The sequence below is a fragment of the Chionomys nivalis genome, chromosome 10 (genome assembly GCF_950005125.1).
Source record: "Chionomys nivalis chromosome 10, mChiNiv1.1, whole genome shotgun sequence".
NCBI lineage: Eukaryota > Metazoa > Chordata > Mammalia > Rodentia > Cricetidae > Chionomys > Chionomys nivalis.
Genome location: NC_080095.1, coordinates 8,819,011 through 8,891,099, shown reverse-complemented (window position 1 = coordinate 8,891,099; position 72,089 = coordinate 8,819,011). Strand labels below are relative to the sequence as shown.

General features: G+C 36.1%; 1 gene segment (V, D, J or C); it reads right to left on the bottom strand.

Annotated features, from left to right (window-relative positions):
- Window positions 1-33,800: 33,800 nt before the first annotated feature.
- Window positions 33,801-55,308, bottom strand: LOC130882759 (immunoglobulin heavy variable 3-74-like). The segment is given in 4 exon segments: window positions 33,801-33,874; window positions 46,894-46,937; window positions 54,828-55,146; window positions 55,253-55,308. Coding segments are annotated over 4 exon segments (483 nt in total).
- Between the last annotated feature and the right edge of the window lie 16,781 nt (window positions 55,309-72,089).

Below are 72,089 nucleotides of genomic sequence, written 5' to 3'. Positions count from 1 at the left end.
ACAGAGTATAAAAAATGAGTAAGATATTGCTGTGAACACAGACTGGACTTTGCACTATCAATGTTCTTGTAGCACAAATACTATCTGTCAAAGGAAGTCAATAAATGTCAGTTTCAAGGTACTGCAGTTTATTCAGCACATTGGGCAGGGAGAAAAAGCCTGGCCTTACTGGAAGTCCCTTTTGAGCTTTTAAGCTTGACTCAAAAGACACACTTGGAACCAGGGAAATTTGGCATAGCCTGATGTTATACTCTGTCCCTTTGCAATATGATATTCTCACTCTGTTGGTCAGAGCATTATAATGGCTCCATATACACTTTGTCAGGGATGAAGTCATGCTTAAAAGGCACTCAATGACTTGTACTTGGAGAACATGTGATGTCAGAATTACATAATTTTCCAATAATTTAAGATTAAGCTTTTAAGTCATGTTTTCTTCTGTTATTGGCATGTGGATCATATAAGAATGGGTGGGAGCCTGTTTGGATGTTCACCTTCCTGGACCTAGATAGAAGTGGGAGGATCTTGGTCTTCCCACAGGGCAGGGAATTTGGACTGCTCTTCAGTATCGAGAGGGAGGGGGAATGGAGTGGGGGGAGGATAAGAGGAGTGCGGATAGGGGGAGGGGAGTGGGGGGAGGGGGCAATATGCGGGAGGAGGGGGAGGGAAATGGGAAATGGGGAGGAGGCAGAAATTTTAATTAAAAAAGAATAATAAAAAAAAAGAATGGGTGACTTCTGACAAGAGAAACAGTTGGTCTTCCAAAAGCATTTAGATGTAGCCCTTGCCACATATTGATCTCTCTTGTGATAGATGACTTAAATTCTATGTGATGTTAATTGACTTATGGACTGAGTGGATACAGATGTTTCACAATCAGTGACATAGCTTAGAATCTTTGTGTTAGGTGTGTCTCTTCATATCTCACAAAGAACAAGAGACACAATATTTCTATTCTTATATCCTCTTGCTTCAAACTATCTCACTATAGCCTTGTTCAGAACTGCATGCATATTTCTGATAGAGGAAGGTAATTGGTTAATTAAGAAACTGCGTTGGCCCATTTTATAGGCCAGCCCTTAGGTGGGTAGAGTAGACAGAACAGAATGCTGGGAGGAAGTGAGGCAATTGCCATGCCTCTCCTCTCTGGGTCAGACACCATGAAACTCTGGCCCAAGATGGACATACGCTAGAATCTTCCCGCTAAGCCACCACCTCGTGGTGCTACAGATTATTAGGTATGGGTTTATGCAAGATATGAGAGTTAGCCAGTAAGAGGCTAAAGCTAATGGGCTAAGCAGTATTTAAATGAATACAGTTTGTGGGTTGTTATTTTGGGGCATAAACTAGGCAGGCAGCTGGGAACCGGGTGGCAGGTAGCGGCCCGCAGCTCCTTCTACATATTTCTCTATGGGAGCATACAAATATATTCACTGTACCATTCATAGGTATATTAATTTCAATTCAAATCATTGTTTATCATTTAATCCTAACTCTTCATCATGCTCCAGTTTTGTGTATAATCACTTGAGTAACCACTTAACTGAGCAGAAACCTGACAATGATAAAATTTTCAATGCTGGTTTTCTTCTTTTACCATTATTCTGAAATCAAAGAAAGCCATACATCTCTTGTTCACACCTCATGTTCCCTGGTTCACATCCTCTTTTCCTTGCCTACCTCTATGGGCTTATTTATCCTTCAGTCTCATGGAAAAGGAAATAAACTTTTCACTTTTAATCTCCTTCAAATTCATCCAAATTGTGTAATTAAAATCAGTGCATGCATGTTAAATGCTGAAAGCACAGCATGGTATTTTATAATAGCACACATGTTCAGCCATCAACAGTTGATGGTTTCTAGAGTAGAAAAACATAGATCATAAGGACATGAGAATTTGTGTAAAATTTCTTGTAGCAATTCCAATTTTTTTTTTATTTTATGGTTTACCAAAATGAAGAGAATTGATGGACCAAATGTTAACTCTTTGTTTTGAGTATTGAAACTCCTTTTATAAATCCACTTAATATTCCCTTTCTTTCTTTGTATGAGTGTGTGTGTATGTATGTGTGTGTGTGCAGTGTTTTTAACTGCTGTGAGTATGTACAATTGTGTATAAAAGTGATTGTTTTTGTGTGTAAACACACATATAGAGGCAAGAGGTAGATCTTGGGTTTCTTTCAACCAATAATAACTCCTCTTTAGATCAGAGTTTATAAATCAACATGGATTTCATCAATTGAGCCTTACTGGCATGTCAAAATGCTCCTATGATGCACCCATTTGTCACCAGTGTTGGAACTATATATATCCACTGCTATTTCCAGATTCTTATTTGGATATTAGGGATCCAAATTTAGAGTGTCTTGCTCATAGAACTATGTTACCAACTGAACTGTTTTCCCAACCCTCAATTTTCTTTTTGCTTTGGTATTTTAGACTGAAGCCAGGGGCTGAAATATACTAGGTTAGAACTGTGTTACTGAACTATATCAGCTGCCCCCTCTTATCAATCCTGTTGATCATGAAATCATTTGTGCAGTACCTTTCCTATGGCCATGTGGAAATCTTATTAGAAATAGTACAAGAATAGTTCAAAATAGTAAGTATTATTCAATATACACATATACACAATATGATAGTAAGTGAAGACAAGATATGATAATTCAATTTCTTTGGATAGACACCAAGAAATAATATTTATAGGTCTTAAGCAATTCTATATTAATTTTATTAGAAATTCCCTTAATTATTTATAAGTTTCTCGAAAGTGTAACGACCAAAGTTCATGATCTCAGATAGTATGCCAATATAAAACCAAGTCCTGTTTTGTGGATCACCACTTTATTAGACTTTTGTGCAGGCATTTGAGTGACCTGAAAAGAGCTAAGTTACAAATATGGCCCTTCAAATCATGTAAAATATTGGAGCATTGTGCGCATGTAGTCCCCTTAGTTAACCTCTTAACGAATATGGATATTATTATCTTTTAAACACATGGAGGTGGAAATGTGTAGGTGTAATGTAGAGGACAATTTAATGGACTTCAGTGCACCTCAGCATCAGTGAATTCATTTATCATGATTACATGATGATAAAAGTCATGACATTTATTACCTTAATGTTTGTTCCTGTGAAACTACTCATATTCCAAAAAAAAAAGAAAAAAAAAAAAGAAAAACTGTTGTAATAAGAGCGGCAGGGTTGTGTCTCCGGCACCCAACCGCCCGCATGGCTAGCTTATGCCCCGAAATAATTACACGGAAACTGTATTCTTTTAATCACTGCCTGGCCCATTAGCTCCAGCCTCTTATTGGCTAGCTCTTACATTTTGATCTAACCCATTTCTAATATTCTGTGTAGCATCACGAGCTGGCTTACCAGGAATGATCTTAACCTGCGTCAGTCTGGAGTGGAAGAATCATGGCGACTCCTGACTCGGCTTCTTTCTCCCAGCCTTCCGTTCTGTTTACTCCACCCACCTAAAGGTTGGCCAATCAAATGGGCCAAGGCAGTTTCTTTATTAGTTAACCAAAGACCTTCCTCCATCATTTCCCCTTTTTCTGTTTAAACAAAAAAAAGAAGGCTTTAATTTTAACAGCAAAATTACATATAACAAAATGGTTATTATCAAGCAAGAATTACAGTTATAATATTTATATCTATTTTATCTCTTATCATAACTAAGGAAAACTATAACTATCTATCCATTCTTCAATTCCATCAAAGACTCCAGAAGGATATAATATTACCTAACTAAACAAGAAATCCAAAACTCTAGAAATGACAGAGACATCTCACTGCCTGGACAGTCACCCAAAGTTCTTTTGTACCGTTGGGGCATCCATCTTCAGCCTTCAGGCCCATAGTATCCAGCAGACATTTTCATCAAGCAGGAAATTCCAAAGACAGTTCAGTCACTTTTTGCTGTGTCCTGCAGAATGTCTTGCAGACTCTTTCATGAGTCAGGAACCCCGAAAATCCATCTCACCTTTAGGCAAGTTTAGCAGTCCTTTTTCTGCGGGTTCTCTGTGTCCAGTTTATGCAACAGTCCAGGCAAGAGCAGTTTCTTGCTCAAATGGCTATCAAACTCCTTAAGGAGCCTCTTCGGTGCCCATCTTCCTCTTGAAGTAGATTGGTGCTTCCAGGAGCAGACGTGTCTCATTATCATGAAAAGTCCTAAGTTATTAAAACATTAAATGCCATATTCTGCAGTCTTTAAAAGATATGAAGAATGCCTATCTAGCTGAAATTTATCTATGCACATCTAGAAAATCTAACTAACATGACTAAAAGCTTGACAATTATCGATGATTATCCATTAACAACCTATATACATTACATTTTTAAATGAACTATACAATCACAATACCTTAAGCAAGATTAGAAATACATATACTTTAACAAAATTGACCTTAAAATCATACCAGTGCAAATTATTCATATCTATATCATATCCCCCTTTAAATGTAAAAGAACATTTATAAACAATATTTGGGAATATGGGCGCAGTTTTTTCTCTCCAAACTGCTTCCTGCTGAATGGGGGCGCTGTATTCAGATCTTTCATGGTGTAACCTGTGTGTCAGGATCATCTCAGTCGGCAGTTGAATGAAGTAATTTTCTGAAGGTGTTCACAGCAACCTTTCAGGAGGGCGTGGTCTATCATACCACATTGGGATAGACGCAATCCACAGAGTCTCATCCTCTGTGAAAACAAAAGAAGACCCTCTCCAAAGCATCATATCCTTAGACCCATATTCTGAAATCATAATACCCTTATATCCATTCTGGTTTAGCTTGGCAGCCCATATAATGAAATGTCTCTCTGCAGTTAGCTCCTTTACAGTCAAAAATTTTAAAGAAAACACAATAATACAAAGTATCCAGACTCTCTGTGAATTTTCCATTTTTACGTGGCTTATTTTTCTTTATTTCTTTTAATCTATAACTATCTGTACTCTGTCTCTTTAAAGACTTTACCCTTTTTTTAAGACATTAACTTTATTCTTTATATATTTTTTTTCTCTCTCTCAAGCCTACGTACATTCATCCAACAGTGTCTGAATCAGTTCTATTGTGAATCTGTAATTTTTTTTTTTTACTATCCAGGAGCATTTCTTAAAATGTTAAGCAATTCTCAAAAACTTAAGTTGCACCATTTAGAGGTATTATGATACTGCCTGTGTCCTGCCCAGTCTAAACCTTAACTGCGCTGTTATTATGGTAATTACGGTAGTTCCTGCCTGAGACCAGCAGAGTTCAGCATGGCGGAGCTGAGCTGCTCCTGCATCAGAACCATTTGGTGCCCCTGAGTCACACACAGTTCCAGGTACACAGCAGTCCACACTGTCATCAAGCAAGCTGTAGCTCTTTACTCCAAATGCTCCATTCAAAGACTCTGTCTCCCGCAGGAGCCAGACAGAGATCGTGATGGCGGCCCAGCCCAGAAAGCCGGCATTTTAAAACAGCCAGTTTTTTCCTGTTGCTGAGTCAGGACAATTTCTTTGCCACACGCAACCCACAAACAGCAAAAAGCTGTCTTAAATTCTCTCTGTGTCCTTTTTAAGCCCTCTCAGGTTTTACGTGGAGTTCATTAGCACGTTGGGTGCCACTCTGTTGTAATAAGAGCGGCAGGGTTGTGTCCCCGGCACCCAGCCGCCCGCATGGCTAGCTTATGCCCCGAAATAATTACACGGAAACTGTATTCTTTTAATCACTGCCTGGCCCATTAGCTCCAGCCTCTTATTGGCTAGCTCTTACATTTTGATCTAACCCATTTCTAATATTCTGTGTAGCATCACAAGCTGGCTTACCAGGAAAGATCTTAACCTGCATCAGTCTGGAGTGGAAGAATCATGGCGACTCCTGACTCGGCTTCTTTCTCCCAGCCTTCCGTTCTGTTTACTCCACCCACCTAAAGGTTGGCCAATCAAATGGGCCAAGGCAGTTTCTTTATTAGTTAACCAAAGACCTTCCTCCATCAAAAAACACCATCTCTCTGCAGTTCTTTTAAGTATAAAATCAATGTTCCAAGAATTTTGTAAGATATTGATTCATCAAGAAAAAATAAGGGAGAATTTTCATGGAACGTCATTCTTGGCTGAAGAATCCTATCTTATTCATACTAAAAATCAACACTATGGCATATGAATAGACCAAGAGAGGTCCTAATAATTACAACCCAAAGCTCATAGCAGTATTGGGCTTCCCTCTGAAGGATTTCCTCAAATACAAAGTTAGAGTAGGTTTTACAATGGAAAATATACAAACAATGACAGTAATTAAACATGTTCCATTTTAAACAAACTCCAGGTATTCTTTTATCAATAACATGTACCAACCTCTTGTGAAGTATTACAGCAAGTCATTGAAAATGGGAGGAAAAAATTCATGTAAGGAATACTGAGGCTAACACAAGTTCTATGTACCAGAGAGGACATGTGAATGATACTATAGATATATTGAAACATCCTGGAATAGGACAGATTGCTGAAGATGGATGCGCCAACAGTACATAGGAACTTTCGGTGACTGTCCAGGTAGCGAGATGTCTCTGTCATTTCTAGAGTTTGCAAGATGCTTATTTCTTGTTTACTTAGGTAATATTATATCCTTCTGGTGTCTTTGATGGAGTTGTAAAATAGATAGATAGTTATAGTTTTCCATTGTTATGATAAAAGTTAAAATAGTTATAAATATTGTGCCTGTAATTCTTGCTTTATAACTGTTTTGTTATATGTAATTTTACTATGTTAAAGTGAAAGCCTTTCTTTTTTGCTTAAACAGAAAAAGGGGAAATGATGTAGGTGGGTCTTCTATCTATCTGTTTCTTTCATTGGTTAATTAATAAAGAAAACTGCTTGGCCTGATAGATCAGAACATAGGTAGGCGGGGAAAAAAAGAACAGAATGCTGGGAAGAAGGGAAGTGATTTAGACGCCATCATTCTCCAACACGAGTGGGATAGAGGCTAGAATCTATCCCGGTAAGCCACCACCTCGTGATGCTACACAGATTATTAGAAATGGGTTAATCAAGATGTGAGAATTAGCCAATAAGAGGCTAGAACTAATGTTTACATGAATACAATTTGTGTGTTGTTGTTTCAGGTGTAAAGGTAGCCGTGCAGGAGACGGGCGGGATGAAAAGCAAGTCTGTTAGCCTCATCACTACAAATGGCATACAAATGGTATACTCATGGTAAAATACAATGGCAACTTAAAATTTGCATGCAAATTGATGGACCTAGAAAAAATTATGAGTGGTAACCCAGACGCAGAAAGATGAACATGTTATGTACTCATAAGTATACTAGCTGTAAAGTAAAGGACAACAAGCCTATAATCCATGACACTAAAGAAGCTAGGTAACAAGGTTAACCCTAAGAAAAACATATATAGATCCACCTGGGTATGGGGAATAGACAAGATCTCCTAAAAAAAATGGGAGCATGGAGTGGGGGAATACAGGAGGGTCAAAAGTGAAGAGGAGGGATGAAGGAGAGGGGTGAGGAGAACTTGAGTTAAAGGGATATTTGAGATGGTGGAAGGACAAGATAGAGAGAAAGGAAAGAGATATTTTAATTGAGCATGCCATTGTGGGGCTAGCAAGAAACCTGGAACTACAGAAATTCCAAGAAATCCACAATGATGACTCCAGCTAAGACCCTAAGCAATAGAGGAAAGGGTGCCAGAAGTGGTCTTGCCCTATAGTCAGATTGATGAATATAGTAAATGTCACCATAAAAGCTTTATCCAGCAACTGATGGAAACAAAGTCAGAGACCTACAGCAGAGTGCTGGCTGAGCCCCCAAAGTCCAGGCAGAAAAGAGGTCAAGACCACAATGGGGACATGCACTGCAATAGTTTACCTGAGCTTATGGATGCTCACCAACTCCAGTCAGACAGGAAAGGAACCAGCATAGGACCAAATTGTACCATCTGGATGTGAGTGAAAGTTGCATGGCTGGGGCAGATTTTAGGGCCATTGGAAGTGGCACTGGAATTAATCCCTACTTCTTTTACTGGTTTTATGAGAACCTATTCTTTTTGGAAGGATACCTAACTCAGCCTAGATATAGTATGAAGGGCCTTGGATCTTCTCCAGAGCAATGTGTCTTACCCTCTCTCAGTAGTGAATGGGGGCAAGGTGAGGGATAAGTGGAGTGATTGGAAGGAGGGGAGGGAATAGGAAGTAGGATTGTTATGTAAAATGAAAAATGATCGTTAGTTTTTGAAAAATTAAATAAATAAAAAGAATATAACACCCATATTCTCAAAAGGTGAAGTGGCTGCTTTATGGAGGTTTAATGGGTTATGGATATTTGTCATTTTTAAGGGAGTTGATTATAAGTTGTTATTGTTCACATTCAGGAAGAAAGTTGAACAAAGGAGATGAGATTTAGAATTCTTGTTTTTCTTTTTTTTCAAAAAGGATACTGACATGACAGAGTAGAAGTGTAAATTGTTGAATCTACTCTAAAAAGTAAAAAGGAAAAAAAGTAAAAAGGAAGAATTAGGTATGGTAAGATAAATGGGTATATTATTGAATCTACTTTTAAAAAGAAACTACTAGTTTAATTGTTTAACATTGAATTTGCCTTCTGTATATTATCTACACATTTTGATATTGATGTAAATTTGAGATTAATTTTGTTAGAACATTCTGTACATACATTTCTACTATTTTCAAGGTATACGTATACAACTATACCTATACAACTCATTTAAGAATGCATAGCAACTGTCTGAGATAATAAGGAAATATTGGTTAGTAGTTAATCACCTATTATAATAGAATTTGTAGTCAAATTAGGTAGGTTTTGGATGTCAAACATAGAAAAATTTTAGATATACAGGTTATGTTCCTATACTTTAGAGCTTACAGAATATAGCATTAAAGATGTTTTAATAATATAGGTTTTTGGTTATGACAGTGAGACATATCTGCTCCTGATATCACAAATCTACATCCAAGAAGATTATTGACATTGACTAAGCTCCACACAGATATTATTTGATTTATGACAAATATAAGTCACTGGGAAAGAAATTGCTCTTTCCTTGACTGTTGTCAGTATGTTGTTCTAATTGGACAAGGAAGACACAAAATATGTGACTGTCAAATATTGTCAAGATGAGGGACAGACCTTGAGAATATCTTGCTTCACAGAAAAGTCTTTTGGATATGTTAGGACTTTGGGTTGAAGCAGGATGACCCAATGATGCAGGGGTATCTTGAGTGAGTTAATCAGACAGCCAGCTTTTTTTTGTAATTTCTAACATTTTCTTGGAAGTTGTTTGTTCTCACTTTTTACTTACTTAGTTAATATTATTTCTTCTTGGGTTTCTGAGGTGTTTGAAGATTAGATAGTTATATTTATAGTTTTACTTATTTATGAAACTCAGAAAAAAATTCACTAAAGTAATGTAAACTACATTAGGTTGAAAGATATTAAAAGATAGATTTAGATGGTAAGGCATGTTATGATCTAAAACAAATTATTTATACATTTTTGGGATCACCAACATAGGATAAATAATGAAGTATATTCACTGAATTTGTCAAATGCAAATGGATTAGACATTGTTGATGTACTTATTTCCTGCCTATATTTTATATAGTTATTGTAATTATTGCATATAATTTTCTTATTTTAGGTGTAGCCTTCTTTCTATTTTAAACAAAATTGGAAAATATAGTGACATTTTATTTGTAATTAAAAAAAAATAAAGCTTGCCTTAAGATAGGAGTACAATGCTAAAACATTAAAGGTCAAGGATAGGATCACTATTTTAATCCCAGGACTCAAGAGACAGGCAGACAAATAAATATCTTTGAGGTCAAGTCTACCCAGGACTACACAAGACTGATCCCAAAACAGATCCAGTCAATGGTGGCTCTTTCCTTTAATCTCAGTGTTTAGAAGTCATACACATTTAATCTCAGCAGTAGGGAGGTGGAGACAGGAATGATATGGCTGAGTGGAGAGAAGAATATAAATGTGAAGGGACAGGAACTCACTGGAGTGCGGAGTCTGAGTATTTATGAAAACAGGAGCTCACTATTTCAGTCAGAAGCTTTGGTGGAGGTAAAAGGTCTCTCCACTGGTTCACAGATTTGCTTTTCTGATTCAGCTTGATCCCCAGTATCTGCCTCTGGATTTTCACTTTTCATGTTAGATTCCTATTGTATGATCTTTCTATATGTGTGTCATCTCTGTTTTTCCCTCAAAAGTCATTATTCAATATGCAAATGCATTCCAAATAGAAAATATAGTAATCAGAAATAATAATCACCTCTGTACAAAAGTCTCTCCTGGTTGATCAAAATTACAGCCAAGTTTACCATGAAGTTGAGTCATTTCATGTTTACTTCTTGTCAACTTGACAATAAACTCCTTGGTTTCATCTTTATATAGTTCACCCATGTTCTTTAAAGGATCGTACATCTTGCAATTCAAAATTCTCTTATTTCATTACTTAGATACCTCAAAATTTTAGTAGTCATTTTCATGTGTGTGCATGTGCATTTCTTTGTATATGTGCACATGAATACAGGTGGTTGTGTAGGACAGAAGAGGCTGTCAGATCACATAGAACAATAGTTGTATATACTTATGAACTGTTATCTTGGGTGCTTGTAATCAAATCAGATCTTCTTCAAGTAATTGCTTTTACCAATTGATCACTGTCTCCAGCATCTATTATACTCCAAATATTAACTGCATTAATATTTTTGTGAATACCAAAGATGAAATGTTAAGAGTAATCAGCAAATTTGAATTCAATTTAAATAAATAATTAAATAAATAAGAAAAGGATACATTGCCACAGAGTAAACATTCCCTTCAAAATTATCAACAGAATTTATAACAAGTAATATTTGCACTACATCAGTACTTATGTGCCTTAGGTAATGATCATGTTACATGCAAACTTTAATGACATTCTCTTATCATTTATGTCATTTTCTTTCCTGTGCATATATAAGGGAATATACAGATTAATTAATTGGGGATAGGCAGTACTTCCATTTTTATTATTCTACTGACTGCTGACCTGCAGCCCACTAAAACTTGCCATCCATGTTAAATGTGAATCTTCCCTTCTCTATTACACTTCTGTGAAAACACTCTTACATCCGTTGAGTAAGAGACATATGTAATCTCAAATTAAGTCAAGCTAACTAGGAATATTAAACCTCACAACTTTCCCTGTTACAATAGCATCTGATATATTCAGTTTTGAAGAAAAGGAATGGAAAACTGATTTATACAAAGTCACAGAAAACATTAAAATAAAATAAAGCTATTTTCATCAGTAGCTATAGTTGTGAATCTGTTTATCTAGAGGAAAAAATAATATAAAATAATGTAACAATAATAAACACAATCTCAAATGTTGTGAATGGCTGAGACATATCAAAGATTACAACATTTGTAGACATGGGTAGATGGCAAAATTATAGATGATATTTTGGGAAATAATTTTATTGAGAGACAAAGGTATAGGAACAAAAGTCAGTATTCAAAACTGAGATAATTTCTGCAAGCATGTTTCTGAACAGGAAAAAAATCATTAGCAAAGTGAAGAATATACAAAACCTTGAGAAAATGTTCTTAATTAACATTTTGTTAAAATATAACTATATCATTTTCCTTCAGAATGAACTAAAAGTACACCTGGGTCTCATTTAACCTGAGTGCATCATCCTCAAGGAGAAGAGATGATTGTAAATATGTCAAGATGTTTTTATCTAATTATCATGGTGCCATCTTTCTCTTGGTTTTCCCTTAAACATTCAAAACATTCATGGTGCTATAATCAAAAAGTATAACCTGACCTCTGCCTAGGATATGCAAATACTCAGAAATGTCCATGTACTTTCTTCTCATGAAATTTCAATGACGAATGTATGTTACTTTGTGTCCCCACAGTTGTCAGTTTACAGTTTGTTCATGGGAGACTTGCCTCATATGATAAAATAGCACAAAGAGAACATATAATGTGTTGAGGACATTGGATCCTTTCAGAATGTACATGTGGAGAAAATTGCAGAGAAAGTTCAAAAGATAAAATGCAGGTCAAACACCTGAGAAGAGTGCTTAACCTAACCATGACACCATAAATTCCTGGGATGAACCTGTATTCTGCGTCTTTTGCACCCCCTGGTGGCCCTGAGTAGCCTAAAAGTGAAGTTTATGTCTGAGTTAACACTGAAATTCCATCACTGTGTCATTAGCACAGTAATAAGTGGCTGTGTCCTCAGATCTCACACTGTTCATTTGCAGGTTCAGAGTGTTCATGGCATTGTCTCTGGAGATGGTGAATCAATCCTTCACAGATGGTACTGCTTATAGTACTTATAGTATCTTATAGTACTGCTGTCTGTATTAATACCTCCGACCTCCTCCAGCCCCTTCCCTGGAGCTTGGCGAACCCAGTGTATCCAGTAGTCACTGAACATGAATCCAGAGGCAACACAGGATAGTTTCAGGGATTCTCCAGGCTTCACCAGGCCTCCTCCAGACTCCACAAGCTTCACCTCAGAGTGTACACCTGCAAACAAAGAGAAGGTTGTTAGTAAATTGCTAAGAAGCTCTATCTTTTGTATATCTTGTTCATGTTCACTAACACACTCAGTATCTCTTCTTCATAAATTACCTTTTAAACAAGCAACAAGGAAAACCCAAATCAACACCAAATCCATGGTGTGTTTTATTTTCCGTGCTGATTACTGAATGGGAAGACCTGGTCATCCAGGACTGATTCCTTTGTCTGAGATTCAGGGCCAGTGTTTATCTGGTTTTGATGAGAAGAGATGGGTGATATTTGCATGCCTTCCTGCTATATAAGTTCTGTTGTTGGAGCTAAGAGATAGCATGTTCTAATATGTTTGTAAATGTTGTGGGAAAGGATAGTGGTAAAGATAATGTCATAAAAATATTTGTATCGTTCGAAGGTATTTTTCACACACATTAAGTATCATCTATGTCATTTAATAATCACTAACAAAATATGCATTTTAGGAATAATTTCTGCCCGATTATTCATTTCCTATATTATATATGGCAGTAGGCTTTGCTTTGTTGCATGCTGCAGATCTTTTCTTATGCTGTGTTGACTTCAACACTGATGCACTAGGCACCACCTGAGTCAGCTACAGCCCTAAGTTGTAAGTGTAGTTGCCTCTGGAGTTTGGAAACTTTATTTTTGTGTTGAGATCATGTGACATGACTGAATTAAATTGTTCAGTAAGGAACCTGGAGAGACTTTTCCATTTTCATTTGCACCGGGGAATATGAAAAATTTGTGTTATTTTTTATATTATGCTTTTTTCCAAATATTTACCTGTCTGTTCACTATAAACAGGGAGTGACTGATAAGCTGAACTTGAGTATACAGCTCAGCATTTGAACTCTACATGTCTTACACATATACCTTCACAGGCCTCTCAGGATGACAGTGTCACTCGTAACACCCCTCCCCTTGACATTTCTTATTCAGACTGTTTCATGCCCTTTTCCAGATTGTTACCTCTGCATATACTATGTGAAGTAAAAATCATCTGTGGTTTTGAGAAAGTTCATTGAGCCCTTTCTGACCCCATGCGGCAACAGTAGAGACCACTGGAGAATGTGGTTGAACTCAGATCACTGTTGAACGGAGAAAATGGGACATCTGTGATTTTAGCTGATTACTCTCAGACACTTTTACAATATGATTCTCAGGTTGTGAATTGCAGCCTATTGAGGAGAAGGACACTTGTTATTAATACATAACCTGGTAAGTTCCTCATGTTTATTTACTTATCCAGAAACAATAGGAACCAACAGTGCCTTAAATAAGCATAGTTTTCCAATGACTTGACTAGACATTTGTTTTCTTGAATTTGTTTCTCAAGACTTTTACTTCTTACAAGTATATAAGTCAGCATTTCCCATCATTACCTTTTGTGCTAATGCATAGATGTATACATCACCAAATCTCTGAGTTGCCATCACAGTGCTTCACTCTCATCTTACTGCTGAATATCTCAGATGTAGGAACATGGTTTCTTCCAGCATGTTCTCTAACACCATGTAAGTTAAGGGTGCATTCCTGTTCTATCACTTGTTTATTCTAATATACCAAAACACACTGAATATTTTATATCCTGCGTCTTCATTGACTACTGAATTAAATTAACATTTATAATGATGGTGACTTAGCCATCAATTTGAAACACCTAGATGTAAATAATTTACATTGAAGAATTCCTTCTATTTGACTGGCCTACAGCCTTTCTTGTATGCATTTACTTAAATGGTAATTAATGTAAATGGATCTACTCCATCATGCTAGATGCTATTCCTGGGTATTTAGGAAGGGTGTATATAATAAAACAGTCTAATTAAGGAAATAAGCAGTATTCACTTTTTGTCTTCACCTCAGTCATCTTCTTTATAATCCTGTATTGGTTTTGTTCAATGTTGGATTATGATCCGTAAAATGACCTTTTCTTCTCCTAGTTGCTTTTGATCATGGTGGTTATCACAACCAAAGGACCAAACTTGGAAAATAACCAAATATAATGTTTTCCAAATAATGTTTTCTACAAGCTTTCTATGTAGACTATAGGAAAGAAAAGATGATTCTGACACTGAAAAATGCCTCATCTTCTGACTAATGTTTTGATAAATTAACAGCGCAATCGAGAGTAATCTCAGAGGAAAGAAGTTCAATTGAGAAACGTCTGTAAATATCTTACTATAGGCAAGATTTTGATTCAAGTTATTCCTTAATGATTGAGCTGACAAAACCTATCCGATTGTGCATAGAAGTTCCTACCATATATTGTTCAGGGGTTTCTAAATAATCAGGATGAACAAGCCTTGGGAAACAAGACAGTAGGCAACACTCCTGTATTGATTCTGCTTTAGTTCTGACCTTGATTTTCTGCCTTGATTTCATTCAGGGGTGGACTAAAATGTGAAAGCTAGAATTTGAAATAAATATTTATCTTCCCAAGTTGGTATTACTCATCATATTTTCCCATTGCAATAAAAATGTAAATGTACCCCTCCCTTTGAGTATCTGCAACTGATAGTCAGGTTTGAATTGTACTGGGTGAGTCCCAGTGTCTCTGCAGTTCATTCTAAAAATCAGAGATATTCTTGTATGGAATTTTGTTGTACTTAATGACAATAGTCCAATCACTGGAAAAAGTGATTTTTCCCCAGTATTAGATATAAGCCCGAGTGAGATCAAAAGCATTTGACAGAAACCTTTTCATGAACAGTTACTTCCTTGATCCAACCTGAAGAACAATGCAGACATTAATCAGGCCATGACAGTAGAAAACATAGGGGATCATCAACACTGACATCTGCCACATGAGGTAAAACAGCCCAACCTCATGAGGAATCTGCAAGCTATCACAGCTCAGTCAGTGACTTTTGTGATCATTTGAAAAATAACCACAATGGAGGACAGATATTGGGATATTTATGCATGGTTCTACTTTAATGTCCAACATTCCTTAAAATTAAACACACACACACACACACAGATAGGAAGAAATAGAGCCATATCTGGGATATAGAAATGGGTGTGACTTATTCTGTTCCTGTGTTTCACTCATAATTTTTTTCAACTGTTCATCAGTCTGTCCTTTCATTTGATTTCTTATAAAAATGATAGAAAAAAACAGATGAATCAGGAAAGGAGCTTTTATCAGTCTTCCAGTCACTGAAAATCTTGTAGCAGCTGAGAATAGGGTCCTGGTGACCCTATTATACTAATGGCACATTAATCTCTTCTGAATCTTGCTGAATACCCACACCCAGAATTGCACCACAAAGTGTGTGGAGTGTAACAAAAGCTATGCATGTCACCCAGCCAGTGTTTCCAAATTTCACAGATGGACTGAGACAGACCCTGGGACTTTCCTCTAAATATATGAGGTGTACATTTAAGTAAGGGATCTAGTCTTGCACTACAGTGGAGGCAATGTTTGTATAGGAGGTCATCCAAGGGTCTATTTGTGGATGTAACTTCATCTCTGAATTGTCCTGTGCCACATCTGTGAAGTGTAATCCAAATTTAGACCAAGTGATCTTTGTTATTCTTGAGGTCTACAATATTGAAAATTGTAAATAATTGTCAAGAAACTGGATCAACATTCTCTTCAGGTCATTTGACTATTATGTAAAGCATAAGAGGGCACATGTTATTCCTGGATAAAGATGAACTTAGTGTAGCCCGAAGGAGACTTTCAGCAACTTCAAAAAGGCAGAAATCATACACAGTGCCTGACCCCTACAATAGACATTTCCATCACCTCCTACACAGGCTGGATCTGTGTCTGCCCCATATCTATGCTGGGATGTATGTCTGCTATAATAAGGAGACTTAAAAATAAGACTCTAGGACTCTGATAACAAAGGACATCTCTAGTGTGTAAATTTGTACTAAAATGCATAAATTGAATAAAAGAATAAAGGAAAAATATCATCTACCCTGAGCAAGTAGACCTCATTCCAGAGATGAAGTGACGTTTCTACATATGTAAAGATACAAATGTAATCCACAACACAATCAGGCTAAAAGATAAAATCCACATGATCATATCACTAGAGTGATAAGTGAGTTTAACAAAATCTAATACCTCTTCATGATAAATGCCCTGAGACTCTATGAACACAAGGAATATCCTTCACCATAAGAAGTGCAATATACTGGAAGTTCTCAACAAATATCAAATGAAATGTAAAGAATTTCTAAGCATTTCCGCAAAAATCAGGAACAAGTCAACCTCTGTTTTCTCTGTTCTTAGGCAGTTAGAAGAAAAGCCAGAGAAAAACCAAGTGTTTTTCTTTCTCTGCCTGCAGTTTTAAAGTTCCTGAGATCAGTTAGGACTCAGCTCCCCCTGCTGGTCAAGAGGTCCTCTACAGTGAGGTTTGTGTCTGTGCTAATGCTGAAGTTCCCACACTGTGTCTCTTGCACAGTAATATGTGGCTGTGTCCTCAGTGGTCAGAGAGTTCAGCTGCAAGAAGTACTGGTTCTTGGATGTGTCTCTAGTGATGGAGACGCGGCTCTTAAATGACGGTTTGTAATTAGTACCACCATTATAAATTATGTACCCTATCCACTCCAATTTCTTCTCTGGGGACTGCCTGATCCAGCTCCATGTGTAACCACTAGTAATGGAGTAACCGGTGACAGAGCAGGTGAGGGACAGTGATTGTGACGGCTTCACCAGACCAGGTCCTGACTCTTGAAGCTGAATCTGGGACAGAATTCCTTCAGACAAAAAAAAAAAAAAAAAGAATTCTGTCAGTCACATGTTGTCAGAACCCCACATGAACACATGTACGAAGTGGGAACACTCACCAGGAAGGGCCGTCACCAGGTAAAGAAGATCAAACAGTTTCATCTTCTATGATACACCTCCTTTTCTGCAGAGGTCAGCCTCCTTGAGAGCGATGTGACCTCCCACAGTACAGGAGGGGATTTAACACAGAGCTAGAAGATACATTTGCATGAGGGAAGTCAGGCTAAACTTTATAAACTGGAGATGGAGACTACCCTACTGTGTTATTACAATATGGTCAACAGTGTCTCTGACTTCCTACAGATAGAGTCTAGAATAAGAGAGCATGGGTACTCCACTCATCACAGTAAACATATCTTGGCATGAACCCGCATCCACTTCCTAGCCTACCTTCTTCATCAAATTCTTCCTTTCCTGTATTTTTAGGTCACATCTCGGTGCCAAACTGGTCACACTACATTTCCTTAGTTCTTGATTTTTGATTAGTATGCTAAACACTGCTACTAATGTCATTCTCTTTTCTCACCCATGAGATGGAATTGTGGATGTGTAACAATTTTTGGACAGTTTAAATATGCATTATTCTCACTAGTTACTGAAAATCTGACTGGTCTACACCTGGGTAGGAAAGTTGGTGCCAGCGTGTAAGCCTAGGAGAATTCTTAGAAGATGAAAGGTAGAGTTACAAAAAGTCACCAGGAGATGCAGAGGGAGAAGTACAGGATGAAGGAAAGGTAAAGACAAGAGCTATGTGGCAACTTATAGAATCAGAGAAATGTGTTAATATAAATAAAAGTGAGTAACAATCCAACGATAATGGATGAACTTTTAAAATTTTTATTAATTCTCAGTTTATGCAATTTGTTTACAGGAAGACTGGGGAAAGAAAAGTCTCCTACAGGTTTCCATCTTTCCTACATAATTTGACGATTGACAAATTGCTGTTGTATAGGGACCACACCTAATTCTTAATCCATCCAGTTTGTGGAATGTAGAGTAATCTCATTCTGAGCGAAGCAGCTGAGAACTCTTCACACCATGGATTTGATGAAGGCATTTTGTATAGTATTGAATGTCCCAAGATCTCTCACTCTCAGAATATTGTCAGGCTTTAGATCTCTGTATTTGTTCCCATCTTATGCAGTAGGCAGCTTCTCTGCTCATGGCTGAACAAGCCACTGATATTTGCTTGTAGCAGAATGGTATAGAGAGTCATTTTAAAGTAATGTTAATTTTTAAAAGAATGATAGTTATTTTGCTGTAGTTCCTAGATTATCTCTTCTCAGATTATTGGTCACTCAAGTAGTGTAGGGTATGGGTTCTATTTTTTGGAAAAGTCTTAATGCAAAGCAGATATTGTTGGTTACTCAAAAAAGTTTTGTTCCACCATTGACCTAGCATATAATGTAGGCAGGAAACCATTATAATCAAAGGAGCTGTAACATATCTTTGTGTTTACATTTCTTCTTTAGAAACTTCTACTGTAATAGGTTTCTAAACTATCCCCTAATTGAATCTTTCTTTTAGCTCTTTTTCCTCTTATTCTTTTCTTCTCTTTCATTTTCTTCCCCCTTTGATCCTCTCTCCCAACCTTCCCCCAATGCATCCACTAGTATCTATACTATTTACATTTCCTAAAGGAGATATACCCTCTCAACTCCAATCCCATAAGGCTTAATGTTCTTCCCTATGAATTAGACTTTCAATTCTGGCCCTGGATAATTCGTTCTTCACTGGAGGCTTGAGAATGAGAACAGGAAGTTGATGGGGTCTGTATCACATAAATGGACAAAACATTTCTTTTTAAATATGAGGTATTGTAGTTGATTTTTTGTAACTATTTGGATTTCTGCCACCCAGATCCCAAATAAATACAGAGACTTATACTTATTTGTGAATGTTGGCCTTATTTTTGCTTCTTTCACTTCATATTTTCTAGCATAAATTATTCTGATTCACTTTACATTTTTCCTCTAGGCTTTTTACCTTTTTTATTCTATATCTTTTTATTTTCTTCCTACTCCAGGACTGACTGTGTGGCTGTGTGGTTGGCCCATTTGTATCCTCCTCTCTTCCTTTTCTCACTCTTCACTCTCTTTCCTAACGTTCTCTGTCTGCTTATTCACTTTTTTAACAGCCATATTGACTTCTCTTTCGTAACTAGAAATTGACCATTTAGATCTTTAGAAGATCAATCAGGAGATTTAGTTAGGGAATGTAACTCAGCTTTACAAATTTAAACAAATGCAACATAAAAGTGTAGCACATTTGCAAAATTCAAGAAATAATCCAAAGCATAAATGAATGCAACACATCTCAAACTAACTGTCCACAAGAAGGGGTCATCAAGTACATCTGCAATATGAAACACTAAAACATGTGTTTTGTATGAAATATAATTGACTATACTATATGCTTGTAGAATCTTCCATTACAGATCTAACAAGTTTAAAGAAAAGGAGCATAACCTGAGTGCCTGTACAGATAGAAAAAGAAATGGGTTCAAACACATATTTATTGTCCATTCCTTCATTGCTGGGCCTCTAGAATGATTCCAGCTCTTAGCTGCTATGAAGAGGGTGACATTTCACAGAAATGATCTGGTATCTTGGCAGTAATGAATCCTTAGGTGTCTGCCTAGAAGTGATATAGTTAGTGCACATGACAAATATATTTTCAGGTTTTGGGAGAATTTCCAGACGAAATTTTATACAGACCGCAACTATTAGCACTCTCTCCATCTAAATATGATTTTCTTTTCTACAACTGATCATCAAGATTTGGTGTAATTTGTTTCTCTATTAAATATCATTCCTACTGGAATAAAATAAAATCTCACAGCATTTTCCAATTTGCAGTTCTCTAATAGAACAATATGATGAAAGCTTTAAAAAGTATTTATTATTAATTTGTTTAAATTTTATATTACCCAAATATTTAAACACATTTCATGTGTTTCCATCAAATGATAAACCTATGAAGTTTCTCCCAGCACCACTGCTATCAGTCTATAGAATGAACTGATTCTTGGTTTGTAAAAGACTTAAAAAAGAACTCTGTTAGTTTTTCCAACAAATCAGGGAAGAAAAACCTTTCCATTTTTATATTGAGTTTCAACATATACCATGCTTGGGATGCTCTGTCTATATTTAGAGTGCATGATCAATTAACAAAAGTGCTCAGGATTATCTGTTGGAGCATTGTGTACTGCTCTGTGATCCCTATGAGGGTCATAACAGCAAGGAAGAAGAGTTAGAAAGATTATAGTGACTGAGGTTAGTGTTAGAACCTGCCTGATAATAGTTTTCTCCTTTAATATGAAAGATAAGTAAAATTATGACAGGCTGTGAAACTTAGAAAAGAATTAGATTCGGGTCAGTTCCTCCGATATCTGTCAATGGGATGCCTCTGCCATTGCATTAACACCACATGGATAAGCTCTGGGTAATGTAAGAATTCTGCTATGATTATTTTTTTTAACTCTACCGACTGCACTTCCATCACATACTGTGATGCTTATGAGCCGCTCTTTCCAAAAAGACAGATGACTGTATGGTAAAATAGGCAAAGATAATGGGGGTTCTCTGCAGGAGGTAGATAGCAACACTCACAGGAAATTTTCTATCTTCACACTTCTCTAGCTCCCAAAGCATAATAATTGCTATTCTTGTCCATATAAACCTATGTGTAGTCATGGAAATATGAGTCTTTTTACTGATGCATCATTAAAGTTCCATGATCAGTATTATCAAAGGAATTCTGCATGGACCTTTTATAGGTATATGTCTGAGGCTGTAGAGAAAATGTAGACATTCAAAGGCATTAACAAATCTTCTAGAATAGTAACAGTCTTATTTATCTATGTTTGAAGGAACTTCTTTGTGTATAGAGATTTCCTTAATGTCAGCAGCAAAAAAAATGGTATTTTTGTTATTAGTTTTGACACACTTCTAGACATTCACCTGAAATTTCTAGGGACTACTGAGATCCATATTCTCTGTGGTGAAAGTGGTATTCTAAAGCAATGAATATTTGGGTCTTCAAAGTATTTTTGTTAAATATTCAAAGAAACTGTGGATATTCCTTATCTGAAAGCAAAGATTTAAGTATGTCCTCATGAAAGAAAACTGTGTCCTGAGCTACAAAGACTCTTTATCACACATGAATGTTGAAAAAAATATATGGCAAGACTTAGTCCTTCCAGTCTGTACCCCTTGGATAGCATAAAATATCACTTATTGTACTGTGAACATAGCTCTGTTGGTAGAGTTTTTCTTTGCATGCCTGAATAACTGTGTTCTTTCCCACGATGGCATGACAAGTGAGATATTGGAACTGGAGAAGCTTAGGTTCGAGTAGTGATTTTTCTAAATGAAACTGGGTAAAAAAAAATAGAGAATAAGGAAATATTTTTTTAAAAAAAGAAAATTTACTTAACACAAATTTAAGGTTTTATGTAGAAATGTAAGTTTTTGGTCTTACACTATTAAGCTTTAAAATTGCAAATCCTTTTCTTGTGTTTTTATACATTATTAAATAATCTCTTGTAAGATCGGAAAAGCTATACGATTTGACACAGGTTGTATAATGTTTAGGGAATAATAAATGTTTGCATTGAATTGAAGTAACAAACTGAGGCTAGGGCCGTAGATCACTGATACAATATTTCTGTCCTAAAGGCCTAAGATTTATTGTCAAAAATAGAAGTGCTACTATATAAAAATAAAATATTAGAGATTAGTATTTGATCAGTGATTAAAAAAATATGTTATATATACCTATGTTAATTATTTAGGTGTTCCAGGAATGACCTTTCCCACCTACTAAATATAACTGCTGCTACCCATCACAAAGGTTCTCCCAGCTCTTTTGTGACATTCCTAAAAATCCAAGTGGGCCTATGCCTTTATGCCATATCCTTCTGCTCTTGGGTTCCTCAATGACTTGCCATTTTTCTCCTCAACTGCATGTTATGCTTTCTGTCACAGTAAAGATTTATCTGGACCTTTAAGAGACTTGCCTGAACTGCAGCACCAGGGAGTTCAGATACTTCTTATGCCAAAACACACTCTCTTCCTGTTACCTTCCTCTCCACACCACCATGTCGTTTTGTTCTTCCAAGAGACTCAGCAGTTATCACCATGGTCTTTCTTCTCTGAACTGCTTGGTAGAATGAAGCACAATTAATAAAATGAAAAAATAAATTAATAAATAAAGTATGTTTAATAAAATTTCAGAAAGATAAATTGGAGATCAACCTGAAGTTCGGAAAAGCAAAACAATGAGCCACTCACTCTTACATTGACCTTATTCCAAAATGGAGATCCTTTCCAATACGAATCCCCTTGATCCCCTTATGTTGTCTTATTGCTATTGTTATTTGCAGATGATATGATAGTATACATAAGCGACCCAAAAAACTCTAACAAAGAACTCCTACAGCTGATAAACACCTTTGGGAATGTGGCAGGATACAAGATAAACTCCAAAAAATCAATTGCCTTCCTATACACAAAGGATAAGGAAGCGGAGAGGGAAATTAGAGAAGCATCACCTTTCATGATAGCCACAAATAGCATAAAATATCTTGGGGTAACTCTAACCAAGGAAGTGAAAGATCTATTTGACAAGAACTTTAAGTCTTTGAAGAAAGAAATCGATGAGGACACCAGAAAATGGAAGGATCTCCCTTGCTCTTGGATTGGGAGGATCAACATAGTAAAAATGGCAATTCTACCAAAAGCAATCTATAGATTCAACGCAATCCCCATCAAAATCCCATCAAAATTCTTCACAGATCTGGAAAAGACAATAATCAACTTTATGTGGAAAAACAAAAAACCCAGGATAGCCAAAACAATCTTATACAATAAAGGACTGTCTGGAGGCATTACCATCCCTGACTTCAAACCCTATTACAGAGCTACAGTATTGAAAACAGCTTGGTATTGGCATAGAAACAGAGAAGTCGACCAATGGAATCGAATAGAAGACCCTAGCTTTAACCCACAAACCTATGAACACCTGATTTTTGATAAAGGAGCTAAAAGTATACAATAGAAAAAAGAGAGCATCTTTAACAAATGGTGCTGGTAAAACTGGATGTCAGTCTGTAGAAGAATGAAAATAGTTCCATATCTCTCACCATGCTCAATACTCAAGTCCAAATGGATTAAAGACCTCAATATCAGTCCGAACACACTGAACCTGATAGATGAGAATGTGGGAAGTAGTCTACAACGCATGGGCACAGGAAAACACTTCCTACGTACAACCCCAGCAGCACAGACATTAAGGGCTTCATTGAATAAATGGGACCTCCTGAGACTGAGAAGCTTCTGTAAAGCAAAGGACACTTTCACTAAGACAAAAAGGCAACCCACTGACTGGGAGAAGATCTTCACCAACCACGCAACAGACAAAGGTCTGATCTCCAAAATATATAAAGAACTCAAGAAAGTAGACCGTAAAGGGCTAATCAACCCAATTAAAAAATGAGGCACTGCGCTGAATAGAGAATTCTCAACAGAAGAAGTTCAAATGGCCAAAAGACATTTAAGGTCATGCTCAACTTCCTTAGCAATCAGGGATATGCAAATCAAGACAACTTTAAGATACCATCTTACACCTGTCAGAATGGCTAAAATCAAAAACACCAATGATAGCCTTTGCTGGAGAGGTTGTGGAGAAAGGGGTACACTCATCCATTGCTGGTGGGAATGCAAACTTGTGCAACCATTTTGGAAAACAGTGTGGCGGTTTCTCAGGAATTTCAAGATCCACCTACCCCTGGACCTAGCAATACCACTCTTGGGAATATACCCAAGAAATGCCCTATCATACAACAAAAGTATATGCTCCACTGTGTTCATAGCAGCATTGTTTGTAATAGCCAGAACCTGGAAACAACCTAGATTCCCTTCAATGGAAGAATGGATGAAGAAAATATGGAATATATACATATTAGAGTATTACTCAGCAGTAAAAAACAATGACTTCCTGAATTTTGCAGGCAAATGGACGGAAATAGAAAACACTATCCTGAGTGAGGTGAGCCAGACCCAAAAATAGGAACATGGGTTGTTCTCACTCATATTTGGTTTCTAGTCATGAATAGGGGACGTTGAGCCTATTATGCGTGATCCTAGAGAAGCTCATTAAGAAGGTAAACCCAAAGAAAAACATTTAGGCGATGAAAGGAGACAGAGACAAAGACCCGCATTTGAGCACCAGACTGAAATCTCAAGGTCCAAATCAAGAGCAGGAGACAGAGCACGAGCAAGGAACTCAGGACCGCGAGGGGTGTACCCACACACTGAGACAATGGAGATGTTCTATCAGGAACTCACCAAGGCCAGCTGGCCTGGGTCAAAAAAAGCATGGGATAAAACCGGTCTTGCTGAACATAATAGACAATGAGGCCTACTGAGAACTCAAGAACAATGGCAATGGGTTTTTGATCCTACTGCACGTACTGGCTTTGTGGGAGCCTAGGCAGTTTGGATGCTCACCTTACTAGACCAAAATGGAGGTGGGTGGTCCTTGGTCTTCCCACAGGGCAGGGAACCCGGATTACACTTAGGGATGATGAGGGAGGGGGACTTGATAAGGGAGGGGGAGGGAAATGGGAGGTGGTGGCGGGGAGAAGGCAGAAATGTTTAATAAATAAATAAATAAATAAAAAAGGAAATCCTGCCTTAATGACTCTAAGAATAGAATATGTATCAAAATTTGTTTCCTTGCATTCTATAAGTCTCTCTAGAGATGGGGTTAAAAGCATTAACCACCTGATTAAAGAATGTACTACCTGCTTTCTATGACAACTAGTGTGGCTACTGGGATTAAAGGTACATGTCATTGTGGTTACTGGGATTTATAGTGTGTATAATGATTATCTTGTTTGTAAGGCTTACCAGTGGGGCTCTCTTACTTTCAGATCTTCAGCCAGGCATTATTTATTGAAATACAATTGAAATTCGACTATATGTTTCCTCCTCAAGTTCATCCTTCCAAGTGTGGTCAGACTGGCTAGTTTTTTTTCAGAATTTTTCCTCCCCTTGTCTTCTTTATCAGATAGTATATTTTTCTTTTTCTCCTAGGTTCCAGAGCTATCTATTATCTGGTTCTTTGTCAGCTGAACAGTGTCAGTAATATGTATAATCTCAGAGAGTAGTTCTGAAATGCAATCAGAGATTGATTGGTTACACCAATAAAAGTTATTCTGCTTACAAGGTACCAAAGTAAAAGGATAAACAGAAACCCAGCCACAAACTATTTTGACCTCTAATAATTTTTGCCTGAAAGTCACAAATATACTTTTAACTGTGTTCTGAGAACATATACTGTCAGATAAAAGTTCTAATATTCACATTAATAAAGTTATTGATTTAATTTGTAGATTAAAACTATTGCAGACTTTCATCTTAGGTAAACATGCAGAGAAAAAATGATGTTGTGATGACCATTTAGAGTTGGTATATCTTCAATACAAATCATATACTAAAGTCTCTGGAAAAGTCCTGAAGAAGACACAGAACTATTGTAAAATTTAAAGAACCAGGATGTAATTATGAGAAAGTACTTTCCAGATGGAGCAGGAATGCTGCACCCATGAAATCTTTACAATATTGAAGCCTAAACTAGATACCAATCCATAGGAGGAAACCTCTCTGTTCCTCACCCCTAACTGAAGAGCTACAGTTAATCAATAGCTTTTGAGAGAGGAAGAATCAGGTTTCTTTAGGGACAGGTTGAAAAATGGAAAATGATGATATGCTCTGGCAATACTGAAGCATGCACGTGTCACTCATATATGGCGGTTCTGTTGAAATTGTCCATATTGGATTTCATTGCATAAGTTGAAAAGCACAGCTGACTCTTCCTCAAGAGAGAACAAGATCTCATCACAGATGCTGGTGAGACACCATGTGGTTGCTGGGAATTGAACTCAGGAAATTTGCGAGAGCAGGCAATACCCTTTACTGCTCAGTTAGACTGTTTTACATATGTACATATAAGTAGCTATAACTGAGGTCAATATGATAGACATAGGCAAAAAAAACACACAAAAAAATTAAGACAGAGATAGAAGTAGGAGAGACCTGTAAATGTTAACTAAATTGGGTCTCTGTCTCTCTCTCGATCTATCGCCAGATGGAAGTTCCTGTGCCATTCTCCTTGGCCTCTCGTCAGCTCTCATTGTCCGCCACATTCAGAGAGTCCGGTTTTATCCCATGTTGTTTCAGTAGCAGTCCAGCTGGCCTTGGTGGGCTCCCAATAGATCGGCCCCACTGTCTCAGTGGTTGGGTGCACCCTTCATGGTCCTGACTTCCTTGTTCATGTTCTCTCTCCTTCTGCTCCTCATTATAACCTTGGGAGCTCAGTCCGGTGCTCCAGTGTGGGTCTCTGGCTCTATCTCCATCCATCGCTAGATGAAGGTTCTATGGCGATATGCAAGATATTCATCAGTATGCTTATAGGATAGGTTCATTTCAGGTTCCCTATCCTCAGGTGCCCCAATGAACTAACTGGGGACATTGCCCTGGGCATCTGGTAGCCATTCCAAGTTCAAGTCTCTTGCCAACCCTTAGGTGGCTCCCTTACCTAAGGTATGAGTTTCCCTGCTCCCCTGTCCAACCTTCCTTTATCCCCAATCACCCCGATTCCCCCAGTTCCCCTCATCTTCTCCTTCACACTTTTCTCTCCCTATCACCCCTCATCCTCATCCCACCCCACCCCCAAGATTCCAATTTTTTGCCCATCAATCATGTCTATTTCCCATAGCTGGGAGGATATCTATATGTTTTTCCTTGCGTTTACCCTCTTGTTTAGCTTCTTTAGGATCACAAATTATAGATCAGTGGCCCCTATCCATGGCTAGAAACCAATTATGAGTGAGTACATCCCATGTTCTTCTTTTTGGGTCTGGGTTACCTCACTCAGGATCGTATTTTCTATTTCCATCCATTTGCATGCAAAATTTGAGAAGTCATTGTTTTTTACCGCAGAGTAGTACTCTAATGTGTATATATTCCACACTTTCTTCATCCATTCTTCCATTGAACGGCATCTAGGTTGCTTCCAGGTTCTGGCTATTACAAATAATGCTGCTATGAACATAGTTGGACAAATGTATTTGTCATATGATAGGGCATCTCTTGGGTATATTCCCAAGAGTGCTATTGCTGGGTCCAGGGGTAGGTTGATCCCAATTTTTCTGAGAAACCGCCACACTGATTTCCAAAGTGGTTGCACAAGTTTGCCGTCCCACCAGCAATGGATGAGTGTACCCCTTTCTCCACAACCTCTCCAGCAAAGGCTATCCTTGGTGTTTTTGATTTTAGCCATTCTGACAGGTGTAAGATGATATCTCAAAGTTGTTTTGATTTGCATTTCTCTGATCGCTAAGGAGGTTGAGCATGACCTTAAGTATCTTTTGGCCATTTTAACTTCTTCTGTTGAGAATTCTCTGTTCAGTTCAGTGCCCCATTTTTTAATTGGGTTAATTATCCTTTTAAAGTCTAGTTTCTTGAGTTCTTTATATATTTTGGAGATCAGACCTTTGTCTGTTGCGGGGTTGGTGAAGATCTTCTCCCAGTCAGTAGGCTGCCTTTTTCTCTTAATGACAGTGTCCTTTGCTTTACAGAAGCTTCTCAGTTTCAGGAGGTCCCATTTATTCAATGTTGCCCTTAATGTCTGTGCTGCTGGGGTTATACATAGGAAGCGATCTCCTGTGCCCATATGTTGTAGGGTACGATAGATCGAGAGAGATACAGAGACCCAATTTGGAGCAACGGTCTGAGCTCTTAAGGTCCAAATGAGGAGCAGAAGGAGGGAGAACATGAGCAAGGAAATCAGGACCACGAGGCGTGCACCCACCCACTGTAACAGTGGAACTGATCTATTGGGAGCTCTCCAAGGCCAGCTGGACTGGGACTGAATAAGCATGGGTTGAAACTGGACTCTGAACATGGCGGACAATGAAGGCTGATGAGAAGCCAAGGACAATGGCACTACGTTTCGATCCTAATACATGAACTGGCTTTGTGGGAGCTTAGCCTGTTTGGATGCAGACTCCAGTTGGACATGTGCTCACTCACTGACTTTAATTTTTCAGATTGTGGATGTTAGAAGACAAATTGAAAGCCATGTGTCCTGCTTTACAATCAAAATCATGTTATATAAGCATATAAGTAAAAGCTGAATTTTTACTGAATATGGATTCTATACAGTCACAATCAGAATGGCAGTCACTAAGAAAACAAATGAGTCATTACATATCATGTCTGACTATATGGGTCTGGGTTGTCTGCTCAGGATGATCTTTAAGAATTCTCTACATTTGTCTGCAAATTTCATGTTTTTTTCTTTTTTTCAGTTGAGTAAATACACCATTGTATAAATATACCATAATTTCTCTATCCATTCTTTGGTTGAGGGACATCTAGGTTGTTTCTCATAACTGCCTATCTTGTTATGGGTATGAATGGGAACACAAATGATGAGGTCAGGGTGAGAAAGACGACAGAGAAATATGACTGGAATTTGTGGACATTTAGGGTATGATGTGGAAAGACTGGAGTGAAAATTTCCTGTAATGTATGAGGGTGATGCTAGTGAAGAATCCCAGTAATCGAGGATATGAAGCCAGAAATTGCCATCTTCTTTATCCAGACAAGGCTACCAGTGGTTAGACTGGGAAACTATTCTCACAAATCCTCCAACACAGATGTGTCCTGCCTGCAAGATGTGCTAGGGTAATGGTGGTTCAGAGATTAAGGGAGTGACCAATGGCTAGTCAAACTTGATGCCCAAGCACAAAAGGAAGATCATGCAGGACAATGCCTGGACTACCAGGAACTGGAAGATGGATGAATCAGAGAATCTATGGTAGGACAAAATATGAGTGGGAAAACGTCAATGAAAGATTTCTAGTGATATTCTGCTGTCCTCATAGATTGGTATGTAGCCCAGTCATCACCACAGAGGCCTTCCCTATTACCTGATGTGAGCAGATGTATATACCCACAGGAAAACATTAGGCAAAAATTTACAGAACCAAGATGAAGGAAGAACTGTAGGAACCAGAGGTTTCTAGGATTTCAGAAGAACATTGCCCATTGTATCAACGTAGTAGGGAGCATAAGGTTCACAGAGACTGAGGAGACACTCATGAAGCATGCATGGGACTGCACTAGGTGCTACACATACATTCCATGGTGAACTTGGTGTTTTTGTGGGACTCCTAACAGAGAGAATAAGAATGTCTCTGACTCTTTCATCTGCTCTTGGAATCTTTTTCTTCTACTGCATTGCCTAGTTCAGCCTTGATATGAAGTTTTGTTCCTAGTCTTTATTGAATCGTGTTATACCGTATCCAGATGATATCACCAGGAGGCCTGTTCTTTTCTGAAAAGAAAAGGAGGAGTAGACAATATGGAGGAAGCTAAAAGGAGGGATCTGGGAGAAATCCAGAGAGAGAAGGCTGTGGTTGGTATGTATTTTATGAAAAAAATTAAATAAAAAGAAAAAAAGAAGAAAACAAATGACAGGTTTTGGAAGTTATACAGAGAAGTGGCATCCTTTCTATAGTGTGTATGAGAATTCAAATTGCTCTATGTACAGACACACACGGCTAAAAAAATATAGAGTCTAAATCATAAATACGGGTTTAACACATGACCTGGTTATTAAATCTTTGTATTTTTACCATTAGACTTTGAAGTTAATGTATCACTGAAACATTTTTTTGTAAATCATTTTTATTTTGCAAACAGGGAGTGTATTTCATATTTTAATTTTATACCTGTAAGTTGAACATGAACGTCCATGTGAATTTTACCTCAATATACTAAATCATAAATGTATGCCATATGCATGTATGAAAATGTCATAAGGAAAGGTATTCATTGTAGAAATAATATAGGATAATATTAATATGAAAATAGAGCAAAACAACTCATAAACGTGGATGTAAATTTCCCCAGAATGTTCTAGAAAATTTTATGAATTACATTAAATATTTTAATTCCCACAATTCAAAGAGAACCACTTGAGGTTTGCTAACATGATTAAACATGGAAATGAACAATGTGATTGAACACAAAGGTAAAATATATATTTCAAAGAATATAGAACATATAATTCATAAAATTAAATACTTTCAGTATAAAAACAACAAACACATTAGGAATAAATAAGAAAATGCATTAATGTATTTTACACTGTGGGAAACAGGTGGCTATAATAGCTGTGCAAATGTAAGGTCCTAAATTAAGTTCTCCAGAAACTTAGTAAGACTTTAGTAGTGTCTCTTATTTTATTAAAAATTTCTGCCTCCTCTCTGCCTCCATTTTCCCTCCCCCACCTCCACTCCCCATGCCTTACTCCCTTCCCCCTCCTTCTCCAGTCCAAAGAGCAGTCAGGGTTTCCTGCCCTGTGGGAAGTCCAAGGTCCTTCCCCCTCCATCCAGGTCTAGGAAGGTGAGCATCCAAACTGGCTAGGCTCCCACAAAGCCAGTACATGCAGTAGGATCAAAACCCAGTGCCATTGTCCTTGGCTTCTCATCAGCCCTCATTGTCCACCATGTTCAGAGAGTCCGGATTTATCCCATGCTTATTCAGTCCCAGTCCAGCTGTTCTTGGTGAGCTCCCAAAAGATCAACCCCACCATCTCAGTGGGTGGGTGCCCCCCTCGCGGTCTTGACTTCCTAGCTCATGTTCTCCCTCCTTCTGTTCCTCATTTGGACCTTGGGAGCTCAGTCTATTGCTCCAATGTGGGTCTCTGTCTCTATCTCCATCCATCGCCATATGAAGGTTCTATGGTGATACGCAAAATTAGTATGGCTATAGGATGGGGCCATTTCAGGCTCTCTCTCCTCAGCTGCCCAAGGACCTCCTTGGGGACATCTCTCTGGACCCCTGGGAACCCCTCTAAAGGCAAGTCTCTCACCAATTCTAAAATGGCTCCCCTAATTAAGATATATACTTCCCTGCTCCCATATCCATCCTTCCATTATCCCAACGATTCCATTCCCCCAAGCTCTCCCCATCCTCCCATTCTGACTTGTCTCTCCCCATCTCCTCTTTCCCCATCCCACCACACCCCACAGTTCCCAAATTTTGCCCAGCAATCTTGTCTACTTCCAATATCCAGGAGGAAAACCATGTTTTCCTTTGAATTCACCTTCTTATTTAGCTTCTCTTGGATTGCGAATTATAGGCTCAGTGTATTATATTTATGGCTAAAAACAAATTATGCGTGAGTACATCCCATGTTCATCTTTTTGGGTCTGGGTTACATCACTCAGGATAGTGTTTTCTATTTCCATCCATTTGGATACAAAATTCAAGAAGTCATTTTTTTTACCGCTGTGTAGTACTCTAATATGTATATATTCCTCACTTTCTTCATCCATTCTTCCATGGATGTGCATCTAGGTTGTTTCCAAGTTCTGGATATTACAAATAATGTTGCTATGAACATACAAAATGCTTTTGTAGTATGATAGAGCATCTTTTGGGTAAAAAAAAATATGATCTTTTCATTAGATGAGGAAAAAGCATTTGACAAAATTCAACATTCATTTATGACAAAGATCTTAGAGAGATTAGGGATACAAGGGTCATACCTAAACATAATAAAAAGCTATTTACAGCAAGCCACAGCTATCATCAAATTAAATGGAGAGAAAATCAAAGCCATCCTACTAAAATCAGGAACACAACAAGGCTGTCCACTCTTTCCATACTTCTTCAATATAGTTCTTGAAGTTCTAGCAATAGCAATAAGACAACATAAGGGGATCAAGGGGATTCTTATTGGAAAGGAAGTAGTTAAACTTTCGTTGTTTGCAGATGATATGATAGTATACATAAGCGACCCCAACAACACTACCAAAGAACTCCTATAGCTGATAATCACCTTTAGTAATGTGGCAGGATACAAGATCAACTCCCAAAAATTAGTTGCCTTCCTATACACCAAGGTTAAGGATGCAGAGAGGGAAATCAGAGAAGCATCACCTTTCACGATAGCCACAAATAGCATAATATCTTGGGATAACTCTGACCAAGGAAGTGAGAGATCTATTTGACAAGAACTTTAAGTCTTTGAAGAAAGAAATTGAAGAGGATACCAGGAAATGGAAGGATCTCCCTTGCTCTTGGATTGGGAGGATCAACATAGTAAAAATGGCAATTCTCCCAAAAGCAATCTTTAGATTCAATGCAATCCCCATTAAAATCCCATAAAAATTCTTCATAAACCTTGAGAGAACAATAATCAACTATATATGGAAAAACAAAAAAAACCAGGATAGTCAAAACGATTTTATACAATAAAGGAACGTCTGGAGGTTTTACCATCCCTGACTTCAAACTATTACAGAGCTACAGTATTGAAAACAGCTTGGTATTGGCATAAAAACAGAGAAGTCGATCAATGAAATCAAGTAGAAGACCCGGATTTTAACTCACAAACCTATGATCACCTGATTTTTGATAAAGGAGATAAAAGTATACAATGGAAGAAAGAGAGCAATTCAACAAATGGTGCTGGCAGAACTGGTTGTCAACCTGTAGAAGAATGAATATAGATCCATATCTATCACCATGCACAAAACTCATGTCAAAATGAATTAGTAGTATCTTTTATCTGAAACACTACCACTCCTATTTTGAAATGACAGGTGGAGTGAAGAGAATCTTGATATTCATCACTTACCTAACCTAACATATCTAGTGATAGACAACTAGTGACCATGTATCAAAGAAGGTGGAAAGTCTGCTAACATCAATGTACAGTATATACTGGTATATATATATATTTCCCCACTCACCTCTCTCTCTCTCTCCCCCCCCTCTATGACACACACACAGAGACACACAAATAAATATGACTAAAATATCTTCAGAGAGAAATGATCACAGGGTATAAAACAACTATAATCATAAGGATCAAGAAATACCTAAAAGAATTTGTCTCTTTCTTGTCTCAACTATGTCCACTTGAGTCAAAAAGTCTGATCCTCATTCATGGAACAGAAGAGTAATCCAAAATATAAAATTGTTCACAGATGACATGAGTTTGTCTCATAGATGACTTGTATTTTTATACAAAAATGTCATTCAGAGATAAATAATTATTTAATAGAAGTACATGTTATCTGTTGACCATTAGGGGATAAGGGAAAAACAGATTATTTTCTTTTCCCCAAGAATGAATGTGGGCTTTATGAGATCAGTATTAGGCTGTAGGGGTTGGCAGACCAAGGGCTTTGGGACAGAAGAATATTTGATTTGAATGAAAATGTGTATTATAAGTTCAGTCGTTTGATCTTGGTCTTAGATGATGGTTTGTTATAGGTGGGTCTTCTTTCTATGTGTTGCTTTCATTGGTTAGTTAATAAAGAAACTGTCTTGATAGGTCAGAACAGAGGTGGGTGGAGTAGACAGAACAGAACGCTGGGAAAAAGGGAACTGAGTCAGACACCGTGATTCTCCGACCTGAGACGAATGTAGGCTAGAATTTTTCTTGGTAAGCCAACACCTCGTGGTGCTACAAAGATTATTAGAAATAGGTTTAGCAAGATATGAGAGTTAGCCAAGAAGAGGACAGATATAATGGGCCAGGCAGTGTTTAAATGAATACAGTTTTTGTGTTGTTATTTCTGGGGCTAAGCTAGCTGTGCGGGAGCCAGGTGGAATTAAAAACAGACCCACAGGCCTCCTCACTACAATGTTTTTTTTCTAAAGAATTGGGAGGGGTGACTTTCCTGCAGAAACAGCATCATTAATGGTGGGCTTTGAGAGTTCCTACCCTCATCCAACTTCTCTCTGCCTTTTGCTTGTGATCTCTCAGATTTCTGTCCACTATTTGATACTATGGTTCCTCCATGCTCCTTTGGATTCTATCTCTGAAGTAATGAAGCAAAAAAATTTCTTCTCTTAAATTGTCTTTGGCCACAGAGTTCTATGAAAGGAAATGAAAATTAATAAATAAAAACATACACCTTGTTCAGGCCTCTACACCAATAGGATTCAGTTATAAATTGTTAGTGATCACAAAGGGACATGACATCACAACTCAGACATATCTTCATTCTTACACACACACACACACACACACACACATTTATTTGTAAAATGTACTGAGTCAGCTTACTTAGGGCTAATATTTGTATATGTATCACCTATCATGATAATTTTAGTTCGGAGAATATTTATCCTTCACTCAACAACAACTAATTTGTGGGCCCATATTTCAAAATAAAGTATGACTAAAATCCCTCTTCACTTAACAAGGGGGCAGACTAAGGGTTTAACAGCTACACAGAGACTGAAAATGAGATTTAATAACAACAAATGGTATTATACTCTTAACGGTAATGACCTGATATTTACAGCTGCATATAAGGTGATGGGAAAAATCTGGTAATGACCAATGGTGCTAAATACATCGGTAATGACCGAGAAGAATATAAATTTATGGTAAAGAAAACTATGAAATTATAAATAATTGGAGAGCTGGTACTGACCGGCTAAAGGTGAAATTGTGAAGAATCAGAGAGCTGGTACTGACCGGCTAAAAATAAAATTATGAAGAATTGGAGGGCTGGTATTGACCGGCTAAATATGGAATTATGAATAATTTGGAGAGCTGGTATTGACCGGCTAAATATGAAATTATGAAAATTGGGAGAGCTGGTTTTGACCGGCTAAATATGAAATTACGGTATTAGAAATTTGAAGATCGGTATTGACCGATGATGTGGAAAGATCATGATTGTGAATTGCTGCGATTGATAGTTGGCTGAAAGAGAGGCTGTGATGATGAATGTTAAGAGTTGATACGTATGCTGAGAAAGTTAACTCTGAATGATGTTCTGTACCAGCGGAAGAAACATCTTCAACTCAGGTGATTCTACTCTCTTTTAAGATAGGAGAATATAGTCATTGGGAGCATAATTATTCATAAAGCATTATGATACATCCTGACAAGAGATATGGCTGATATACAGGGCCTGAAAAGTATATTTCTCTCCACTAATCTCTTCTTTTTACAGAGGTCGGCAGTCAATGACGGGTTTGAAGCTTCTTCTCCCCAGATGCCTAAGACAGGAGCTTGCATAATTGATGCCTGTTCCAATGACGGGAAAATTTGGGTAAATGAAGAGGACTTTGCCCAAACCAGGCGCGGAGTGTCTGTCCTGTTGCAGACGCACAGGAGTTATTAAAATTAATAAGAGAGAGTGGATTGTGGGCCCATATTTCGGTTTGGCACAGTAGCCATTAGCCTGGTCGAGCTAGGCACATAGCTCTGCAGACAAGCTGTCGCCTCCTTAACAAAAGTCAGGATGTGCTGCTCCTAGTTTCTTTTGTGAGAATGTGGATTACCTGAGGAGACATGTTGGCTAAAGCTGATGATTCAAGAGTTTCAGAGGTTCGGTGCTTCCTTCCTTTTGTAACTAAGAGGATGTCTTATAGAGATGCTAATTCATGACCTACCTGACTGCTAGATGCAGATGTGACCTAAGCCCAGGCACCTGGTTGCCTTGGAGACAGCCTAAGGTGTTTTCCCCCCACTGAATGAAGATATAAGATGTTCCGAGAATAAAGAGTCATTCGGGCCTTTTCCAAGATGACCTTGTAAGCTGTGTCAGATTTATTCCTCGCGACTCCTTTTCAGCCGGGCTAGGGAATCTATGTTGGACCCACATGGGCTCCGACACTAATTGTTTGTAACTTGATGTGGGATTTTCCTCTGAATGCTGTGAATATAGTTTATCACCAATGGTTGGTAAGAAAACTGCTTTTGCCTATAGGAATGCAGAGTATAGTCAGATGGAAAATCCAAACACAAATATATAGACAGAGAGTAGGTGGAATCAAAGAGACACTATGTAGCTGCCAAAGGAGAAAGACACCAGAATCATACTGGTAAACCACAGCTCCGTGTTTATACATAGATTAATAGAAATGGATTAATTAAAGTGGTAAGAGCTAACTAGGAATATGTCATCAATATCGGATAAACTGTGTTCAAATTAATAGTTTCTCTGTGACAATTTTGGTCTGAGTAGTCAGGAAACCAAAGCAGGTTCTCTGCTTACATAAGAGCACCTAATGTTCGGCAATGTAATCCACAAAGAGCCTAAGAAAACTTAAATAAAAGGACTTCTAGAACCCCTCCAAATGGAGTCAATTGGAGTGTCTAGGTAGTCACAATTTTCCAAATAAGGTCCATTTGCTGCCCACAAGCAGAGGCATAGCTTCTTTAAGAGATAGCTTCCTGGTTCTTTCTGACAGCCCTTTCAGAAAGTCCTGCTACAGAGCACTTAAATGGGGTTTGTGAGCAGAGAGCTACAAGTTGCTTAATGGCAACATAGACCTACTGCATCCCTGGAAGTAGGAAGTAAGCATGACTCATAGAGCTGGCAGTAAACATACTTCTACCATCTTTAGTGAGGCAAAGCCAAAAAGCAATGGCACAGTGTTATCTTAGTCACACTGTTTGACATTTTAAAAGTGCTCTTGTACAAAAAAAGCATTACAGATATAATAGAAATGCTGATTTAGACAGAAATAAAACATCTAAATGAGTCACAGTGTTTGATAAATGTGCATGTGTTTAGGACTAAAGGTAATAAAATAAATATTAAAATGTTACTTAACTAGCTTAATTTCTAACTGTACTATAAATCTTGTCTTCATATGTACAAATAGGCATAGTTATCTCTTCCCTCAAGGAAACTTCTCTTTACAAAATTTGGAGACCATTGCAGAAAAACAAATCAAAATGCATAGTTGTTATTCAAACTGCAACTGGTATATCTACAACATAACTTATGCATCATAGGCCTAGAATTTATTGTGGAAGAGAGAATGGAAAGTGGTGTGAGCCAGGGTAACTAATTTTCCTCTAATATTATGTCTGTTATAAGTGGTAGAGAAGATATAATCAAGAAGCCTAACTAACAAGGCTCCAGAAACAAACCTAATGCAGAATGAAACCAATAAACATTCTAATATGGAAGAAGGAAACTTTACTGTGCCTCAGTTCTACTCAAAGTATTATAGACAATTAAAAAGCCATGAGTAGGAAAAATAGTCTTCAAGTGATAAGAGTATACTAATACATTTTCCAATACTGTACAGTCCTGAAAACATACTTACAAGTAACATTATATGCAGTAATGGGATTGTATTTCCATAATTAAGGATACACACATATATACATACACATACATTTATACATACACACATATACACATGGCTGGGAGAGAGGAAAGCAAACATATTTACAAAGTAAATAAAAAGGCAATGAACTTGAATGAAAACAGGAGTCTACAAAGGAATCTTAGTATAAAAGAAAGAAAAAAGAAAACAAAATATATTATGATCTCAAAAATATTTACATAAATTCACAATAGAAACAAAACTTTTTGTTCATTAGTTTCTTTACTTTTTCATGTAGTAATTAAAATAATAGAAACTGAATGATATGTAGTTCAGCAATAAAGCAATTACCCAGTATGCACAAAATAGTGGATTCCTTTGCACACAGCATAACAACCCCCGTCATAATATTTGCATCACAACTGGAACTCTTGGGGTGATGTTGAGCTGCTGACCTGGTCTATTACAAGTATACACTGTCCCTTTAAGAGACAAGAACTAGCCACTCCTAACCTCTCTCCTTTCCCCAAGGGAAGTGACTATCCCACTTTCTCCAGCATACATGCTCTCTTTTTTATTCTATGTCACAAAGAGGTATTGCTCTCTCTCCCCCACCTTTCTCTCTGTGTGTCTATCTCTGCCTCTCTCTGTCTCTCTCTCTTCTCATCTCTTTGTCTCTATCATTGTGCCTCTCTTTCTTCTTCCCCCTTCTCACCTCCCCCTATCCTTTCTACTCTATAACACACTAAATAAACTCTATATCCAAACTCTTTCTTAGAGATGTACCTCTGTCTCCCACCTACTGTCTTCTCCCAGCCACTAAGGCAACCCAACCTGCCAAAGCCTCAGGGGACTTGCTGTGGCCTGTGATATCTGCAACAGCCCCTTATGGGAATGGCTGCCCATTCTGCTACCACTTCACCCTGTAGGATCAGGCCCACACAATTATATCATTAACAAAAGAATAACTTGATTCAGAAGGATCAGAGCTCAAGATAGTCTTTGTAATTTTAATATGATTGAGAAAAGCACAGAATAAATGAAACTGATATCTCCCAAAATATAATATAAAAGAAATAATTCTATAAATGATTGCACAATACATATTTCAGGAAGAGATAATTTCCAGGCACAGGAAGCCAAATTTAACATTCCTCTGTATCTGTTTCACCGGGTGTCTTCTCAGTATATCCTAACAGCACTTGAGGAATTTGGAACCTTGTTTAACACTTAGTACCTAGGAAACAATGGACACTTCTTTCATCAGGATACTACATCTAAATCATCTGAATCATGTTTTCTCTCAGTTATACTTAATCTTGAATGAGAATTAACAATCCCTTATTGTCTTCCTGTGTTATTATAGTATTTGGAAGTAAATTGTAATTTTGACACAATATAAAAATATTTAATTCAGTGTTCATCAAAATTTCATTGCAATGCTTTTCACACATCTGGATGTGAGCTGCTCCTGCCAACCTGTAAAGAAATGAATCCCAGATACTCTGAGTCTCAGTGAGTCCAAGATCTCATGTTGTTCTTATCAAAAAATATTTTACAGTAAAACAAAATTTTATACTAAAGGTTAGTGATATACACACACAGAGACATACATGTATAATATATATGAGATATTCATCAATAAGCATGTTAATTATAGGAAATGGGTATAACTTTCATGGACAATGTAGAAAATCATTTTAATTATAGGAAAATGGATAGAATTAGAGATTTAAAGATATGAAATATGAAGGACATGTCATTAAAATTATTTTCAATTGCATGCTTTTAAAAGATGATATCAATGTAAATTTGAGACTAGTTTGTTTATATTCGGGAAAGACAGATGATAATATATAAGGAGGGTGATAAAAAGTCGTGATTTCAAAGAAGTGTAAATGCATACATTGAAAGTAAGAAAATTAAAACTCTTACCTTACATGATTAACATATACTAATAAAATATAAGCATATAGATTCATCTAAACTATGTCAAATAGTTCCATAAGCATTTACTCAACTTATAATAGAAATCCCATATGCCCATGATAGTGGTAAGCCCATAAGTATTATTCAGTAAATGTATAGTTGACAGATATATTAGACTAATCCATGGGAGTATGACTACCCCATATTAACAACCTATTCAGCAGAGCTAGGAGAACATTTGTCTTTTGGATAAGTCACTGTCAATTCTATGGAATCATTGTGAAATCCTGTATTTTCTCCCTTCAAAATGGGATTCATTTCCAAAATACCTCAGCAGTGTAAGTTCCAATTCTGCATGGGCAATCAAACAACCTTCCATGTGTCAATCCCCCACAATTACCCTTGATAAAAGACAACATAAGAACTTAAAAGGGATAGGAATTTAGTATCCTTACTGACTAGTCACAAATGAGTCCATGGTTCAGAGATCTTGAGTAAATTTATCTAATGATTTAGAATGTTGGGTATTTCTCATTGGATACTAGCTCCTCCTAGGTAGTGTCACCCTTTCCTAGAGCACTGATTTATACAGTTCTTCCTGATTGCTTTGTGATTGTGAAATGTGTATGGATATCATTGTTTTGGCCATTGGAAATTTTTAACTATGTAAAAATTAAAAACCTGGTGAAGATTGCCCCTCTTTTCCTTCTCTCTGCTTCATTATCCAAAGGAATAAAGAACATGTAATGGTAACATGTGAGACGATTTTTGTTTTACCCTTAGGTCCAATTAACAGGATTTTTGCTTGTCATAGACATCTATCTCTTAGCCTGCAGGTGTGCTGAAACTGGTACTCAAAGCCACCAATATTATGATTCCTGAAGACATACGATCAGATAAGTAATTTTCAATACTACCTGAAATAGAAGTAGCTTTCAACAGAAATTGTTCTAGCAGAAAGTTTTTCCTGGGAGAACATATTTTGAGGTCTCCCTAAACATCTAGTCTACTAGGAGGTCTCCCTGAGAAGGTTATTGCAGAAAACAACGTGCAAGAATCTCATTTGAGGGTGAGTGGAAAGAAAAAATTCCAACCTCTTCAAAATTCCATGGGCCAAAGTGAATCTAAAGAGAAAAAACTACTTGTAGAAATCATCTGGCATGTGCTTAAGATGAAAGTTCTTAAAGTTAATTCTAACCAACTTTCTGAATTCCTTAAATTTGTGCAAACAGTAATCCCTTGATGCCCAGACTGAGACTTTCGATTCTGAGACCTTGAAGTCATTTAGTAAAGCTCTTAAAGAATGAACTGTGAAAAATGCAAAACAGCAAGTGCCTCCCACGAGCAGTTCTATGTGGAATATGATTAAATCAGCTCTGGTAACTGATCAAGAACTTAAATCAACCTTCCATTCTTTAAATAAAAAAAAAAGGCCTAATCTAGCAGGCATTGGATCTAGATGCTTCTCGTTTAGACAGTTTGGCCATATTTTTAAACTTTGCTCCTCTAAAGGATGGAGTTATGCAAGTCCAAATGTTCCAGGTTCAACTCAAAATAAAAATCAAAAAATGCCACCAGAACTCTGTTCTGATGACAGAATGGCTTTCAATGGAAATGGAATTGTAAACTTTTTCAACAGGGATAGCACTCTCTTAACTGATGTTAGTGTCCCTGCTGCTGATGGGACAACCCAGACTAATCTGGGAAAATCCAAAAAGTCCTTGCCTCCCATCTCCAATGGCTATTGCTAAAAATTCTCTATCATTTTAATAGATTTGCAGAATTGTTTCTTTACCATACCTTTACAACCCAGAAATTTTCAACATTTTGCATTTAGTTTACCTCCACCTAATTTTCAGAGACTTTATCTACAGTGGAATTCCTTGCCACAAGGCACTAAAATGAGCTGAACTTGTGTCAAAAGTTTGTAAATGTAGTCCTCTAATAGTTTGTATAAAGTCCTCGGCTGTATACCTTATTCACTGTATGGATGATATATTAAGTAAGAGACTCTTTACAAGAGATGTTACAATTTCCTATTCAACATTTAATCTTATGTGGGTGTCAGGTGGCACCCTGAGAAAATCCAAACGTATCCACCATTTTCTTATTTGGACCACGTTATCCAAACATATTTTGTTTCCCCCTAGCCTTTTCAATTTCAAATCAATCATTTATGAACTCTAAATGACATCCAAAGACTGCTTAAAATACTAATTGGGTTTCACCTTTCATAGAGATATCCACGACTGTATTCAAGCCATTATACAACATTCTCCATGGTGACCACAATCCCTGGACACCTTGGAAGCTAACATTGAATCAAAAACTTTCTTGGCTCTTATAAAAGGAAAACTTAATTCTCAAAAGCTCCTTTATATAGATTACAGGAAACCAGAGTCATTCAATACTTCTTTCTGAATATACACCTTCTGCCTACTTTTGGTAAAAAGGGTCAGGAGAAAGATTGAATTTTCCTGTAACACATTAAAAATTTGTGTGCCTAAATCTCTTTGGTTCTTTTCTCTTTGGACAAGGGAAGAAGAAAGTAAAAAAAAAATTAACAGAAAATTGAAATTGGTGTAGGATTGACACAATTACAACTAAGAAATGATAAACAGCTAAGACAAAAGAATTAGAACAGAGTACAAGAAAGAAAACAGAATAAAGAGACATATGGAGGAAAATTTTCCTGGAACTGAATTGTTTTCCGTCAGATCTCCTTAGTTATGTCCCTTGACTTGTTATTGAAGCATGATATCTATGGCAAGATAGTATGGCTACTGGGATTAAAGCTGTGTGTTATTTATGCCTGCTCAGTGAGGCTGGCTATTATGACTGTTGTATTTTTCTAATCTTCAGGGAATCATTATTAAAATAAATTAAGTGCAATAAATACATACATATATAAAATATGTATGGGCAATAACTACATGAAAAATGTCTATTTCATTTTCATTTGAGAAATTCATAGAAAATCCTCCATATCTATCCTATCTTTATGAGTTTGAAGTCTTGTACCTAATTTCTATCATAACTTTCTTTCTGTATCAGGTAAAAAATGAAAACTATAAATATCAATTGTTCAACTCCCTCAGAGATTCAATAAGAAAACAATATTAACTGAATAAGCAGGAAGTGGATACAAGGAAATTCCAAAAAAAAATGTGAGTGATGACACAAATAGTTCTCTGCCTGAACACCCATTCAAATTCTTCTGCAATGTAGGAACATCCATCTTCAGCCTATAGGACTTACATATGCAACAGATTTTTTCTTTGAAAGAGGATATTCTGAAGGGATATCCCTTATTTTCTTGAACATATTTGGCAGTCACTTTCTTTTGTGTTCTGCTTATGAAATTAGGACAGCATACTCTCAGCAGTAGAAGCAGGGTCATTTTCTTTCCTAATGGGTTAAATTTTCCACAAAGAAATGAACTCCATGTGGAGTTTCTTCAGTGCCCATTATCTTCTCTGAAGTAAAAAAGAGCCTTTGTTATTAAAACATCTTAAATGCCATAATCTGTAGATGCCTGAAGTGTTTGAAGTTGACCTGTCAATCTAAAAAATATCTTTGTTTGACCCCATACCTAATGTGACCCCATGTTTGATTATAATAGGTTACTAATTATTAACATATATTTCATTATTAGCCTAAACAGTTGGTAATAAAATTTTAAAAGACTAGAGATTTCCATTACATTGTTTAATGAGCTGAACGATTTTAGAAATTTAATCTTATATTTGTATTAATGTACAAAATTGCATATAATATATAAAAGTCCAATCCAAGATAAGACATTTAAAATTAGTATTTGTTTTTTAAAAGTAGATTCGATACTATATCTTTTTAACTTATCATATCTATATCCTCCCCTTTTATTTTCAAAGTAGATATAATAATCTACACTTTTAATGTATTATATTTATATCCCACATTTTTTTCTTTTCAAAACAAGAATCTTGTATTTAATTTAGTTTATTTAACTCTTTTTCTGATCATTACCCATAACAACTAGCAACCAACACTCTAAATAAAACAATAAACACAATCCCTTTTGGGGGACTGTGTGTCTAGTTCTGTAGACAACTTCCTGCTTATTTGGAGCACTGTTAATCTTATGGGTATCCAAAGAAAATTTAGGATTATGATCAAGTCCTTACTTGAGTATTTTGTGAAGCTGGATCATCTCAGTCAGCAGTCCTGAAGATATTTTGATGTAGAACTCAAAGAAAACTGCATCAGAGAAGCTCTGAAACTTTGGAACATCTCAGCCTTTTGTTCCCACTGGAAATTTTTCAAGGTGTCTTCCCTAATCAAACTATATTTTTCTTAATTCAGAATGAATTCACAATCTTTTATCTCCTGTGGAAACAAGAACAAAACCTCTTTTTCAAAGTAACATATTTTCGGCTTTAAATTTTGAAGTCAAGCATTTCAAAATATATAGGTTGGATTAATCCAGCAGTTTTTATAATTATGCACTTTCACTGCTGGTGCTATTTCCTCAGCCATTAAACAATCCAAAGACAACACAAGAAGATATAGTATGCAGATTTCTTATGTATTTTCCATCATTATGTGATTTTAACTCTATTTAATTTTTTAATTTTTTTTTTTTTGAGATAAGGTTTCTCGGTGTAACTTATCTCTCTTGGAACTCACTTATAGACCAGGCTGGCTTCAAACTCATAGTGATCCTCCTGACTCTGCCTTCCATGTGAGTGGAATAAAGGTGTGTCCTGCCAACCCACATATATTTCTTTTTTTAAGGAATTTCTCTAACCTTTTTCTTTTCTCTCCCAAATCTACATATATTTTTAAACTCATTGTAAACCATTTAGAGGGTGTTTTTTTTCCAATCTGTATTTGTCCTTACTGTGTCTCTCTATCTTTTTTTGAACACATGGGTCTCTAAACTGCTAAACTTCATGACTAGAATTGATATCCTGGCCTTGGCAACTGAATCTGCCCCACTCCTTAACTTCCTGAGAATCTAGCCATATGGTGGAGGTCTTGCAAGAACCAGTTTTTTTGTCACAATTCTTTGGAGTTCGTAAGTTTACGCCACCACTAAGAACAATGCCATGCAGTTTTTGCTACTAAGGCTGAACCAGGAGCCTCTCTTAAAGGAATTGTGCTTCTGTTTGCTGAGCCCAACTGAGACAATGTTGCTACCAAGAAGCCATTCTTAATTCTGTTTTACCTGGCTAGAATGTGGGGCTCAGACTAATGACCTGAGTCTCATGTTGTACTGACTAAGCTAGCCAGGCACTAACTAGCAGTACTCCTTCAACAAATTGGTGCCCACATATCAAATCCAAATCTTCTTAAAAACCTGAGAGAGCTTGATGAATTCTAGACAGAAAAATACAGAGTTTAACACAGCTTCTTGCTTCTTGCTGATTCCATGGTGCGGCCCCTTTAAGAGAAGTATTTCTGTTTTAGTGGTAGAAAAAAACAAACAATGGGAGCAACACAGTTTTGAAATACTGGATTTCTGGGCCATGCTCCCAGCATGAACTCTCTTTTCAGGAGTTCTGGCTATTGAACATTTAAATGGGGTTTGAGAGCAGACTGCTGCAACTTGCTTAATGGCAGCATGGACTGTCTGTACACCTGAGAATGAGGTTGTGGGCATGGCTATCAGAGGCAGCAAACACCTCTGCCATAATGGGCTAGGTGCAACAAGCAGTGAGTACCATACATTCCCTAGTAATGCTGTATCTTAAGTTTTAAGAGGCACTTAGCCTTTTAAGAAGTGCTCCTCGACAAAAGAATTACAGATACACAACAGAACAGATTTAGACATAACAGACCTCTAAATGGGTCACATTGTTGGATAAATGTAAATAGGCTTGGGATAGAGAAGAAAACAAATAAATTGAGTTACCAAAAGAAATAGACAGATTAAAAGGAATAAAGAAAAATAAGTCACTTAAAGATAGAAAATTCACAGAGAGCTTGGATTATGTATATTACTGTTTTCTTTTAAATATTTTGACTGTAAAGGAGCTAAGTAGCCAACATACATACTTTAAAAGTATCATGACCTCAGAATTTGAGTCTAAGGATATGTTGTTCTGTAATGAGGTTCTTCTTTTGTATCTACAGAGGACGAGAACCTATGGAATCAGTCCAGACTAATGTAGTTTGATTAACCAAGACCTCCTGAAAGGTTGCCTAAAACTCACTTCAAAAAATGAAAAACGATAGTCTGTTTTTTAAAAAAAATAAAGGGAACATGACCATCATATTCTCAAAAGGTGAAGTGGCTGCTTTTTGGTAGTTTAATGGGTTATGGGTTGGTTATTCGTTGTTTCTGTTCATGATCAGGAAGAAAGTTCAACAAAGGAGATGAGATTTAGAATTCTTGTTTGGAAAAGAAAAAAAGATACTGACATGACAGAATAAAAGCTTATATTATTGAATCTTACTCTTAAAAGTAAAAATGAAGGATATAGTTATGCTAAGATAATTTGGTAGATTATTGAATCTACTTTTAAAAAGCAACTACTAGTTTAATTGTTTAACATTGGATTTGACTTCTGTATGTTATTTACAAATTTTGTATATTAATATGAGATTAATTTTGTTAGAACATACAGTACATACATTTCTACTCTTGTTCAACGTATGCCTATACAACTATATCTATACAACTCATTTAATAATGCATAGTAACCGTTTGGGAATAATAAGGAAATATTGGTTGTAGTTAATCACTTATTACAATAGAATTTTTAGTCAAATTAGGTAGTTTTGAGGTCCAACAAAGATATATTTTAGATTGACAGGTCATCTTCTTATACTTCAGAGATTACAGAATATAATATTAAAGATGTTATATTTATGTAGTTTTTTTTTTGTTTATGACAATGAGACATATCTGCTCCTGGTAGCACCAATCTACATCCAAGAAGATGACTGATATCGAATAAGTTCCACACCGATATTATTTTCTTTATGACAAAAATAAGTCACTGGGCAAGAAATTGCTCTTTCCTTGACTGTTGACCATATGTTGTTCTAATTGGACAAGGAAGATAAGAAAGTGACTGTCAAACATTGTCAAGATGAGGGACAGACCTTCAGAATATCTTGGTTCACAGAAAAGTCCTTTGGATATGTTAGGATTTAGGTTGAAGCAGGATGCCCCAATGATGCCTGGGTACCTCGAGTGACTTGTTCAGACAGCCAACTGTTTTTGTCATTTCTAACATATTCTTAGAAGTTGCTTGTTCACACTTTTTACTTACTCAGTTAGTATTATTTCTTCTTGGATTTCTGAGGTGTTAGAAGATTAGATAGTTATATTGATAGTTTTCCTTATTTATGAGACTCATAAAAAATTCACTAAAGAAATGTAAAGTGTATAAAGTTAAGAGCTATTAAAAGATAGTTTTACATGGTAAGGCATGTTATGATAGAAAACAAAATAGGTATGCATCTTTGAGTTCAACCAACATAGGATAGTTAATGGAGTATCTTCTCCAAATTTGTCAAATGCAAATGGATTAGACATTGTAGATGTATTTAATCCTTGCATATATTTTATGTTGTTATTGTAATTATTGCATATAGTTTTCTTATATTAGGTATAGCATTCTTTCAATTTTAAACAGAAAAGGAAAATATAGTGAAATTTTATTTGTTTTAAAGAAATAAAGCTTGCCTTAAGATAGGCTTAGAATTCTAAAACATTAAAGGCCAAGAATGGAATAACAACTTTAATCCCAGGACTCAAGAAACAGTCAGACCATTAAATGTCTATGAGGTTAAGGCTACTCTGGGCTACACAAGATCCATCCCAAAACAGATCCAGGCTGTGGTGGCTCATGCCTTTATCTCAGTGTTTAGAAGTCATACATATTTAATCTGCGTAGTAGGGAGGTGGAGACAGGATGATAGGTAATACCACAGTGGAGAGAATAATGTAAAGATGAAGAGACAGGAACTCACTGGAGTGTGGAGTCTATTTATGAAAATAGGAGCTCGCTTTTTCAGTCTGAAGATCTGGTAGAGGTTAAAGGTTTCTCCACTAGTTCACAGCTTTGCTTTTCTGATTCAGCTTGAACCCCAATATCTGCCTCTGGATGTTCCCTTTTCATATTAGATTCTTATTGTATGATCTTCCTCTCTGTGTGTCATCTCTGTCTCTCCCTCAAAAGTCATTATTCAATAAACACATTCATTCAATAGAGAAGAGATCATTATCAGAAATAATGATGACAGCTGTACAAAACTCTCCTGCATTATTATTTTTGTGAATAACAAAGCCTAATGCTAAGAGTAATCAGCAAATTGGAATTCTTTTTAAATAAACAAGAAAAAGATATGTGTCCCTATATACATTGTCACAGAGTAAACACTAACTTCGAAATGATCAACAAAATTTATAACAAGAAATATTTTTTCTACATCAGTATCTATGTGCCTTAGGTGATCATTATGTCACATGAAAACTTTTATGGCATTCTTTTATCATTTATGTTCTTTTATTTCTTGAGGAAAGATCATGGAATATACCAAATAATTAAATGGGGATAGGCAGTATTCTCATTTTTATTATTCTTCTGACTGCAGACCTGCAGCCCACAAAATAGTGCCATATATTAAATGTGAATCTTCCCTTCTACATTACACCTCTGTGGAAAAACTCTCACATCCACTGAGTAAGAGACTTAGATGATCTCAAGTTAAGTCAAGCTACTAGGAATGTTATACCTCACAACTTCAGCCCTGTTACAATAGCATCTAATACCTTTAATTTTGAAAAATAGCAGTGAAAACTGATTTGTACAAAGTCATAGAAAACATTAAATAACCAAAAGCTATTTTCATCAATAGGCATAGTTTTAAATCTGTTTATTCACAGGAAAAATCATATAAAATAATCTAACATTAATAAACACAAACTTAAACCTTGAGAATGACTGAGACATATGAAAGAGGATTGTAATACTTGTAGACATGGATAGATGGCAGAAATATACAACATATATTCGGAAATAATTTTATTGAGAGAAAAAGGTACAGTAACAAAAATCAGTATTCATAACTGAGATAATTTCTGCAAGCAAGTTTCTACACAGCAGAAAGTTCATTAGCAAAATGAAGAATATACAAAACCTTGGGAAAATGTTCTTAATTAATATTTTATTAAAATATAACTATATCCTTTTCCTTCCTCTAACAAATCCAATGTCTCTCTCATCTTTTACTTCAAAACTCATTGATTCCCCTTTCCTAATATTTGTTTTCACACATGTAGATGTATGCATACATAATCATATATGCATAAATATAGATATACAGCATAGTCTGATCAGATTAGTATGTTTATGATTTTAGGGCTACCCTCTGGGTATTGGATATTTTTTAAAGTTTACACAGCATAAACATGATTTTCAATTTATATACAAATGAACAGGAATCACAAGTAGTTAAAATAGAAGAAAAATTCACGGAAGTAGTTAAACATATTAGAGAGAAATTTTTCTGGATAACATTTACATATCCTTAAGAATATATAAAAATAACCCAAATTTTTTAATCATCATTGAAACATAAAATGAACATAAAAAGAAATGTACATCACACATCTTATGATATAACAAGAAAATGTCATTAATTTTACTGTAGATAAGAGTGATCACATGAAGTGTACATTTCAACAAGCAAAAATAGCACCACCATAAATTCTGATGTCTCCAGTGGATATGTGTATAAGAAAGGAAATTGTGTCAATGAGATATTTATACCAACTGACACAATCATTGCATGATTATTTACAGAAGCCAAGAAAAGATATTTACTTCCAAAGTAATAGGGATAGATATGTGGGGTATAGGAATCCAAGAGTTTGCCAGAGCAATGGCTGATGATTATGATGAAAAAATGATATAAGTTTTAAGATAGTCAAAAATGCAATGTAATATTTATGGAGAAATTGATCATTATTTATATTTTAAGGAATGGATGAAGAAATACTGTTATGTCACCTTGAGGTGAAGAATGTGCTGTCCTATGAGAGAGCAAAATGGAACTTAGTAAGTTACAGCAAGTGAGATAACACAGATATGTGTAAAGAAATCTTGCCTGACTGGTTAGATGGAGTATGCAAACGTGGACATCCTGGAAAGGAGAGCATTGTTCTAGATAGCAGAGGATGAAGTCCAAAGTGGAGGTGATACTGGATGTGTGAAACCCCCAGTTTTATAGTTCAGACAACACAGGTGAGACTTAAATTTCAAAAGTTTTCAATGATATATATTATATATTTGAAGTAGAAATAATGATATGAGACAACATGTTAATTGGTTTTGCTTATGTTTCCACACCACAGTGTGTTCACAAATTAAAACAATATAATAACTTATTTATAAGAGATTATTATTTAACAACTAATAATATTTTAAAACTAAATGTCTGAAAGGGATGATAGTGTGGAAAGTCATTGTTGATGTCTACTGTATTTTCACACTATTATACTTGAATAGGATACATGAGCATAATTCATGACATGTAATATGGGATTCTCTCTGTATGCAGTGAATATATTCTATTACCATTGGTTAATCAACAAGCTGATTTAGCCCACAGCCAGGCAGAATAAAGCCAGCTGAGAAATCCAAACAGGCTTACTGGGAGAAAAATACCAGAGTTAGGGAGATGCCAATAGCCACCAGAGAAACAAGATGTGTGGTAACAAGTCATGAACCTCATGGTTAAATATAAACGAATAGAAATGTGTTAATTTAAACATAAAACCTGGGCATAACTATACCCAAGTCATGGGTCAAACAGTTATAATTAATATTAAACCTCTGAATGGTTATTTTAAAAGCAGGTGTAGAACCAGGTGGGATGAGAAACCTCCAGCTACAAATGGCACCCAACATGGGGAATGGATCCACATAAGACTTTTAAAAGCTTTCTAAAGATTCCAAGTGCAAAATAAGGAGTGACATTGGGTACCCTAATCTCTCAATGCTGGCCATTTCACATAGACACATGTCCAGACAACTGCCTGAGAGACTGAACTGGCATCCCTTTGTCATGGGCTAGAACACATGGTAGATTCCTTCAGTCTCTTAGATGTGATACAGTAAAGAGGATCCCATCAGCTGCCTGTGGGCCTGAGAACTCAGTTGTAGGGTGAAAAGCATAGCATAGCTACAAGATATTTACTACTGCTTCCTAGAGTTGGGGCAGTAAACATGACTCCAGAAGCTTGTGGTGAACATACCTCCACCACGTAGTAAGCCAAATGGGTCAGAGTCAACAGCCAAAGCCTGAACTTTTGTCCTAGCCACACAAAAGATAACAGATATGCAGTAAGAGAAATTCATAAAAAATCCTCTAAAATGTCAGAATGTGTTTGAGAAACATGCAGTCTTGGTAGATAAGGGGATACAGGATAGAGTCATAGATTAAAAGTATAATTTAGGTTATTTCCTGTTTCTGGCTATAATAAACAATGCTGTTAAGAACATAGTTGAGCAAATGTCTTATAGTATGATTGAGCATCATTTGGATATATATCCAAAAGTGGTATTACTGGGTTTTGAGAAAGTTTATTTCCCAATTTTCTGAGAAATAGCCACAGCCACACTGATATCCAAAAGGCTGTACCAGCTTGCATTCCCACCAGAAATGAAGGAGTGTTCCCTTTACCCCATAACCAGTCCAGCATAAGTTGTCATCAGTCTTTTTGATCTTGTCCATTTTTTTTTTCGGGTTTTCGAGACAGGGTTTCTCTGTGGTTTTGGAGCCTGTCCTGGAACTAGCTCTTGTAGACCAAGCTGGTCTCGAAATCACAGAGATCAGCCTGCCTCTGCCACCCAGTGCTGGGATTAAAGGCCTGCACCACACCTGCCTGGCTGATCTTGGCCATTCTTACAAGTGTAAGATGGAATCTCAGAGTGGAATAATTACACAATGGAGTACTACACAGCAGAAAAACTAATGACTTCTTGAATTTTGCAGGAAAATGGATGGAGCTAGGAAATATCATTTTGAGTGAGGTAACCCAGAGACAGAAAGACAATTAGCATATGTACTCACTCATAAGTGGTTTTTAACCGTAAATCAAAGAAAACCAGCCCAAAAATCACAATCCCAGAGAACCTAGACAAAAATGAGGACCCCAAGAAAGACATATATAGATATAAGCTACATGAGAATTAGAAAAAGACAAGATCTCCTGAGTTAATTGGGAGCATGGGGATCTTGGGAGATGGAAGACAGGGAAGGAAAGATAAGGAGGAGATCAGAGAAACATGTAGAGCTCAATAAAGATAATATTTAAGAAATATAATTAAAAGGAAAAATGAATTTCATAAAAATAAAATAGAACAAAATATTATAATGAGCCACATAAAGATGAAAAATACCCAGAGAGTCTGAATTGCATATACTATTGTGTTTCCTTTTAATTTTTGACTATTAATGAGCTAGCTACAGAGAGACATTTGATTGTGAGGGCTGCCTATATAAACCAACATAAGGGTATCTTAACTTCATAATTTGTATCTAAGGATATGTTGCTTCGGAAAACACTTATGCTTTTATTTCCACTAAAATGAGAAACTCTGGGTTACTCTAGGTTAATATGGTTTGATCAAGTTAAGACACCTAAGATGTCTCCATGGGAGCAATAGCCCAGGTGATTTAACATCCAAAAGAGCTTAAAGTCAACTGACTTGCACATTCGATCCACACAGAATACTACAGCAAATATTTAGCCATAATTTTATATTTTCTCAGAATCAGTGTAAGGCTACCAGTACCTCCAATCAACAGGAAGTAGTATAGAAAACTACATTCCCCCAAAATAAAACTATACCCAAATTTCCAATATGCAAATTTTAAAAAAATAAAGGTTTAATTTTATTTAAAGGAGGTTGGTTATAAATGGTGAGTGGTCATAGTCAATCTGTTTCTAAAGAAAAAATGTGACTGTGATGTAAAACTATAAAAATGTAGATTATTAAATCGATTTTAGTCCAAAACCAACTATTAATATCAAAATACATTACATGGTTATAGATTTTGTTTGTTTGATACAAATTTATGGACAAATTTTATACTATATGTATATTTCTATTCTTTTTTAAGGTATTGTATTTATGCAGCTCATTTAAAATGCTATATAGTGTAGAACCCAATTCAATAGTCATCTATAATAGTGAAACATATAGACTTATTAGTTTAACTATACAAAAATACATTTCATAAGAATAGATAATCTTCAAACACTTCAAAGGTCTCTAGAATATGACTTTAAAAATGTTTTGATAACAGAGAATTCTTTGGACATGAAATATCTGCTTCTGGCAGCAACAATTAATTCAAGAGCATAATGGGCATCAAAGAAGCCCCTTATGCAGTTTGCCTTCTGAATGACAAGACTAGCCATTTGGTCAAGAATGTTTTGTTGCCTGGACAGCTTTACAAAATTTTGTATAATCTTGAATGCAGGACCCATTAAACGATAACTGGGACTTGCCAAAAAAGGTGAGACAGTACCTCAAAGATCCTTCTTCAAGGAAGAATCTGTCAGACATTCTTCAAGAAACAAAAGAGAGTGACAGACTAATGTTACCAAAATAGGAAAGATAGTACTTCAGATTCTCTGCATCACTGAGAAACCTACCAGATAATGTCAGTCTATAAGTTAAAAATGGATGCCCCAAAATTACTTATGAACTTTGGGTGACTATCCAGGCAGCCCAAAGTCTCTGTCATTTCTAATGGTTAGTCATTTATTTACAATAAATTTCCTTTTTAATTACATAAGACTGTATATTTCTGGGATCTTTGATGTAGTTGAACAGTAGATAGGTGTAATTATTTTTTTCCTTATTTAGGAAAAATAATAAAATAGATATGAAACTTCAGACTCGTAAAAATAGGATGGATGGTAGAATATTTGATTTAATTTGGTCAAATACAAATACACTAAATCTTGTAGCTGCAATCCTTGCTTAATAACAGTTTTGGTGTATGTAATTTTACAATAATGAAGTTAAAGCCTTCCTTTTTGATTAGATAGAAAAGGAAATCATGTGAAATGTCTTTCTGTATGCTATGAAAATGGTTTATATAGAGGCTGGAAAAGAAGGAGACTGTTCTTCTCAGGGACAGCAAGACATGAGCAATAATGTTAACTGAATTTAGGAAGGTTGAGAAAGGTGATCCTGAGAACAATCCCCTTCTTTTCCAACTCTATATTTCTCATACATGAGGCCCAAACTGTTGTCCCTTCATTGGATATGTAAGTTTGAATAAGAAAGCCTCACAGAGACTCGTATGTTTAAATACTGAGTCTCACTTGGAGAAAATGTTTGGTAAATATTAAGAGATTTTATCTTGTAGGAGGTGTGTCATTTTGAAAAGTTAGATTATACTAAAGACTCATACTATCTCAGTGACTTCTGCTTCTTGTTTCAGATTGAACTTGAGACCCTCAGCTGCTGTTCCAGCCACCAAGCCTTGACTCAGTCATAGTCCACTCTAATATTCTGAAGCTTTAAGCATAATAAATGTGTTCATTTTATGTTGCATTAATCTTAGTGTATTTTCATAGCAATAGAAAAAAAACAAAAGCAAATATCCTTAGTGTTTTGCACTACAGTAAAGAATTCTGGGAATCTAAGAGAAATGAACTTGTTCTGCCAGTGATCAGATTTTACCTCAAAGACCCAATGAGACCTATAATAGATTCACATAACAATGACAAATTGTGTTTTTGATTTTCTAAGTAGGTAGATCTCACATCTCATAAAGTTTTCTTGACGGGATCTATTTATACAAATTTCTATTATGATACAAGATGTAAGTCATGGAATAACCAAATGAACTAGAAACACACCTGGTTCTCATTTTAACCCGAGTGCACTATCCTCAAGGAGAAGAGAGGACATCCAAATGTGTTAAGATTTTTTTACCTAAGGATCATGGTGCCGTTTTCCTTTTGGTTTTCCCTCAAACATTAATGCTGCTATAATCAAAAAACCATGACATGACCTCTGTCTAAAATATGAAAAAACTCAACATATCTGTGTATTTTCTTCTCATGAAATTTCAATGACTAATGTGGGGTACTTTGTAGTTGTCACTTTACACTTTGTTCATTGGAGACTGTGCCTCATATGATAACATGGCACAAGAAGAACATATAATGTGTTGAGGACATTGAATCCCTTCACCATATACATGTGGAGAAAATTCCAGAAAAGTTTAAAAGAAATGCAGGTCAAACACCTGAGAGGAGTGCTTAATCTAATCATGTCTGCATAAACTCCTGGGATGAACTTGTATTCTGTGTCTTTTGCATCCCCTGGTGGCCCTGAGTGGCCTAACAGTGAGGTTTATGTCTGAGTTAACACTGAAGTCCCATCACAGTGTCTCGAGCACAGTAATAAGTGGCTGTGTCCTCAGATCTCACACTGTTCATTTGCAGGTACAGAGTGTTTTTGGCATTGTCTCTGGAGATGGTGAATCGATCCTTCACAAATGGTGCATAGTTTGTTGTACTGCTGTCTTTATTAATATCTCCAACCCACTCCAGCCCCTTCCCTGGAGCTTGGCGAAACCAGTGCATCCAGTAGTCACTGAAAGTGAATCCAGAGGCTACAGAGGAGAGTCTCAGGGATCCCCCAGGCTTCACCAGACCTCCTCCAGACTCCACAAGCTTCACCTCAGACTGGACACCTGCAAACACAGAGAATGTTTTTAGTAAATTGCCTCTGAAGCTCTATCTTTTATATATCTTGTTCATGTTCACCAACACACTCAGTATCTCTTCTTCATAAATTACCTTTTAAAAAAGCAACAAGGAAAACCCACATCAGCACCAAATCCATTGTGTGTTTTGTTTTCACTGCTGAACACTGAATAGGAAGACCTGGGCATTCAGGACTGATTCTTTTGTCTGAGCTTCAGAGTCAGGATTTATCTGGTTTTTATGAGAACAGATGGGCCTTATTTGCATACCTTCCTGCTATATAAGTTCTGTTGTTGGAACTAAGAGATAGTGTGTTCTAATATGTTTGTAAATGTTCTTGGGAAGTCTAGCAGTAAAGACTCTAGGATTCTGATAGCAAAAGGGGATTTTTGTATATAAATTTATGATAAAATATGTACATTTAATATAAGAATAAATGAAAAATATTATCTACCATGAGCAAGTAGGACTCATTCCAGAGATGAAGTAAAGTTTTACATTTGTAAAGTTACCAATGTAATTCATAAACAATCAGACTAAAAGACAAAATCCATATAATTTTATTGTAGGACTGAAAAATGAGTTTAACAAAATCTCATATCTCTTCATGATAAATGGCGTGAGACTCTAGGAACCCAAGGAATATATTTCACCATAAGAAGTGCAATACACTGGAGGCTCTCAACAAATGTCAACTGAAATTTAAAGAATTTATAAGCATTTCCACCTAAATCAGGAACAAGTTTATCCACTCTCTATATACCAATTCAAAATAGTACTTGAACTTTTATCTAGAACATTAATATAACTAAGGAAATAAAGTGGACAAAATTAGGAATGGAAGAACTCAAAGTATCTATCCTTGTAGATGATATGATTGAACACACAAGTAACCCTAAAATGCCTTCTGCAAACTCCTACAACTAAGAAATATGATTATTAAGTATCAGGACATGATATAAATGCACAGAGATCAGTGACCTTTCTATATGCATATGATAATGAAATTGAGATAGAACTTGACAAGGAGACAGTACATTCACAAGAGCCTCAAAAATATCTGGTGGTAACTTTAACCAAGTAAAATATTTGTACGATAAAAACTTTAAAATATTGAAGAAAAAATTGAGAAAGCTAATAGTCATGGAAAGACATCCCCCACAAATGAATTAGTAGGATTCATACAGCTAAAATTCCCATTTTATAATTAGCAATCTAGAAATTCAATACAAGCTTCAGCAAAATTCCACCACAAATATTCCTAATTGAAAGGACAATGTTCAGATTCATCTGAAAACAACAAGAACAAGAATTCAGGAAGTTAAAATAATCCTAATTAATACAAGAACTGTTGAAAATATTACCATCCCTGACATCAAATCATACTATAGAGGTGTAGTAATAAAAATAGCATGGTCTTGGCATAAACCTGGCATGTTGATCAATGGAAAAAATTGAAGTCACTTATGTAATCCCAAACACCTACAGACATTTGACTTTTTTTTTTTCGAAAGAAGACAAAAGTCCAACTAGAAATAAAAGGGGATCATCCTCAACAAATAAAGCTGGCCAAATTGTTTGGATTCATGATGAAGAATGTAAAAAAATATATTACACTCTCCCCCACACACATAGATCAGGCTACAAAACGGAAAATATTTTTTAGCAACTTCTCATTCATTATGAGGATAATTTCTTGAATATCTAAAGAACCCACAAATACAGGGTATCAAGAACACAAACAAATCAATTAAAAATTGGATAGATTCAAAGTGAGAAGTCTCAAAAGGGTTGAAAAGGAAGAAAAGAAATATTCAAAATTCACCACAATGAAGGAAAGGCAAGTCAAAAGTGTTCTGAGACATAAATATATACTAATTCAGTATGTCCTAGATCAATAAAACAAATGAGAGTTCATTATTTGGTCAAGTAGAGTAAGGAGAACTTACAGGTGAGAATAAAAATTTGTACAGGCATTATAGAAATCATAGTAAAAGTTCCTCAGGGGTGCAAGGAGATCTACCTCAAGTTTCAGCTTAATCATATATCTAGAAGATTTTGCAAACTAAGATGATGACACTTGCTCAAACATATTTATTTCTGCCTAGATGTCCTACAGTGAATGGATGGATAAAGAAAATATGGTTCATTAACATGACAGAATATTATTCAGATGTTTAAATTTCAAAGTCATAAAATTTGAAGACAGAAAACTGGATCTAGGGAAAAAGGCATACTGAGTGAGGTAACCCAGACCCCAAAATATAAACAAGGTATACATGCCCTTACATGAGGATATTTGCTCTTGAGGCTTAGGTAAGTATGTTTTATTCCACATAACCACTCATGTTAGGTGTATATTATGGGACTGGGCAGTTAGGTGAAATCTATCCAGTAAGCTGAAATGGAATGCAGAGTTATGGACTGGGATGTTGTGCAATGGAATAAGATCAAAGTGTAAGAGAGAAGAGGGAAGAATAGAGGTTTTATGGAGAGGGAAAAGTAAAACTAAAGGCCAATTGGAGGTTCATATGGAAAACAATGAAACAGGAGCTGCCTAAATTACATAGGTATATGAAGGCAATCTAAAAAGATTTACATATAACAGGGAAGATGGAGATGTAGATGGATATCTCTCATAATCAAATGAGGCCTCCAAGTCTAGGAATAGGTTTTATCTAATTGAATTATTGACCAAGCAAGTCCCATGCAACACCCAAACAACCCAGTTACTGCTAAATATATTACTTGGTGTCCACATAGGTAAGGTAATATTGACAAAGGCAATACTTATACAAATCATTGAAAATAGATAACTTGAGCCGTTGCCTATCTAGAGTCTTCACCCGTGGTGATTAGTATTTACAGGAACTGGAAGGTATTATGCATGCTACAAGAGTAGAAAGATAAATTTCAGTCCAGCTATTACTGTAGCATATACCTGAATGAAGTAGGTTTTAGCAAAATACTGGCACAAAACTCTGGGTAATAATCAACCAATATCTGATTTCCTTTAAGGATTACCCTATGAGATGAAGAACATCTATAGCACTGTTCTTATTCCCAAGAACAAGGGAAGAGACAGATCAGGGACCTATGGCAAAGTCAAATACTAGTATTATTCTAAAATAACATAGCAAAAATTTATTCCTAATGATATTCTAAAATATTCATATATCAGTGGTTAGCTCAGTCATAATCAGACATATTTCCTCTTTACAAGATAATTATAAGTATAGAAATCCATTGCCAAAAATATGCAGAGTGTGAGACACAGCGAAAGATTCAATTCTAAATGGGAACTCTGTAGAACAGGTGGCAGATAGAATGTAAGAGTCTAAAGAGGAGTAAGAGAACACTAGGGAATCTGGGCACTAATTATACCTGCCTTTTAATCCGAGCACTTGGGAGCCAGCAGTAGGCAGGTTTCTGTGAGATCGAGATCAGCCTGATCCATAGAGCATGTTGCAGGAGTGTTCCAGGACAGCCAATGTTACACTAAGAAACCATGTCTCAAAAGAAAGAGAACACCAGGAAAACAAGAATTGCTAAAAAATGTCAATAGAATTAAGCAACTAATGAGACAGATGGAAAGCAGAATGCGACCATGGTTTTAACAGCTACACATCATACAAGGGCTAAGATCCAATTACATGGCATTGTATAAATTAAATGTCAGAGAAATATAAGTGCCAAGCAGCACACAGATAGATGAAATAAAAGACATACAACCCTCAATAAATATTTTTAAAAGTGCTCAGTATTCATAGACATCATGCTAATTCAAATTAATACCACTTTGAAAAACAAGTTTTCTCAAGTAGAAGTGGCTGCTATAAAAAGTCTGACAAATTTTTGAGATCCTGAGAGAAAGCAGTCCTCATATACAGTGATGGTGACAAAAATTAGTTCAACCACTGTAGAAATCTGATTGGAGATTTCTTATAACACTAAACTAGAACTAACATATGATCCTCATGTCTCTGTATTGGAAAAATACTCAGAGTATCTCATATCTTATGTATTTATATTTAGAACCCTATGTTTGTTGCTGTTTTGTTTACTTCAGCAAAATATTAAAATTAAACAAGTTATTCATAAGCATACCAGAAAATAAAGTATATGAGTTACATATAATAGGAAAATATTGTTCATCTCCAATGAATAATGAAATTACAACGTTTGTAGGAAATGATTGGATATGGAGTGTAAAATAGTGGGGAGTGGTAGATGAGTATGGAAAGGGAACTGGGATTTGTATTCAAAACATAAAAAAGTAACAAACCAAAAAGCAGTAGATATAAGAGTAACTGAGGTCACATAAACACTGATGATAACACAATTTCACCTCATACAAATAATTTAGACACAGCCAGACTCACACACACTCACACAAACACACACACGTGTGTGTGTACAAAATAAGTGTATCTGTGTTGCAGTTTACTGTGAAGCTCTGGCCTCTGGTATCATATTTTGGTCTACAGTCAACAGGAAAAGGACCCTCTACAACCACTCCATGTGGAATGAGACTGGGCGCCCTAGTTTCTTCATTCTAATTATGCACTCTCCTGCTGGTTGAGAGAGATAAGCCTTAGATTTCTATTCTGAAAACTTTGTATATAGCAAATTTGAATATGATTAGGTAGTGAACAAACGTGGATAAACGATGTAATATACAAAGATCCATGATGACTTCAGGTGGGTCAACCAGTCACTTTCCTGGGCTGTTTTCCAAGGCTTCATGCTGCTTGTTTTTTCCCTCAAACCTACAGCTTGAGCTGGGTCTGCACTCTGTCTCCTCTCTTATGCATCTCATAGTCCCACTGTTTTATCCTATGTAACAGCGAAAATGTGATATAAGACTTCCATTCCTCATGTGCCTGTCATATTGTGTGCTCAGAATCAGTGACTTATATTTCCAGTGGTTAGTACCTCTGCACACTGGGATTTCTTCATCATTCCTTCCCTGCTTAATGCTCCTAAATAAGTGCTACTCTTAGGATCATTTGCATTCCCATGTCAGTGTCTAGCATTCTTGATGAAACAGAAATAAAATACATTTTAACTTAAAATGATAAAATATGTGTTCTCTCTTTAAACACATCATGTAATTAAAGTTATAAATTTGTAAAAGAGCAAGTGGTTAGTGGTGAGATTTTGAAGAAATTATATACTTACATTAATATATAATTTAAAGATACATTGTATTAAAATGTTGAAGGACAGTTCATAATTAACAGTAGTTATATATCTGGTGAGATAGATCAGTGGTTATACAGTGGTTATACAAATTTCTTTAAATCCAAGACCAAGATTCGATTTATATCACCAACCTCATATATATACCACCACTTATAATTTTGGCTCCAATGGGAGACAAAACCTTTGACCTCCTTGGGTACCTATAATCATGTTCACATACCCTCACAAAGAAAAGGACACAATTAGAAGAAGACAGGTTTGAAAACAAAGAATATTTTAATAATAAATCAACTTAAATGAAAAATCTCACACTAAAGCAAAAATATCTAGATTAATTTTTAGTAGTATAGAAACTGACAATATATCTATGTTCAAATATGAAGAAATTCCAGCATACACCATTCATTTTGGATAACTTGAAATTTCATAAAAACCTTTGCTTGTATTAATCTGATTGCTGTTATTTTATTATCCAAAATTAGCAAGACTGAACATCGTTACAGGAATCTGATTCTACCTACTTCCACATTTGATGCTTTTAATGATATTAAAAGAACAGCAATACATTGAGAGATGCAAACACAGCTTCTAGAATAATCAGAAACAGAGCTATGAAAAACAGGCTTGAAGGACAAATATGAGAGATGTCTTACATCTGACTTAAAGTTGTTTAAAATTATATTATTTATTTTGGATGTGGATGCAAATATATGCTAATAATGAGGAATAAGGAAAAGCAATTACCACAGGGTACAAAGCAAAAACTGTGGGACAGTGACAGACTATAAAAAATGAGTAAAATAGTGCTGTGAACACAGACTGGACTTTGCATTATAAATGTTCTTGTAGCACAAATACTATCTGTCAAAGGAAGTCATTCAATGCCAGTTTGAAGGTACTTCAGTTTATTGAGCACATTGAGGAGGGAAAAATACTCTGGGCTTACTGGAAGTCCTTTTTGGGTTTTTATGCACTTGACTCCAAGGACACACTTGGAATCATGGAAATTTGGCATAGCCTGATATTATACTCCTTCTCTTTGCAATATGATGTTCTTACTCTGGTGGTCAGAGCATCATAATGGTTCCCTATACACTGTGTCAGGATAAATTCATGCCTAATAGGCACTCAGTGACTTGTACTTGGAGAATATGTGATGTCAGAATTACATAATAATCCAATAATTTAAGATTAACCTTTGAAGTCATGTTTTCTTCTGTTATTGGCATGTGGATTATATAAGAATGGGTGACATCTGACAAGTGAAACAGTTGGTCTACCAAAAGCATTTAGATGTAGCCCTTACCAGATATTGATCTCTCTTGCGATAGATGACTTCAATTTTATGTGATGTTAATTGATTTGTGGACTGAGTGGACACAGATGTTTCACAATCAGTGACATAGCTTAGAATCTTTGTGTTAGGTGTGTCTCTTCATATCTCACACAGAACAATAGACAGGATATTTTTATTCTTATATCCTCTTGCTTCAAACTATCTCACTGTAGCTTTGTTCAGAACTACATGCATATTTCCCTATGGGAGCATACAAATATATTCACTGTACCATTGATAGGTATATTAATTTCAATTCAAATCATTGTGTATCATTTAATTCTAACTCTTCATCATGCTCCAGTTTTGTGTATAATCACTTGAGTAACCACTTAACTGAGCAGAAAGCTGACAATGATAAAATTTTCAATGCTGGCTTCTCTTCTTTTACCATTATTCTGAAATCAAAGAAAGCCATACATATCTTGTTCACACCTCATGTTCTCTGGTTTGCCTCCTCTTTTCCTTGCCTACCTCTATGGACTTATTTATCCTGCAGTCTCATGGAAATGGAAATAAACTTTTCACTTTTAATCTCCTTCAAATTCATCTAAATTGTGTAATTAAAATCAGTGCATGCATGCTAAATGCTGAAAGCACAGCATGGTATTTAATAATAGCACACATGTTCAGCCATAAAAAAGTTGATGGTTTCTAGAGTAGAATAACATAGATTATAAGGAGATGACAATTTGTGTAAAATTTCTTGTAGCAATTCCAAATTTTTGTATTTTATGGTTTACCAAAATGAAGAGAATTGATGGACCAAATGTTAACTCTTTGTTTTGGGTATTGAAACACTTTTTATAAGTTCACTTAATATTCTCTTTCTTTCTTTGTACAAGTGTGTGTGTGTGTATGTGTGTGTGTGTGCAGTGTTTTTAACTGTTGTGGGTATGTACAATTGTGTATACAAGTGATTGTTCTTGTGTGTAAACACACATATAGAGGCTAGATGTAGGTCTTGGGTTTCTTTCAACCAATAATAACTCCTCTTTAGATTAGAGTTTATAAATCAACATGGATTTCAACAATTGAGCCTTACTGGCATGTCAAAATGCTCCTATGATGCACCCATTTGTCACCAGTGTTGGAACTCTAGATATCCACTGCTATTCCCAGCTTCTTATTTGGATATTAGGGATCCAAATTTAGAGTGCCTTGCTCATAGAACTACGTTACCAACTGAGTTGTTTTCCCAATCTTCAATTTTATTTTTGCTTTGGTATTTTAGACTGAAGCCAGGTGATGGCTTACCAGAAAGGATCTTAACCTGCTTCCATCTCGGAGAGGAGAGCTATAGTGTCTGGCTCACTTCCCTTCTTCCAAGCATTCTATTTGGTCTACTCTGCCTATCTAAATTCTGCCCTTCAGGCCAACAGCTTTCTTTATTAATTAACCAATGAAAGCATCAGATGTACAGATGACCCTCCTCTATAACCTAAACACAAACATGCTTATTAAAGGAAAATCAAAATCTCTGTCTCATGTCAGAAGAGCCACCTGATATGGAACAGAAGAAAATCTGATATTTCAGTACTACTTTGTTGCCACTAGGCTCATAACACTTTGCTTTTATATTGAACCTTAACTGTTTTTTTAAGATATGCATTTTATAATATAAAACACATTAAGCTTTTTATTATAATGTTAATAGTAAATATAGAGTAATAACTATTTATAGAAAAAGGCTTTATTTAGCTTCTTGTACATGATTTGGGGTTTGAGTCTCTATTGATTTTCAGTCATGAATCATAAGCAGGTCTAATAGCAACCTTTAAGTAAACAAAAAGAAGATATGGTCCCACAACACCACTAAGGTGAAAAACACCACTTAAATATTGTTTTTGAATTGCAAACTTGCTAGGAAAATTTTGAGGTGACTAGGTGTGATAATTCACCCTAATAAACTACTCTAGCCAGGACTTGAGACAAGCACTGCACTTCCAATTACACAAACTAGACAAAATATGATACAGCTACCTCTATCAGGGCTTGATAATTAAAGTTTTTCTTTTCAAAATCCCCTAAAGATACCATTGAGCATAGACACTAGGAAGCAAATTTAAGAATATTATGCCCACTATGTTCATAGTAGCATTATTTGAAGTAGCAAGAATATGGAAACAACCTGGATGTCCCTCAACTGAAGAATAAAGAAAATGTGGTACATTTCTACAATCATATAAATCAATAACAGGCAAGCTTGTAGTCATATTAGTTAGGTTTTCTAGATATATAGATATATATATCAGTTTGATAAGCATTCTTCATATCTTTCAAAGACTACAGAATATGGCATTTTAAGTGTTTTAATAACTTAGGATTTTTCATGAAAATGAGACACATCTGCTCCTGACAGAACCAGCTACTTCAAGAGGAAGATGGGCATCAAAGAGGCTCCTTATGAAGTTTGATAGCCATTTGGACAAGAAACTGCACTTGCCTGGACTGTTGCAAAAACTGACACAAAGAACCCTCAGAAAGAGGACTGCTGAACTTGCCTAAAGGTGAGATGGTCTTTCAGGGTTCCTGCTTCATGAAAGAGTCTGTGAGATATTCTGCAGGACACAGTAGATAGTGGCTGAATTGCCTTTGAAATTTCCTGCTTCATGGAAATGTCTGTTGGATACTATGGGCCTGTAGGCTGAAGATGGATGCCCCAACGGTATAAAAGAACTTTGGGTAACTATCCAGGCAGCGAGATGTCTCTGTCATTTCTAGAGTTTGGAAGATGCTTATTTCTTGTTTACTGAGGTAATATTATATCTTTCTGGAGTCTTTGATGGAGTTGAAGAATAGATAGATATTTATAGTTTTCCACTGTTATGATAAAAGATATAATAGATATAAATATTGTACCTGTAATTCTTGCTTTATAACTGCTTTGTTATATGTAATTTTACTATGGTAAAGTAAAAACCTTTCTTTTTTGTTTAATCAGAAAAAGGGGAAATGATGTAGGTGGGTCTTCTATCTATCTGTTGCTTTCATTGGCTAATTAATAAAGAAAACTGCTTGGCCTGATAGATCAGAACATAGGTAGGTGGGGAAGACAGAACAGAATGCTGGGAAGAAGGGAAATGATTTAGAGGCCATGATTCTCCAAATCAAGACAGATATAGGCTAGAACTTTTCCCAGTAAGCCACTACCTCGTGGTGCTACACAGATTATTAGAAATGGGTTAATCAAGATGTGAGAATTTGCCAATAAGAGGCTAGAACTAATGGGCCAGGCAGTGTTTAAATTAATATATTTTGTGTGTTGTTACTTCAGGTATAAAGCTAGCCATGTGGGAAACAGGAGGGATGAAAAGCAGGCCTGTTTGCCTCATCACTACAAATGGCATACAAATGCTATACTCATGGTAAAATACAATGACAACTTGAAATTTACATGCAAGTGATTGGAACTAGAAAAAATTTTGACTGCAGTAACCCAGACCCAGAAAGATGAACACGGTATGTACTCACTCATAAGTATATACTAGCTGTAAAGTAAAGGATGACAATCCTATAATCCATGAAATTAAAGAAGCTAGGTAACAAGGTTAACCCTAAGAAAAATATGTATAGATCCACTTGGGAATGGAGAATAGACAAGATCTCCTGAGAAAAATGGGAGCATGGAGTGGGGGAATACAGGAAGATCAAAAGTGAAGAGGAGGGAAGAAGGGGAGGGGTGAGGAGAACTTGAGTTAAAGGGATAATTGAGATGGTGGTAGGACAGAGATAGAGAGCAAGGAAAGAGATATTTTAATTGAGCATGCCATTGTGGGGCTAGCAAGAATCCTGGAACTACAGAAATTCCAAGAAATCCACAATGATGAATTCAGCTAAGACCCTAAGCAATAGAGGAAAGGGTGCCAGAAGTGGTTTGCCCTATAGTCAGATTGATGAATATAGTAAATGTCACCATAAAAGTTTTATCTAGCAACTGACAAAAACAAAGTCAGAGACCTCCAGCAGAGTGCTGGCTGAGCTCACAAAGTCCAGGGAGAAAAGAGATCAAGACCACAATGGGGACATCCACTGCAATAGTTTACCTGAGCTAATGGATGCTCACCAACTCTAATCAGACAGGAAAGGAACCAGCATAGGACCAAACTGAACCATCTGGATGTGAGTGAAAGTTGCATGGCTGGGGCAGACTGTGGGGCCACTGGAAGAGGCACCAGAATTTATCCCTACTTCTTTTACTGGCTTTTTGAGAACCTATTCTTTTTGGAAGAATACCTAAGTCAGCCTAGATATAGTATGAAGGGCCTTGGATCTTCTCCAGAGCAATGTGTCTTATCCTCTCTCAGTAATGAACAGGGGAAGGTGGGAGGGGGATAAGTGGAGGGATTGGAAGGAGGGGAGGGAGTAATAACTAGGATTGTTATGTAAAATGAAAAATGATCATACCTTTGGTGTGGGGTTGGTGAAGATTTTCTCCCAGTCAGTAGGCTGCCTTTTTGTCTCAGTGACAGTGTCCTTTGCTTTACAGAAGCTTCTCAGTTCCCATTTATTCAATGTTGCCCTTAATGTCTGTGCTGCTGGGGTTATACGTAGGAAGCAATCGCCTATGCCTATATATTCTAGAGTAGTTGCCACTTTCTCTTCTATCAGGTTCAGTGTGTTCAGATTGATATTGAGGTCTTTGATCCATTTGGACTTGAGTTTTGTGCATGGTGATACATATGGATCTATTTTCATTCTTCTACAAATTGACATCGTGTTATGCCAGCACTATTTGTTGAAGATGCTTTCTTTCTTCCATTGTATACTTTTAACTCCAGTCTGATCTCCAAAATTTATAAAGAACTCAAGAAACTAGACTTTAAAATGCTAATTTACCCAATTAAAAAACAGGGAACTGAACTGAACAGAGAATTCTCAACAGAAGAAGATCAAATGACCAAAAGACACTTAAGGTCATGCTCAACCTCCTTAGCAATCAGGGAAATGCAAATCAAAACAACTTTGAGATACCATCTTACACCTGTCAGAATGGTTAAAATCAAAAAAATCAATGATAGCCTTTGCTGGAGAGGTTTTGGAGTAAGGGGTACATTCATCCTTTGCTGGTCTGAATGTAAACTTGCACAACCACTTTGGAAATCAGTGTGGTGGTTTCTCAGGAAATTAGGGATCAACCTACCGCAGGATCCAGCAATACCACTCTTGGGAATATACCTAAGAGATGCCCTATCATATTACAAAAGCATTTTTTCAACTATGTTCATAGCAGCATTATTTGGAATAGACAGAACCTGAAAACAACCTAGATGCCCTTCAATGGAAGAATGGATGAAGAAAGTGTGAAATATATACACATTAGAATACTACTCAGTGGTAAAAAATAATGACATCGTGAAATTTGCATGCAAATGGATGGAAATAGAAAACACTATCCTGAGTGAGGTAAACCAGACCCAAAAAGATGATTTCTAGCCATAAATAAAGGACATTGAGCCAAAAAAGAAAAATGATCGTTAGTTTTTTTTTTTTTTTTTTATAAATAAATAAATAAATAAATAGAATACGACACTCATATTCTCAAAAGGTGAAGTGGTTGCTTTATGGTAGTTTAATGGGTTATGGATATTTGTCATTTTTAAGGGGGTTGGTAATAAGTTGTTATTTTTCACACTCAGGAAGAAAGTTGAACAAAGGAAATGAGATTTAGAATTCTTGTGTTTTTTTTTCATAAAGGATACTGATATGACAGAATAAAAGGGTAATTTATTGAATCTACTCTTAAAAGTAAAAAGGAAGGATTAGGTATGGTAAGATAATTGGGTAGAGTATTGAATCTACTTTTAAAAAGCAACAACTAGTTTAATTGTTTAACATTGAATTTGACTTCTGTATATTATCTACAAATTTTGATATTTATGTAAGTTTAAGATTAATTTTGTTAGAACATGCTGTACATACATTTCTACTATCTCAAGGTATACCTATACAACTATACCTATACAATTTATTTAAGAATGCATAGCAACTGTTTGAGATAATAAGGAAATATTGGTTAGTAGTTAATCACCTATTCCAATAGAATTTGTAGTCAAATTCGGTAGGTTTTGGAGGTCAAACATAGATACATTTTAGATAGATAGGTCATGTTCCTATACTTCAGAGTTTACAGAATAGAGCATTAAATATGTTTTAATATTATAGGTTTTTGTTTATGACAGTGAGACATATCTGCTCCTGGTATCACAAATCTACATCCAAGAAGATGATTGTATTGAATAAGCTCCAAGCAGACATTATTTGATTTATGACATATATAAGTCACTGGGAAAGAAATTGCTCTTTCTTGACTGTTGACAGTATGATGTTCTATTTGGACAAGGAAGACACAAAATATGTGACTATCAAACACTGTCAAGATGGGGGACAGAGCTTGAGAATGTCTTGCTTCACAGAAAAGTCTTTTGGATAAGTTAGGATTTGGTTGAAGCAGGATGACCCAATGATACAGGGATATATTGAGTGACTTAGTCAGACAGACAGCTATTTTTGTCATTTCTAACATTTTCTTGGAAGTTGTTTGTTCATACTTTTTACTTACTTAGTTAATATTATTTCTTCTTGGGTTTCTGAGGTGTTTGAAGATTAGATAGTTATATTTATAATTTTACTTATTTAAGAGACTCAGAAAAAATTCACTAAAGAAATGTAAAGTGCATAAGGTTGAAGTATATTAAAAGATAGTTTTAGATGGTAAGGCATGTTATGATCTAAAACAAATTATTTATACATCTTTGGGCTCACCAACATAGAATAAGTAATGGAGTATATTCTCTGAATTTGTCAAATGCAAATGGAGTAGACATTGTTGATGTACTTATTTCCTGCATATATTTTGTATAGTGATTGTAATTATTGCATATAATTTTCTTATTTTAGGTGTAGCTTTCTTTATATTTTAAACAAAATGGAAAATGTAATGATATTTTATTTGTAATTAAAAAATAAATCTTGTTTTAAGATAGGAGTACAATGCTAAAACATTAAAGGGCAAGGATAGGATCACAACTTTAATGCCAGGACTCAAGAGACAGGCAGACAAATAAATCTCTTTGAGGTCAAGTCTACCCAGGATTACACAAGATTGATCCCAAAACAGATCCAGTCGGTGGTGGCTCTTGCCTTTAATCTCAGTATTTAGAAGTCATACACATTTAATCTCAGCAGTAGGGAGGTGGAGACAGGAATGATATGGCTGAGCGGAGAGAAGAATATAAAGGTAAAGAGACAGGAACTCACTGGAGTGTGGAGTCTGAGTATTTATGAAAACAGGAGCTCACTTTTTCAGTCAGAAGATTTGGTGGAGATAAAAGGTCTCTCCACTGGTTCACATCTTTACTTTTCTGATTCAGCTTGAACTCCAATATCTGCCTCTGGATTTTCACTTTTCATGTTAGATTCCTATTCTATGATCTTCCTCTCTGTGTGTCATGTCTGTTTCTCCCTCAAAAGTCATTATTCAATATGCAAATTCATTCCAAATAGAAAAGATAGTTATCAGAAATAATGATCACCGGTGTACAAAAGACTCTCCTGGTTGATCACAATTACAGCCAAGTTTTCCATGAAGTTGAGTCATTTTATGTTTACTTCTTGTCAACTTGACAACAAACTCCTTGGTTTCATCTTTATTTAGTTCACCCATGTTCTTTAAAGGATTGTACATCTTTCAATTCAAAAGTCTCTTATTTCATTACTTAGATACCTCAAAATTTTAATAGTCATTTTCATATGTGTGCATGTGCATTTCTTTGTATATGTGCACATTAGTACAGGTGGTTGTGTAGGACAGAAGAGGCTGTCAGATCACATAGAACAGTAGTTATATATACTTATGAACTGTTATCTTGGGTGCTTGTAATCAAATCAGATCCTCTTCAAGTAATTGCTTTTACCAATTGATCACTGTCTCCAACATCTATTATACTCCAAATATTAACTGCATTAATATTTTTGTGAATACAAAAGTGAAATGCTAAGAGTAATCAGCAAATTTGAATTCAGTTTAAATAAATAATTAAATAAATCAGAAAGGGATACATTGCCACAGAGTAAGCATTCCCTTCAAAATGATCAACACAATTTATAACAAGTAATATTTGTACCACATCAGTACCTATGTGCCTTAGATAATGATCATGTCACATGCAAACTTTAATGGCATTCTCTTATCATTTATGTTATTTTCTTTCCTGTGCATAGATCAGGGAGTATACAGATTAATTAATTGGGGATAGGCAGTATTCCCATTATTATTATTCAACTGACTGCTGACCTGCAGCCCACTAAAACTTGCCATCTTTTAAATGTGACTCTTCCCTTCATTATTACACTTCTGTGAAAACACTCTTACATCCGTTGAGTAAGAGACATATGTGATCTCAAAAAAAGTCAAGCTAACTAGGAATATTAAACCTCACAACTTCAGTCCTGTTATAAAAGCATCTAATACATTCTGTTTTGAAGAAAAGGAATGGAAAACTGATTTGTACAAAGTCACAGAAAACATTAAAATAAACAAAAGCTATTTTGATCAGTAGGCATAGTTGTGAATCTGTTTATCTACAAGAAAAAAATCGTATAAAATAATCTAACATTAATGAACACTTACTCAAATCTTGTGAATGACTGAGACATATCAAATAGGATTATAATATTTGTAGACATGGAGCGATGGCAGAATTATAAATGACATTTTGGAAAATAATTCTATTGAGAGACAAAGATATGGGAAAATAGTCAGTATTCATAACTGAGATATTTTCTGCAAGCAAGTTTCTAAACAGGAAAGAAATCATTAGTAAAGTGAAGAATATAAAAAATCTTGGAAAAATGTTCTTATTTAATAATTTATTAAAGTATAACTATATCATTTCCCTTCCAAATGAACTAAAAGCACACCTGGGTCTCATTTGAACTTGAGTGCACCATCCTCAAGGAGAAGAGATGATTGAAAATATGCTAGGATGTTTTTATCTAACTATCATGGTGCCATCTTTTTCTTGGCTTTCCCTTAAACATTTATGCAGCTAAAATCAAAAAATATAACCTGACCTCTGCCTAGAATATGCAAATACTCAGAAATGTACATGTACTTTCTTCTCATGAAATTTCAGTGACTAATGTAGGGTACTTTGTGTCCCTGTAGTTGTCAGTATACACTTGTTCATGGGAGACCATGCCTCCTATGATAAAATAGCATGAGAACATATAATGTGTTGAGGACATTGGATCCCTTCACAACATACATGTGGAGAAAATTCCAGAGAAATTGTAAAAGAAATGCAGGTCAAACACCTGAGAAGAGTACTTAATCTAATCATGTCTGCATAAATTCCTGGGATGAATCTATATTCTGTGTCTTTTGCACCCCCTGGAGGCCCTGAGTAGCCTAAAAGTGAGGTTTATGTCTGAATTAACACTAAAATTCCATCATTGTGTAATTAGCACAGTAATAAGTGGCTGTGTCCTCAGATCTCACATTGCTCATTTGCAAGTACAGAGTGTTCTTGGCATTGTCTCTGAAGATGGTGAATCAATCCTTCACAGATGGTGCATATCATATAGTAGTGCTGTCTGTATTAATGCCTCCAACCCCCTCCAGCCCCTTCCCTGGAGCTTGGCAAACATAGTGCATCCAGTAATGACTGAAAGTGAATCCACAGGCTACAGAGGAGAGTCTCAGGGATCCTCCAGGCTTCACCAGGCCTCCTCCAGACTCCACAAGCTTCACCTCAGACTGGACTACTGCAAACACAGAGAATGTTTTTAGTAAATTGCCACAGAAGCTCTATCTTTTGTATGTCTTGTTCATGTTCGCTAACACACTCAGTATCTCTTCTTCATAAATTACCTTTTAAACAAGCAACAAGGAAAGCCCAAATCAACACCAAATCCACTGTGTTTTATTTTCCGTGCTGATTACTGAATGGGAAGACCTGGGCATCCAGCACTGATTCCTTTGTCTGACTCAGAGCGAATATTTATCTGGGTATCATGAGAGGATATGGGCGTTATTTGCATGCCTTCCTGCTATATAAGTTCTGTTGTTGGAGCTAAGAGATAGCGTGTTCTAATATGTTTGTAAATGTTGTGGGAAAGGCTAGCGGTAAAGATAATGTTATAAAAATATTTATATCGTACTAAGCTATTTTTCACACACATTAAGTATCATCTATGTCATTTAATAATCACTAACAAAATATGCATTTCAGGAATAATTTCTGCCCAATTATTCATTTCCTATATTATATATGGCAGTAGGCATTGCTTGTTACATGCTCTGCAGATCTTTTCTTATGCTATGTTGACTTCAACACTGATGCACTAGGCACCACCCAAGTAAGCTACAGTCCTAAGTTGTAAGTG